The 60,664-nt window shown below is 54.6% G+C and overlaps 1 protein-coding gene across 3 annotated transcripts; it reads left to right on the top strand.

Annotated features, from left to right (window-relative positions):
• The first annotated feature begins 21,487 nt into the window (after positions 1 to 21,487).
• TERT (telomerase reverse transcriptase) lies at positions 21,488 to 60,318 on the top strand. 3 transcript variants are annotated; one of them, XM_078004180.1, is made up of 16 exons: positions 21,488 to 21,771; positions 21,876 to 23,229; positions 29,702 to 29,897; positions 32,065 to 32,245; positions 32,934 to 33,113; positions 33,590 to 33,745; positions 42,648 to 42,743; positions 43,678 to 43,763; positions 45,108 to 45,221; positions 47,184 to 47,255; positions 49,194 to 49,382; positions 53,388 to 53,514; positions 55,033 to 55,094; positions 58,117 to 58,241; positions 59,025 to 59,229; positions 59,689 to 60,318. In XM_078004180.1, the coding sequence occupies exons 1-16, from the start codon at positions 21,553 to 21,555 to the stop codon at positions 59,918 to 59,920; spliced, it is 3,594 nt and encodes a 1,197-aa protein (XP_077860306.1). In that variant the 5' UTR covers positions 21,488 to 21,552; the 3' UTR covers positions 59,921 to 60,318.
• The last annotated feature ends 346 nt before the right edge of the window (positions 60,319 to 60,664 follow it).

Raw genomic sequence — 60,664 nt, 5'->3', positions numbered from 1 at the left:
TGACTTCCTGCCCTGTGGGCCGGCACTCCTGCAAATGCGCAGTGTTTCAAGAGAGGCCAGGACTGAGCCTCACGCCGATCCCATCTCATGGGAACCCTGAAGCTTCACTGCCCAACGGAGGCTCCAGCTGAGTGACTTGAAACACGCTTGAAGGGTTTATCCTTCATCCCGATGAGTTTAGTTCTGTTTTCCTCTTGGATTTCATTGGTATTTCTTCATAACATCAAGGCCATGTCTTATGATTGATCAGGAGAAATGTTCTAAGTATCTGTTGATTTTATTTTATTTATTTTATTTTTTAAATTATTTTATTTTATTTTATTTTATTTTGAGACGGAGTCTCGCTCTGTCGCCCAGGCTGGAGTGTAGTGGCCAGATCTCGGCTCACTGCAAGCTCCACCTCCCGGGTTCACGCCATTCTCCTACCTCAGCCTCCCGAGTAGCTGGGACTACAGGCGCCTGCCACCTCGCCCGGCTAGTTTTTTTTTTTGTATTTTTTAGTAGAGACGGGGTTTCACCGTGTTAGCCAGGATGGTTTCGATCTCCTGACCTCGTGATCCACCTGTCTCGGCCTCCCAAAGTGCTGGGATTACAGGCTTGAGCCACCGCGCCCGGCCACCTGTTGATTTTAGAATGCGTCAAAGCCGTCGAAGCTGTTGCCAGCATCTGTGAAACAGGACTGACATGGCGAGGGCCCGGGGTCTCCCACGGTGGAACTGCAGTGTCCGGATCGCAGCTGGTGGGCTCCGTACCTGGGCGGGGCAGGCTCAAAGCAGCCAGTGTCCAGAAGGAGCTTCTGTCTCTCCCCCTTGGCACTGGCCACTCATTTTATAGAAGAGATTTTCTTTAGACCAGAGTTTATTAGAAAGCCCAGGAAAATGAGAACTCGTACCCCTGTGAAATACCTGCCACACGTAGCCCTATAGAAGCCAGTTTGATGGCTGTCAGGTGTTTGGCATCAAGATCAGTCTGTTGGCCTCAGCCTCGGTAAGCCCCGCAGGCCAGGGGTCTGGAGGAAGGATGGGGTGCAGCCCACGACAGGTGAGGCTATGGAACCCCGACGAAGGGGGCTGTGTTCAAGGAGTGATCCACGCGGAGGAGGGAAACCAGGAGGAGGTCTTGGCATACCACACTGTTTACCCCTGTCCTGAAGCAGGTACAGGACCCAAGGGGGCATGGCGCCCTGTGGCCCACCGAGCTTTCAGAGCAGCAGCCTCTGCAGAGACGCTGGTCCTGGAAAAGCCACCGCCTGAGTGTCCCCCAGCCAGTGTCCCGCAGCCACGGCCACAATCCCCGCAGCTTCCGAGCTTCAAGCAGCATATTTGTTCTTTTGTGGTTCTGGAGGCCAGAAGTCCAGACCAGACCTCCCTGGGCGGCCGCTGAGGTGTGGGCAGGCCGTGCCCTCCAGAGGCTACAGGTGCTCCCGTCCTCGCGTTTGCCACCCCGAGGGCTGTGCTCCTTGCGTTCCCAGGCTCGTGGCCCCTTCTTCGCCTCACCTGACCTCTGCCTCCGTGGTCATATCCCTGATTCTCACCCCTACCCTCCGTGGTTCCATCCGCCCCAGACGATTACCCAGCATCATCTCCCGTCCAAGATCCCAAGTGCAATGGTGGCCGCAGAGGCCACTCCAGTGCGTGGGGTCACATCCGTGGTTCTAGGGCTGGACCCCAATGTCTGGTGGGACACGCCCACCTCCCCCTCATCCTGCCATTTCCCTTGTTGAACCTTCAGTTGTGATGTCCCGGTGGCTTTTGTACTGCTGGCTGGACTCAGCTGGTGCACTGAGAGGTGGACTCTTTTATTACTATTATTTTTGGAGACAGAGTCTCGCTCTGTCACCCAGGCTGGCACTGCAACCTCCGCCTCCCAGGTTCAAGCGATTCTCCTGCCTCAGAGACCTCCCAAGTAGCTGGGATTACAAACTGCCACCACGCCCGGCTCATTTTTGTATTTTTAGTAGAGACGGGATTTCACTATGTTGGCCAGGCTGGTCTTGAACTCCTGACCTTAGGTGATCTGCCCATCTCGGCCTCCCAAAGTGCTGGGATTACAGGCGTGAGTCACTGCACCCGGCTGGCAGGCACTTTTTAAAAACTTGTGACCGTACAGTTTCCACACAGTGTCGTAGCAGATACACCCTGTGCAGCTCAACAAGCCCTCCATGCTTCCACACTCCAGCACCGAGCACCCGAGTCAGGCTACACACGAACCTTGGCCCCACAGGGTCCTCTCGGTGGAAACCACGCAGGTGAACCCCGCCCAAGGGTCACTGGGTCCAAGGCTCACACTGGAACAGTCACACTGGGAGCTCTGGTACCCAGGTTCTCGGGCTGGGCTCTGTCTGGTGTCCATCTGTGTTGTCGCAAGCGGCGCTCATTTGTAACTTTCTTCCATGTGGCATTCCATGGCATGAACCCGGGACGTTATGGATCAAATCGTGCACGTGGCTGTGCCTGCCTCTGAGGCACAGACCCAGGGGGAGGGACATGGCTGTCGTGGAGCATGTGTGCTGAGCTCCAGTACACATCACCCATGTTCTAAGGGGGCTGTGCACTCTGGCTGGGCACCATGGCATGTGAGCCCCCTGGCATCACCCCTTCTCCAGCACACAACGCTGCTGTCTTTAATTTTAGCCACTCTGGTAGGTGTGTAGTGGAGTCCTTCTGAGGTTTAAACATGCATTTCCCTGCTGACTAGCGGTGTTGAAAACCTTTTTGTATCCTCACTGACCATCTGGGTGGCCCCTCTTTGTGTTTTCCGTTTCCTGTTCCTTCCAATCACACTGTGCAGAGCCGATCGTGCAGGGCTGGCTCACTGAAGCTGCCGCGACCACAGACGGTGAGGCTGAGAGCATTTCCTCTTCGCCTGTTGTCTAAAATGATCCCCTAAGGCACTTGTAGATGCAACTGATGAAACCGCCTAAGTCTGCGGTTTCCTTTGTGGGATTTTTTTTTCACTACTGTTTTAATTTCTGTAAATTCTGTGATAATAATACCATGCAGATTTTCTATTTCCCCTTGAAGTTTTATTATAATATTTTATTTAAATAATTTGTCCGTTTGACCTAAAATGACAACTATCTTTTTTTTTTTAGAGACAAGGTCTTACTGTGTCGTCCAGGCTGGAGTGCAGTGGTGCAATCTCAGCTCACTGCAGTCTCAGCCTCTCTGGGCACAGGTGATCCTCCCACCTCAGCCTCCTGAGTAGCTGGGACTACAGGCCTACACTACCACACCTGACTAATTTTCATACTTTTAGCAGAGGTGGTTTCACCACATTGGCCAGGCTGGTCTCGAACTCTTGACCTTAAGTGGTCTGTCTGCCTCAGCTCCCCAGATTGCTGGGATTACAGGCCTGAGCCACCATGCCCAGCTAATTTTTTTATTTTTTTGTAGCAATGGGGTCTTGCTGTGTTGCTCAGGCTCATCTCAAACTCCTGGGCTCAAGCAATCTACCACGACCTCGGCCTCCCAAAATGCTGGGACTACAGGTGTGCACCCACTGCACCCAGCCCAAATATCAACTGCCTCAGCATGATGTTGGCATAGCACTGTCTTGATTTACATGACACCTGTGGCAACGTCTGCTTCTCCACCCCTGTGTGAGCTTGTGGGGGCAGCCACAGCAAAGCACTGCGGCTGGCAGCTTCAGTAGCAGACATTGGCCAACTCAGTTCTGGAGGCCACAGTCCCAGATCAGGTGTGGGCGGGACTGGCTCCCTCTGAGGCTGCGAGGGATGCCCTGTGTCAGCCTCTCCTTGGCTTGCACACAGCTGTCTTCTCTCTGTGTCTTCACATCATCTTCCCTTGATGCCCGTCTGTCTCTGTGTCCAGATTTATCCTTCTCATAAGGACACCAGTCACTGACTTAGGGTCACCCTAATGACCCCATCTTAACTAATCACAAGTGCAAAGATCCTATTTCCAAATAAGGGCACATTCTGAAGTCCTAGGGGTTAGGACTTTAACACATAGATTTTGGGGAGGACACAGTACATCCCATAACAACTTCTTATGAGGTTAGAGGTGGGACTTGGACCCCGGACCCAACTGAGGACCAGCTGAAACAGGGAACTGAGGACCAGCTGAAACAGGGCCCGGGTGGAAGCAGCTTTCCATAAGACATGCCCGCCAGTGTTTCCCATTGCTGTGGCAACCCCCGGGCATTACCACCCCCGTCATAGCAATGACCCCAACCCAATGGTTACTACCCCTTCCCTAGAAATGTCTGCATAAACCGCCACTTAATCTGCATGTAATTAAAAGTGGTTACAAACCTAACTGCAGACCTGCCCTGAGCTGCCGCTCTCAGCAGGCCACTTATGAGGAGCCCTGCCTGGCAGGAGCAGCCCCAAGGCTGTCACACCGCCTGTGGGGAGCCCTGCTCTGGGCATACCGACTTCAGGAGCCCTGCCCTCAGCATGCCGATCATGGGGAGCCCTGCTCTGGGCGCACGGACTTTGGGAGCCCTGCCCTCAGCATGCCACCTGTGGGGAGCACTCCCCCATGGGAGCAGTCCTGGGGCTGTCACACTGCCTGACCTATAACCCTGCTGCTTCCATACAGCTGTTTCCTTCCACCCTACTGAGGCAGGAGAATAGGGTCTGGAGGCAGGGAACCTAAGGCTGATTCGCGCTGACTTGCTAGAACCAAATCAAAAGGAAAACCCCAACTTTTCGAGCTCAAGTAACCAAAGGACCAGAGGCTACACCCTTTGCCACCCCTCCCCCTTTTTTCTGAGTGGCAGATGAAAAACTGAAAGTATCTCTGATTAGTCCCCTCCTGCAACCAATCAGATTGGTCTAGGGCCAAGTCTTCATTTGCATACGAGTATAACACTTTAACTTCACTTCAGCCTCTGATTGGTCGCTTTCCACAACTGAGCCAACCAATTGTGGGCCAGTATTTCAATTACATAGGGCATATAGCAAGTAACCAATGGGAAACCTCTAGAGGATATTTAAACCCCAAAAATTCTGTACCTGGGCTCTTGAGCCAGTTGCTTGAGCCCACTCCCACTCTGTGGAGTGTGCTTTTGTTTTAATAAATCTGTGCTTTTTCTTTTTTTTCATTTGTGCATTTTGTCCAATTCTTTGTTCAAAACACCAAGAACCTGGACACCGTCCACCGGTAACACTGCCACCGGCAGTGCTGAGCTCTGCCCTGGGTGAAGCCAAGAACCCTCACCTGCTAAGCCCCACTTTGGGGCTTGCCTGTCCTGCATCACTTACGTAGTTATTTGTATCTTTATTTTTCTTGAATGATTTGTTTTTGTCATTTTCATTATTATTAGTCTTTCCTAGAAGAGTAAATGTTTAGCTTTGCTGATTCTTGACATTTTGTTTTCTTTTTCACTAATTTCTGCTCAGATCCATTGCTTGCTTCTTTGTACATTCATTGGCCTATTTTCATATTTTGTTTCTTACCTTTAGAGCTGATTAATGAGCTCATTAATCTTCACCCTTGCTCTAGGAACTTTCACTTCTGGACAAAATAAAGCAACAGGAACGGGATTCGTCCTCCCATTTGACATGACACCACCACCAACAGACTAGACAAAATGTATGAAATCACAGCCCTAAAGATCCTGAACCTCGGCCAAGGAAGGTGAACCTCAAAAGGCAGGAGCCAAATGCAGCAAGCCTACAATCGCCTACCTGGGAAGACTGTCCAGGCAATGGTGCCCGCCTGAGGCTGGACCTGGTCGTCTCCCTGGGGTGAGGAGATGGAGCTGGAGACCAGGGAGGCCAAGGTGGCTGAGGTCCAAGAAAGCACTGGAGGAGAGAGCTGTGTGGAGACTGGGCTTCGGGAACTGGCAGACGGTCCTCCTGCAGTATGTGGCTGATGGTTGATCAGCATGTGTATCAGAAAAACGACTGGATTACAGGAAAAGATCCAAGAACTACCCAACAGGATTGGAAGGAATGGTGTTCGCACAGGAATAGTGCCAGTTCTAATTAGCCAGAGTAGCTAAGCTTCTAGTTCACCATTTTTTTGTTGTTGTTGTTTTTTGTTTTGTTTTTGTTTGCTTTTTTTTTTTTTTTTTTTTTTGAGACGGAGTCTTGCTCTGTTGCCCAGGCTGGACTGCAGTGGCCGGATCTCAGCTCACTGCAAGCTCCGCCTCCCGGGTTTACGCCATTCTCCTGCCTCAGCCTCCCGAGCAGCTGGGACTACAGGCGCCCGCCACCTTGCCCGGCTAGATTTTTTTTTTTTTTTTTTTTTTTTTTTTTGAGACAGAGTCTCACTCTGTCGCCCAGGCTGGAGTGCAGTGGCCAGATCTCAGCTCACTGCAAGCTCCGCCTCCCGGGTTCACGCCATTCTCCTGCCTCAGCCTCCCGAGTAGCTGGGACTACAGGCGCCCGCCACCTCGCCCGGCTAGTTTTTTGTACTTTTTAGTAGAGACGGGGTTTCACCGTGTTAGCCAGGATGGTCTCGATCTCCCGACCTCGTGATCTGCCCGTCTCGGCCTCCCAAAGTGCTGGGATTACAGGCTTGAGCCACCGCGCCCGGCCTGTTTTTGCTTGTTTTTGAGACATGATCTTACTCTGTTGCCCAGGCTGGAGTGCAGTGGTACAGTCTTGACTCACTGCAACCTCTTCTTCCCAGGTTCAAGCAATTCTCCTATCTCAACCTTCTGAGTAGCTGGGAGTACAGGTGTATGCCACCATGCCTGGCTAATTTTTGTATTTTTAGTAGAGACAAGGTTTCACCATGTTGGCCAGGCTGGTCTCAAACTCCTGGCCTCAAGTGATCCACCCACCTCAGCCTCCCAAAGTGCTGGGATTACAGGCATGAGCCACCACACCCAACCCTAATTCACCAGGTATTGACTGGAGTACTCAGTAGAGCCTGGCCTCAGAGACAGGGTCTCACTGTCACCAAGGCTGGAGTACAGGGGTGCAACCTTGGCTCACTGCAGCTATGACCTCCCTGGGCACAGGTGATCCTCTCACCTCAGCCTCCCAAGTAGCTGGGACCACAGGCACTTGCCACCACAGTTGGCTAATTTATATATATATATATATATATATATATATTTTTTTTTTTTTTTTTTTTTTGAGACGGAGTCTAGCTCTGTTGCCCAGGCTGGAGTGCAGTGGCCGGATCTCAGCTCACTGCAAGCCCCGCCTCCCGGGTTCACGCCATTCTCCTGCCTCAGCCTCCCGAGTAGCTGGGAGTACAGGCGCCCGCCACCTCGCCCGGCTAATTTTTTTTGTATTTTAGTAGAGACGGGGTTTCACCGTGTTAGCCAGGATGGTCTCGATCTCCTGAACTCGTGATCCGCCCGTCTCGGCCTCCCAAAGTGCTGGGATTACAGGCTTGAGCCACCGCGCCCGGCCAATTTTTATATTTTTTGTAGAGACAGAGTTGCACCATGTTGCCCAGGCTGGTCTCAAACTCCTGGGCTCAAGTGATCCTGATCCAGCTACCTCAGCCTCCCAAAGTGATGGGACTACAGGCGTGAGCCACCACACCCAGCCCAAATGTCAATTATCTTGGCCTGATGACTCTTCTGAGTACTCCGGTCAATACCTTGTGAGTGAGAAACGCTCAATTCACAAGGTACTGACTGGCTATTCAGAAGAGTCTGGCCTCAGTAGTGGAGAAAAAACCTTCCTCATGGATCATCCCCTGCCCTGGTCCCACTTACTGGAGCCCAAGCACAGGATTCAGAAGGATCGAGTTTTTCCAAGGAATGTAACTGTTTCCCAGGAAAAACTAAACTATATTTTTAGGAACACAAAAATATACATCACCTAACAAGATGAAACTCACACCGCATGCGTCCACATTACCAGGCAGGTGAGGAAGTGAGGAAACAACGCCTGCAATGAGGAGAAAACCACTGAGAGCTGACCCGGGCATGACAGACATGACCGAATTAGTGGAAAAGGATATTAAAACTGTTATTAACCTTTATTCTGCATGTTCAAGCAGCTAGAGGAAAGATTAAAATGTTAAGCAGAGATATGGAAGACGCAAAAGATCCTTGCCAAACTTCTACAGAAAAAAGTGTAATGTCTGAGAAGAAAAATACACTGGATTAGATCAATGGAAGATGAGGCATTGCAGAAGAAAAGATTAATGGATTTGAACACACAGCAACAAAAACTACGTGAAGTGAAATGCAGGGAAAGAAAAGATAAAGAAATGAAAAGAAAAGGGCATCAGTGAGCCTCGGCAGCTGTTCTGTTGGCCTTACATATGTGTAAGTAGAGGCCCTGTAGGACCAGAGGCAGGGGGAAAATACTTCAAGAAATAATGTCCAAAAATTTTTCAAGTATGAGGAAAAACATAAAACCACACATCCAAGAGGCTCAACAAAACAAAGAACAAGAAACAAGAAGAAACTAAAAGTTATATCACAGTCAAATTGCTGAAAACCAGCAACAAAGAGAGTATCTTAAGAGTATCGAGGAAAAGAGATTAATGACAGACCAAGAAACAATGAAAACAATACAGATTTCTTGTAGGAAACAACACAATATAAAAAACATTTTTTAAAACCAAAAGGAAAAAAATGCTACATTAAATTTTTTTACCCACTGAAAGTATATTTCAAAATATATTTGAGGCCAGGCTTGGTGGCTCACACCTGTAATCCCAGCACTTTGGGAGGCCAAGGTGGGTGGATCGCTTGAGGTCAGGAGTTCGAGACCAGCCTGGCCAATATAGCGAAACCCCATCTCTACTAAAAACACAAAAATTAGCTGGGTGAGGTGACACATGCCTGTAATCCCAGGTACTCAGGAGGGTAAGGCAAGAGAATCGCTTGAACTGGGAGGCAGAGGTTGCAGTGAGCCAAGATTGCACCAGTGCACTGCAGCCTGGGTGACAGAGTGAAACTCCGTCTCAAAAACAAACAAACAAACAAAATACATATATAGAGAGAACTTTTGGCACCTTTGCAAGTCTCATGGCACATGTAAGTCTCACGGTAACTTCAAATCAGAAAACATACAACAGATACACCAAAAATAAAAACCAATAAGTTAAATCATACCACCAGAAGAAATCACCTTCACTAAAACGAACACAGGAAGGAAAGAAAGAAGGAAGAGAGGACCACAAAACAGCCAGAAAACAACAAAATAGCAGGAGTAATTCCTTACTTATCAATAATAATGCTGGATGTAAATAGACTAAACTCTCCAATCAAAAGGCATAGGGTGGCTGAATGGATGAAAAAAACAAGACTCAATGATCTGTTACCTACAAGAATTCACTTCACCTATAAAGATACACATAGACTGAAAATAAAAGGATGGAAAAATATTCTGTGCAAAGGAAACCAAAAGAAGAACAGGAATAGCTATACTTACATCAGACAAAATAGATTTCAAGACCAAAAAAAGTATAAAAAGAGACAAAGTAATTATATAATAATAAAACAAAAAGATATAACAATTATGAATTTATATGCATCCAACACTGGGACACCCAGATATATAAAGCAAATAGTATTAGAGCTAAAGAGAGAGATAGATCACCATACAATAATAGCTGGAGACTTCAACACCCCACTTTTAGCATTGGACAGATCATCCAGACAGAAAATAACCAAAAAATTGGACTTAATCTATAAGATAGATCTAATATGCCTAATTAATATTTACAGGACATTTCATCCAGTAGTTGCAGAACACGCATTTTTTTCCTCAGCACGTGGATCATTGTCAATGATAGACCATATATTAGACCACAGAACAAGCCATTAAAAATTCAAGGAAATTGAGCCAGGCATGATGGCTTATGCTTGTAATCCCAGCACTTCGGGAGGCTGAGTTGGGAGGATCACTTGAGTACAGGAGTTTGAGACCAGCCTGGGCAAAATAGTGAGACCCTGTCTCTACAATTTTTTTTTTTTTTAATTAGCCAGGCATAGTGGTGTTTGCCTGTAGTCCCAACTATTTAGGAGGCTGAAGTGGGAGGATCACTTGAACCCAAGAGTTCAAGGCTACAGTGAGCCATGATTGCAACAACGCACGCCAGCCTTGGTGATAGAATGAGACCTTGTCTCAAAAAAAAAAAAAAAAAAATTCAAAAAAATTGAAATAATATAAAGCATCTTCTCTGGCCACAATGGAATAAAACCAGAAATCAACAACAAGAGGAATTTTGAAAACTATACAAACACATGAAAATTAAATAATATACTCCTGAATGACCAGTGAGTCAATGAAGAAATTAAAAAGGAAATTGAAAAATGTATTTAAACAAATGATAATGGAAACATAACATCCCAAAACCCATGGTATACAGCAAAAGCAGTACTAAGAAGGAGGTTTATAGCTATAAGCAGCTACATCAAAAAAAGTAGAAAAGCCAGGCGCAGTGGCTCATGCCTGTAATCCCAGCACTTTGGGAGGCCAAGGCAGGCAGATCACCTGAGGTCAGGAGTTCGAAACCAGCCTAACCAACACAGAGAAACCCCGTCGCTACTAAAAATACAAAATTAGCTGGGCATGGTGGCACATGCCTGTAATCCCAACTACTCGGGAGGCTGAGGCAGGATGATTGCTTGAACCCAGGAGGCGGAGGTTGTGGTGAGCCGAGATCGTGCCATGGGACTCCAGCCTGGGTAACAAGAGTGAAACCCTGTCTCAAGAAAAAAAAAATGCAGAAAAACTTAAAAATACAACCTAATGATGCATCTTAAAGAACTGGAAAAGCAAGAGCAAACTAAACCCAAAATTGGTAAAAGAAAAGAAATAATAAAGATCAGAGCAGAAATAAATGAAACGGAAACAAAGATAACAATGCAAAAGGTCAACAAAATTAAAAGTTGGTTTTTTGAAAAGATAAACAAGATTGACAAACCTTTGGCTAGACTAAGAAAAAAGGAAAAAAGACCTAAATAAATAAAGTCAGAGATGACAAAAGAGACATTACAACTGGATCACTAGAGGCTACTATCAGCAACTGTATACTAATAAATTGAAAAACCTAGAGGAAATAGATAAATTCCTAGATGCATACAACCTGCCAAGATTGAACCACGAAGAAATCCAAAGCTCGAACAGACCAATAACAATGGGATTAAAGCCATAATGAAAAGTCTCCCAGCAAAGAGAAGCCCAGGACCCAATGGCTTCACTGCTGGATTTTACCAGTCATTTAAAGAAGAATGAATTCCGATCCTACTCAAACTACTCTGAAAAATAGAGGAAGGAATACTTCCAAACTCATTCTACATCGCCAGTATTACCCTGACTCCAAAACCAGACAAAAACGCATCAAAAAGAAACAAAAAAACAGAAAGAAAACTACAGGCCAATATCCCTGATGAATATTGATACAAAAATCCTCAAAAAAACACTAGCAAACCAAATTAAACAACACATTCGAAAGATCATTCATTGTGACCAAGTGGGATTTATTCCAGGGATGGAAGGACGGTTCAACATATGCAAATCAATCAATGTGATACATCATCCCAACAAAATGAAGGACAAAAACTATATGATTATCTCACTTTATGCAGAAAAAGCATCTGATAAAATTTAGCACCCTTCATTATAAAAACCCTCAAAAAACCAGGTATACAAGAAACACACAGGCCAGGCACAGTGGCTCACACCTGGGATCCCAGCACTCTGGGAGGCCAAGGTGGGATGATTGCTTGAGTCCAGGAGTTTGAGACTAGCCTGGGCAATATAATGAGACCTGGTCTACAAATAACTTTTTTAAAAAATTAGCCAGGCATGATGGCACATGCCTGTAGTCCCAGCTACTCTGGAGTCTGAGGTGGGAGAATCACTTGAGCCTGGGAGGTTGAAGCTGCAGTGAGCCACGAACATGTCATTGTACTCCAGCCTGGACAACAGAACAAGATCCCATTGAAAAAGAAGGAGAAGGGAGGCAGAAGGAAGAAGGAAGGAGGAGGAGAAGGAGGAGGTGGAGGAGAAGTGGAAGGGGAAGGGAAAGAGGAAGAGGAAGAAACATATTTCAACATAATAAAAGCCCTATATGACAGACCCAGGTAGTATCATGAGAAAAACTGAAAGCCTTGCCTCTAAGATCTGGAAAATGACAAGGATGCCCACTTTCACCACTGTGATTCAACATAGGACTAAAAGTCCTAGCAAGAGCAATCAGATAAAAGAAAGAAATAAAAGGTATCCAAATTGGAAAGGAAGAAATCAAATTATCCTGTTTGCAGATGATATGATGTTACATCTGGAAAAGACTTAAGACACCACTAAAAAACTATTAGAACTGAAATTTGGTACAGCAGGATACAAAATTAATGTACAAAAATCAGTAGTATTTCTATATTCCAACAGCAAACAATCTGAAAAAGAAACCAAAAAATCAATGCTATTTACGATAGCTACAAATAAAATTAAACACCTAGGAATTAACCAAAGAAGTGAAAGATCTCTACAATGAAAACTATAAAACATTGATAAAAGTAATTGAAGAGGGAACAAAAAAAGAAAAGTTATTCCATGTTCATGGATTGGAAGAATAAATACTGTTAAAATGTCCATACTACCCAAAGCAATTTACAGATTCAATGCAATCCCTATATAATGATGTTCTTCACAGAAATAGAAGAAACAATTCTAAAATTTGTATAGAACTACACAAAAGACCCAGAATAGCTAAAGCTATCCTGAGCAAAAAGAACAAAACTGGAAGCATCACACTACCTGACTTCAAATTATACTACAAAGCTATAGTAACCCAAACCACATGGTACTGGCATAAAAATAGATGACACATGGACCAGAGGAACAGAATAGAGAATCCAGAAACAAATCCATGCATCTACAGAGGAACTCATTTTTGACAAAGGTGCCAAGAACATACTTTGGGGAAAAGATAATCTCTTCAACAAATGGTGCTGGAAGAACTGGATATCCATATGCAAAATAACAATACTAGAACTCTATCTCTTACCATATACAAAAGCAAATCAAAATGGATTCGAGACTTAAATCTAAGACCTCAAACTTTGAAACTACTAAAAGAAAACACTGGAGAAACTCCTAGGACATTGGAGTGGGCAAGGACTTCTTGAGTAATTCCCTGCAGGCACAGGCAACCAAAGCAAAAACAGACAAATGGGATCATGTCAAGTTAAAAAGCTTCTGCACAGCAAAGGAAACAATCAACAAAGAGAAGAGACAACCCACAGAACGGGAGAAAACATCTGTAAACTATTCATCTAACTAGGAATTAATAACCAGTATATAAAAGGAGCTCAAACTACTCTATAGGAAAAACACCTAATAAGCTGATTTTTAAAAATAAGCAACAGATCTGGGTAGACATTTCTCAAAATAAGTCATACAAATGGCAGACAGGCATCTGAAAACATGCTCAACGTCATTGATCATCAGAGAAATGCAAATCAGAACTACTATATCATCTCACCCCAGTTACAATGGCTTTTATTCAAAAGACGGGCAATAACAAATGCCGGTGAGGATGTGGAGAAAAGGAAACCCTTGGACACTGTTGGTGGAAATGGAAATTGGTACCACTATGGAGAACAGTTTGAAAGTTCCTCAAAAAACTAAAAATAGGGCCGGGCGCGGTGGCTCACGCCTGTAATCCCTGCACTTTGGGAGGCCGAGGCGGGCGGATCACGAGGTCAGTAGATTGAGACCATCCTGGCTAACACGGTGAAACCCCGTCTCTACTAAAATACAAAAAAAAAATTAGCCGGGCGCGGTGGCGGGCGCCTGTAGTCCCAGCTACTCCGGAGGCTGAGGCAGGAGAATGGCGCGAACCCGGGAGGCGGAGCTTGCAGTGAGCCGAGATGGTACCACTGCACTCCAGCCTGGGCGACAGAGTGAAGACTCCGCCTCAAAAAAAAAAAAAAAACTAAAAATAGAGCTACCATACAGCAATCCCATTGCTAGGTATATACCCCAGAGAAAGGAAGTCAGTGTATCAACAAGCTATCTCCACTCCCACATTTACTGCGGCACTCTTCACAGCAGCCAAGGTTTGGAAGCAACCTAAGTGTCCATCAACAGACGGATGAAGAAATTGTGGTGCATACACAATGGAGTACTCTGCAGCCATAAAAAAGAATGAGATCCTGTCATTTGCACAGCGTGGGTGGCACTGGAGGTCAGTATGTTAAGTGAAATTAGTCAAGCACAGAAAGACAAACTTTTCATTAAATTGAAGCTAAAAAGTAAAACAATTGACATGGAAATAGAGTAGAATGGTGGTTCCAGAGGGGTGGCAGACAGTGTGACTGGAGTCAACAATAATCTATTGTATGTTTTAAAATAACTAAGAGAGTATAATTGGATTGTTTGTAACGCAAAGAAAGGATAAATGCTTGAAGGTGATAGATACCCCATTTACCCTGATGTGATTATTACACATCATATGCCTGTATCAAAATATCTCATGTACGCTATAAATATAAACCCTACTATATTAAAAATTAAAATTTGAATGGCCAGGCATGGTGGCTCGTGTCTGTAATCCTAGGACTTTGGGAGGCCGAGGCGGGTGGATCACCTGAAGTCAGGAGTTCGAAACCAGCCTGGCCACCATGATGAAAACCCGTCTCTACTAAAGATACAAAAATTAGCCAGGCGTGGTGGTGCATGCCTGTAGTCCCAACTACTGAGGAGGCTGAGACAGGAGAATTGCTTGAACCCGGGAGGCGGAGGGTGCAGTGAGCTGAGATCGTGCCACTGCACTCCAGCCTGGGTGACAGAGCAAGACTCCCTCTCAAAACAAAAGCAAAAAAAAGAAAATGAAAATTTTAATTGTTATGTACCCTATAAATCTATACTCTACTATATTAGAAATTAAAAAGTAAAACAATTATAAAAGGTGAGTAACCACTTAATCTAAAATAAGAACAACGTATTGTGGGGTTTCTAGCTTCTGAAGAAGTAAAGGTTATGGCCACAGTGGCAGAAACGTAAGGAGGGAGTGGTGGAAGTTACTGTTGTTAGACGCTTATACTCTCTGCAAGTGACTTAATTTTAACCAAAGACAGGCTGGGAGAAGTTAAAGAGGCATTCTATAAACCTTAAAGCAATCGCTAATAATGGTGAAAAGTAATCTTTATTAATTACCGATAATTACAGATATCTCTAAAATCGAGCTGCAGAATTGGCATATCTGATTATACTGTGTTCTTGTTTGTCTTGTGTCTTCCATCTCTCATTCATGGTGCTGTTTTTCTTGTATGCTTGGAGATTTTTGATTGCATGTTCACGTTTAGTTAAACTTAATCTGTATGAATCCTGAAGCCAAAAATGTTGGTGATTTCCTCCAGAAGAATTAAAGTATCTGGCAGGAAGCAGGTAGCTCTGTGGACCTGAGCCACTTCAGATCTTCAAGGCTCCCTGGCCAAGACCCAGGTGCAAGGCAGAGGCCCGATGACCTGAGGGTAGGAAAGCTAGGGTGGGAAGGGGTGATGAGAAGCCTGCCTCGAGTGGTGAGCAGCGCAGGAAGTGCCCTTATTTATGCTTTTCAAAGATTGCTCTGGATACCACCTGGAAAAGGCGGCCGGCAGGAATGGAAGGAGTCAGAAACCTGCTTAAACCCAAGCCAGCAGCCAGGGTGCTCACCCGGGCACGTGCCGGAGGTAGAGGAGTCAAGGCTCCTCGCAGTATGGCTTAAATCGGTTTTTCATCTGAAGCAGTGACTGAGGTGTATTCTGAAGGAAGCTTGAGTTAGGTGCCTTCTTTAAAACAGAAAGTCATGGAAACACCCTTCTCAAGGGAAAACCAGACACCTGGCTCTGCGGTCTTTTACCTCTTTCCTCTCTCCCTCTGTTGCCCTCGTGGTTTCTGTTCGGGACAGGGTGACCCCGCGGAGCTTCTCCAAGCCCCTGCAGAGGAACCTCTTGCAAAGGGCTGCACAGAGCCCCGCCCTGGAGAGAGGAGTCCGAACTTGGCTTAATAACAAACCGGGATGCGGCCGGGGGCGGACAGCGACGGCGGGATTGAAAGACTTAATTCCATGAGTAAATTCAACCTTTCCACATCCGAATGGATAATTTTATCTTACTATTTTCTTAGATTTCATCAAATAACATTCAGGAGTGCAGAAATCCAAAGGCGTAAAACAGGAACTGAGCTATGTTTGCCAAGGTCCAAGATTTAATAACCACGTTCAGAGGGATTTTTCACCCTAAGTACTTTTTATTGGTTTTCATAAGGTGGCTTAGGGTGCAAGGGAAAGTACACGAGGAGAGGACCGGGCGGCAGGACTATAAGTGCGGCAAAGCCACCAGGGAGCGTGTCCCCAGCCTGGGAGGCTGACAGCAGGACTGCTGACCGTCCTCCCTGGGAGCTGCCGCACTGGGCAATGCGAACGCGGCCATGCTGTGTGCGACTCAGGACCCCACACCAGCTTCCTGGGCCCACCCACACTAACCCAGGAAGTCACGGGGCCCTGAACCTGTGGACACGAACATGACCCTTGCCTGCCTGCTTCCCTGGGTGGGCCAAGGGTAATGAAGTCGTGTGCATGGAATGGCCGTGTAAATTATACTTCCCTACTGATGGGGACCGTTACTTCCATCATTATCTGTCTGCACCCTTAAGGAATGAACGACTCCAGCAACTTCTTCAGGCATGACAAGGCATGACAAAACTCAATACAAACACCATTCTTTTACGAGGCCCGTAGAGCCCTGCCCACATCCCTGATGTATTAGAGTCCAAGAGAGATGAGGCTGCTTTCAGTCACCAGGCTGGGGTGACAACAGTGAGTGGAACAATCTGTTTCTTTAGAGTAGGAGACCCTGGGAGACAGGACCCTGAGGCTGCCCTGGCAGGCAATCCCCCAGACTCTAGGGCCTGGTTGCTGCTTCCCAAGGGAGCCATCTGCCCTAGAGACTTACCCCGGGGTACCACACTGAGGCCAGCCCTGTCCCCACACCCCCTGCTTCCAGGCCTCAGCTTCTCCAGGGCTCAGCTTCTCCAGGGCTCAGCTTCTCCAGGGCTCAGCTTCTCCAGCAGCTTCCTAAACCCTGGGTGGGCCATGTTCCAGGGCTGCTGTCTCCCCTGTCTTGTCTCAGCAGCGCAGCTCGCATGGTTCCTCCTTACATGGGGTGTCTGTCTCCTTCCCCAACACTCACACGCATTGAAGGGAGGAGATTCTGCACCTCCCAGACCGGCTCCTCTGAGCCTGAAGCTGGCTCGTGGCCCCTGGTGCAGGTTCCTGGCGTCTGGCTGCACGCTGACCTCCATTTCCAGGCGCTCCCGGCTCCTGCCATCTGCCGGGACCTGCCGGTGTGTCTTCTGTTTCTGTGCTCCTGTCCACGTCCAGCCGCGTGTGTCTGCCCGCTAGGGTCTCGGGGTTTTATAGGCACAGGACGGGGGTGTGGCAGGCCAGGGTGCTCTTGGGAAATGCAACATTTGGGTGTGAAGGTAGGAGTGCCTGTCCTCACCCAGGTCCATGGGCACAGGCCTGGGTATGGAGCCCTCGCCAGGGACCCGCCCTTCTCTGCCCAGCACTTTCCTGCCCTCCTCCCTCTGGAACACAGGGTGGCAGTTTCCACAAGAACTAAGCATCCTCTTCCCAAAAGACCCGGCAATCGTACTACTGGACATTTATCCCACAGCCCCGGGAATTCACGTGATTACGCACATCATGTACAAACTCCCGTCCACGACCGACCACTGCCGTTTTAGTTTAATAGTTACAAAGTGGGGAAAGCCCTGCTAAAACGTCTTTAACAAACTGGTTAAACAAACTGGTCCATCCGGGCCGTGGACAGTTCCTCCGCAGTGAAGAGGAACACACCGTGTGCAAAGCCTTCAGGCGTCTCAAGGGAATTATGCCGAGTCAAAACTGCCACCTCCACGGAATAGGACTCCACATACACAACATGTTCAAAATGAGAAAATTTCACCCCAGGGCAAGGGAGTGGTTAAAGGGGTTAGGGACGGTGGGGGCAGGAGCAGGGGGCTACTGCTAAACTTACTAAAGCCAGTTTCCTGGTTCTGATAGAGTATTGGCTCAGTTATGGGAGACTAACCATGGGGGAGTGGGGATGGGGGAACCCGGAGGCTGTGCCATCTTTGCCATGCCCGAATGTCCTGGGCAGGATAATGCCCTAGAGACGCCCGCATCCTGATTCCCCCAGACCTGTGGACAGAACCCGCCCGGCCCCAGGACCTTTGCAGGTGTGATCACCGTGAGGAACCTGAGGTCCAGGATCATTTGGGATTACCTGCAGGGCCGAAAAGTAATCCAGGGGTTCTGGGAGGAGGCGAGCAGGAGGGTCAGAGTGGGGTAGCCTCGGAACATGGAGGCAGAGCCAGTCCGAGGCTGAAAAGGGAGGAGGTGCCTCGAGCCCAGGCCTGCAAGTGCCTCCGGAAGCTGGAAAAAGCGCGGAAGGGACCCTCCACGGAGCCTGCAGCAAGAAGGCACGGCTGGCCCTTAGCCCTCCAGGGCCCATCGTGGACCTCCGGCCTCTGTGCCACAGGAGGGCACCCGTGCTGCCCTTCTAGCATGAAGTGTGTGGGGATTTGCAGAAGTCACAGGAAACCCATGCACTGCGAATCTAGGATTATTTCAAAACAAAACTTTACAGAAACATCCAAGGACAGGTCCGAAGCGCCTCTGGGCAGGGGCAGGGCAGGCACGAGTGATTTATTTAGCTATTTTATTTTATTTACTTACTTTTTGAGACAGGGTTTTGCTCTTATTACCCAGGCTGGAGTGCAGTGGCGTGATCTCGGCTTACTGCAACCTCCATCTCCTGGGTTCAAGCAATTCTTGTGCCTCAGCCTCCCAAGTAGCTGGGATTTCAGGTGTGCATCTCCACACCCGGCTAATTTTGTATTTTTAGTAGAGATGGGGTTTCACCATGTTGGTCAGGCTGATCTCAAACTCCTGACTTCAGATGATCTGCCCGCCTCGGCCTCCCAAAGTGCTGTGATTACAGGCGTGAGCCACCATGCCCGGCCTGTTTAACCATTTTCAAACTTCCCTGGGCTCAAGTCACACCCACTGTTCGGGAGTTCATGGAGTTCAATCTCCCCTTTACTCAGGAGTTACCCTCCTTTGATATTTTCTCTAATTCCTCACAGACTGGGGATATACCATCTCTTGACGTATTCACAGTTTCTGTGACCGCCTTTTATGCCGTGGGACCCACTGCAGGGGATGCCCCCCACTCTGCCAGCAGCTGGGAGGCTGCAGGCCTCAGGTCCCAGCGGGTCTCCATCTGCCAGGAGAAACCCGATGTAGAATCAGGGCATGAGTGTGGACACCGTCCTGAATCTCCATGTCTCCGTGTGTGCTGAAACACTGAAATTAAAGTAGAAATTGAAGTCCATCCCTCCTACTCTACAGGTGATGCGTCCCCTCCCCATCCCCCCAGGGCAGAGGAGTTCCTCTCACTCCTGTGGAGGAAGGAATGATACTTTATTTTTCACTGCTGGTACAGAATCCACTCTGTTTCGTGTGTGTGTTTGTTTTGAGATGGAGTTTCACTCTTGTTGCTCAGGCTGGAGTGCAGTGGCGCGATCTTGGCTTACTGCAGCCTCTGCCTCCCACGTTCAAGTGATTCTCCTGCTTCAGCCTCCCATATAGCTGGGATTACAGGCACGCGACACCATGCCCAGCTAATTTTTTGTATTTTTAGTACAGATGGGGTTTCACCGTGTTGGCCAGGCTGGTCTCGAACTCCCGACCTCAGATGATCCGCCAGCCTTGGCCTCCCAAAGTGCTGGGATTACAGGCGTGAGCCACTGCGCCCAGCTCAGAATTTACTCTGGTTAGAAACATCTGGGTCTGAGGTAGGAAGCTCACCCCACTCAGGTGTCGTGTTTTAAGCCAATGATAGAATTTTTTGTTGTTGTTAGAACATTCTTGATGTTTTACACTGTGATGACTAAGACATCATCAACTGTTCAAAGACAGACTAACTGCGCCCATAATACTGGGGTGTCTTCTGGGTGTCAGCGATCTTCATCGAACGCTGGGAGGCGTTTCCTCACCATGGACATGGTGTTAATTACTCCAGTGTAATCTTCTGCCTCCATTTCTTCTATTCCCTCTTTTAAAATTATGTTTTCTATGTTGGTTTCTCTGGGGGGAACCAGAGTAAGCTACAACCTTAACTTTTGTTGGAACAAATTTTACAAACCGTCCCTTTGCCCTAGTGGCACAGCCAGTTCACAAACACAGCCCTTTAAAAAGCCTTCGGGCTCACTAAGGGGATTTCTAGAAGAGCGACCTGTAATCCCAAGTATTTACAAGACGAGGCTAACCTCCAGCGAGTGTGACGGCCCAGGGAGGGTGCCAGGCCTGTTCAAATGCTAGCTCCATAAATAAAGCAATTTCCTCCGCCAGTTTCTGAAAGTAGGAAAGGTTACATTTAAGGTTGCATTTGTTAGCATTTCAGTGTTTGCCGTCCTCAGCTACAGCATCCCTGCAAGGCCTCGGGAGACTCAGAAGTTTCTCGCCCCTTAGATCCAAACTTGAGCATCCCAGAGTCTGGGTTCCTGGGAAGTCCTCAGCTGTCCTGCGGATGTGCCATGGCCCCAGGTCTGGAGGGGCCCAGCAGCCGTGTGGCTTCTACTGCTGGGCTGGAAGTCGGGCCTCCCGGCTCTGCAGTCCGAGGCTTGGAGCCAGGTGCCTGGATCCCCCGGAGCTGCTCTCCTCCCTGTGCGGGCGGGATGTGACCAGAGGTTGGCCTCATCTGCTACTAGAGTGCCCGGGCCCAGGGTCAAGGCAGCTGTCGTGGGTGTGAGGCGCTCCAGGAGCTCCTGCTGCTGGCAGGAGCTCCTGGCTCCATTTCCCACCCTTTCTCGACGGGACCGCCCCGGTGGGTGATTAACAGATTTGGGGTGCTTTGCTCATGGTGGGGACCCCTCGCCGCCTAAGAACCTGCAAAGAGAAATGACGGGCCTGTGTCAAGGAGCCCTAGTCTCGGGAAAGTGTTGCAGGGAGGCGCTCCGGGAGCCCCCACGTGCCCGTCCAGGGAGCGCTGTTGTGTCCTCAGGTTAGTCTCCAGCCGCGTCTACGTGCCTCCGTCCTCCCCTTCACGCCTGGCATTCGCGGTGCCCGGAGCCTGACGCCCCGCGTCCGGACCTGGGGGCAGCCCTGGGTCTCGGGATCAGGCCCAGCTGAGAAAGCGGCGAAGGGGTCGCCGCTCGCACCTGTTCCCAGGGCCCCCACATCACGGCCCCTCCCTCCGGTTACCCCACAGCCTAGGCCGATTCGACCCCTCTCCGCTGGGGCCCTCGCTGGGGTCCCTGCACCCTGGGAGCCAGAGCGGCGCGCGGGCGGGGAAGCGCGGCCCAGACCCCGGGGTCCGCCCGGAGCCGCGGTAGGGGCCAGGCCGGGGCTCCCAGTGGATTCGCGGGCGCAGACGCCCGGGACCGCGCTGCCCGTCCCGCCACTGCACCTTCCAGCTCCGCCTCCTCCGCGCGGACCCCGCCCCCCTCCCGACCCCTCCCGGGTCCCCGGCCCAGCCCCCTCCAGGCTCTCCCAGCCCCTCCCCTTCCTTTCCGCGGCCCCGCCCTCTCCTCGCGGCGCGGGTTGGAGGCAGAGCCCAGTCCTGCTGCGCACGTGGGAGGCCCCGGCCCTGGCCACCCCTGCGATGCCGCGCGCTCCCCGCTGCCGAGCCGTGCGCTCCCTGCTGCGCAGCCGCTACCGCGAGGTGCTGCCGCTGGCCACGTTCGTGCAGCGCCTGGGGCCCGAGGGCTGGCGACTGGTGCAGCGCGGGGACCCGGCGGCTTTCCGCGCGCTGGTGGCCCAGTGCCTTGTGTGCGTGCCCTGGGACGCACGGCCGCCCCCCGCCGCCCCCTCCTTCCGCCAGGTGGGCCTCCCCAGGGTCCGTGTCCGGCGGGGGTTGAGGGCGGCCGGGGGGAACCGGCGACATGCGGAGAGCAGCGCAGGCGACTCAGAGCGCTTCCCCCGCAGGTGTCCTGCCTAAAGGAGCTGGTAGCCCGGGTGCTGCAGAGGCTGTGCGAGCGCGGCGCGAGGAACGTGCTGGCCTTCGGCTTTGCGCTGCTGGACGGGGCCCGCGGCGGTCCCCCGGAGGCCTTCACCACCAGCGTGCGCAGCTACCTGCCCAACACGGTGACCGACGCACTGCGCGGGAGCGGGGCGTGGGGGCTGCTGCTGCGCCGCGTGGGCGACGACGTGCTGGTTCACCTGCTGGCACGCTGCGCGCTCTTTGTGCTGGTGGCTCCCAGCTGCGCCTACCAGGTGTGCGGGCCGCCGCTGTACGAGCTCGGCGCTGCCACTCAGGGCCGGCCCGCGCCACACGCGAGTGGAACCCGAAGGGGTCTGGGCTGCGAACTGGCCTGGAACCGTAGCGTCAGGGAGGCCGGGGTCCCCATGGGCCTGCCAGCCCCGGGTGCGAGGAGGCGCCGGGGTAGTGCCAACCGAAGTCTGCCGTTGCCCAAGAGGCCCAGGCGTGGGGCTGCCCCTGAGCCGGAGCGGACGCCTGTTGGGCAGGGGTCCTGGGCCCACCCGGACAGGACGCGTGGACCGAGTGATCGTGGTTTCTGTGTGGTGTCACCTGCCAGACCTGCCGAAGACGCCACCTCTTTGGAGGGTGCGCTGTCTGGCACACGCCACTCCCACCCATCCGTGGGCCGCCAGCACCACGCGGGCCCCCCATCCACATCGCGGCCACCAAGTCCCTGGGACACGCGTTGTCCCCTGGTGTACGCCGAGACCAAGCACTTCCTCTACTCCTCAGGCGACAAGGAGCAGCTGCGGCCCTCCTTCCTACTCAACTCCCTGCGGCCCAGCCTGACTGGCGCCCGGAGGCTCGTGGAGACCATCTTTCTGGGTTCCAGGCCTTGGATGCCAGGGACTCCCCGCAGGCCGCCCCGCCTGCCCCAGCGCTACTGGCAAATGCGGCCCCTGTTTCTGGAGCTGCTTGGGAACCACGCGCAGTGCCCCTACGGGGCGCTCCTCAAGACGCACTGCCCGCTGCGGGCTGCGGTCACCCCAGCAGCCGGTGTCTGTGCTCGGGAGAAGCCCCAGGGCTCAGTGGCGGCCCCCGAGGAGGATGACACAGACCGCCGTCGCCTGGTGCAGCTGCTTCGCCAGCACAGCAGCCCCTGGCAGGTGTACGGCTTCGTGCGGGCCTGCCTGCGCCGGCTGGTGCCCCCCGGCCTCTGGGGCTCCAGGCACAACCAACGCCGCTTCCTCAGGAACACCAAGAAGTTCATCTCTCTGGGGAAGCACGCCAAGCTCTCCCTGCGGGAGCTGACGTGGAAGATGAGCGTGCGGGACTGTGCTTGGCTGCGCAAGAGCCCAGGTGAGGAGGTGGTGGCCGTCGAGGGCCCAGGCCCCAGAGCTGAATGCAGTAGGGGGCTCAGAAAAGGGGGCAGGCAGAGCCCTGGTCCCCCAGTCTCCATCGTCAAGTGGGCATATGTGGCTTCTCGCTCTGAACGTCGAGTGGACAAGGTGATCTCTGCCTCTGCTCTCCCTCCTGTCCAGTTTGCATAAACTTACGAGGTTCACCTTCACGTTTTGATGGACACACAGTTTCCAGGCACTGAGGCCAGAGCAGTAAACAGAGGAGGCTGGGCACGGCAGTGGAGCCGGATTGCCGGCAATGGGGAGAAGCGTCTGGAAGCACAGACGCTCTGGCGAGGGTCCCTGCGGATTACCTGTAATCCCCTTCGAAATTTCAAGGATGGGAATGAGTGGTGGGGAGGAGAACCCCCTCTTCCTGGGGGTGGGAGGGAAGGGTGTTGCAGGTGCACGTGGTCAGCCAATATGCAGGTTTGTGTTTAAGATTTAATTGTGTGTTGAAGGCCAGGTACTGTGGCTCACGCCTTAATCCCAGCACTTTAGGAGGCTGAGGCAGGTGGATCACCTGAGGTCAGAAGTTCAGGACCAGCCTGACCAACATGGTGAAACCCCGTCTCTACTAAAATTACAAAAAGTAGCTGGGCATGGTGGTGTGTACCTGTAGTCCCAGATACTTGGGAGGCTGAGGCAGGAGAATCACTTGAACCCAGGAGGTGGAGGTTGCAGTGAGCTGAGATTGTGCCCTTGCATTCCAGCCTGGGTGATGAGAGTGAAACTCTGTCTTAAAAAAAAAAAAATTGTTTGTTGACTATGCCAGGACAGGGTAGAAGGAGGGAGATGAGACTGTCCTCCAGCACAGATCCTGGTCCCGTCTTTAGGTATGAAGAGGGCCACGTGGGAGCAGAGGACAGCAAATGTCTCCACCTGCTCAGGGAAGGGACAGTGCTTGTAGGTGTTCAGGGGATGGTGCTGCTGAGCCCTGCCGTGTCCCCACTCTGTTTTTCTGGATTTGATGTTGAGGCACCTCCGCTCCAGCCTCCTTTTGGCTCCCAGTGCTCCCAGGCCCTACAGTGGCAGCCAGAAGAAGTCCCGATTTCACCCCCTCCCCACAAACTCTCGAGACATTTAAGACTTCTGGCCATGCAGACAAGGAGGGTGACCTTCCTGGGCTCTTTTTTTTTTTTTTCTTTTAATGGTGGCAAAAGTCATATAACATGAGATTGGCTCTCCTAACACGGTTTTCTGTGTACAGTGCAGAATGGCTAAGTCGGCCTAGTGTTTACAGCAGTTTGCTTGAACTGCTGTGTCTTGCGTGACTGGAAGTCCCTACCCATCGAACAGCAGCTGCCTGACACCTGCTGCAGCTCAGGTGGACCACGCCGATAATCGTCATGCAACCCATTTTTGCTTTTTTGCGCTCCAGCTTCCTTCGTGGAGGAGAGTTTGAGTTCTCTGATCAGGACTCTGCCTGTCATCATTGCTATTCTCTGATTTCAGATGAGGTCACAATGTTCCCCTGTCTCGTGCAGGGTGAGTGAGGCGCGGTCCCCGGGTGTCCCTGTCACATGCAGGGTGAGTGAGGCGCGGTCCCCGGGTGTCCCTGTCACATGCAGGGTGAGTGAGGCGCGGTCCCCGGGTGTCCCTGTCACGTGCAGGGTGAGTGAGGTGCAGTCCCCGGGTGTCCCTGTCACATGCAGGGTGAGTGAGGCACGGTCCCCGGGTGTCCCTGTCACATGCAGGGTGAGTGAGACGTGGTCCCCTGTGTCCCTGTCATGCAGGGTGAGTGAGGCGCGGTCCCCGGGTGTCCCTGTCATGTGCAGGGTGAGGCGCGGTCCCCGGGTGTCCCTGTCACATGCAGGGTGAGTGAGGCGCGGTCCCCGGGTGTCCCTGTCACGTGCAGGGTGAGTGAGGTGCAGTCCCCGGGTGTCCCTGTCACGTGCAGGGTGAGTGAGGCGCGGTCCCCGGGTGTCCCTGTCACGTGCAGGGTGTGTGAGGCGCAGTCCACGGGTGTCCCTGTCACGTGCAAGTGAGTGAGGCGCGGTCCCCGGGTGTCCCTGTCCTGTGCAGGGTGAGTGAGGCGCGGTCCCCGGGTGTCCCTGTCACGTGCAAGTGAGTGAGGCGTGGCCCCTGGGTGTCCCTGTCACGTGCAGGGTGAGTGAGGCGCGGTCCCCGGGTGTCCCTGTCACGTGCAGGGTGAGTGAGGCGCGGTCCCCGGGTGTCCCTGTCACGTGCAGGGTGAGTGAGGCGCGGTCCCCGGGTGTCCCTGTCACGTGCAGGGTGAGTGAGGTGCGGTCCCCGGGTGTCCCTGTCACGTGCAGGGTGAGTGAGGCGCGGTCCCCGGGTGTCCCTGTCACGTGCAGGGTGAGTGAGGCGCGGTCCCCGGGTGTCCCTGTCACGTACAGGGTGAGTGAGGCGTGGTCCCCGGGATGTCCCTGTCACGTGCAGGATGAGTGAGGCGCGGTCCCCGGGTGTCCCTGTCACGTACAGGGTGAGTGAGGCGCGGTCCCCGGGTGTCCCTGTCACGTGCAAGTGAGTTGGTCCCCGGGTGTCCCTGTCACGTGCAGGGTGAGTGAGGCGCGGTCTGCGGGTGTCCCTGTCACGTGCGAGTGAGGCGCGGTCCCCGGGTGTCCCTGTCACGTACAGGGTGAGTGAGGCGCGGTCCCCGGGTGTCCCTGTCACGTACAGGGTGAGTGAGGCGTGGTCCCCGGGATGTCCCTGTCACGTGCAGGATGAGTGAGGCGCGGTCCCCGGGTGTCCCTGTCACGTACAGGGTGAGTGAGGCGCGGTCCCCGGGTGTCCCTGTCACGTGCAAGTGAGTTGGTCCCCGGGTGTCCCTGTCACGTGCAGGGTGAGTGAGGCGCGGTCTGCGGGTGTCCCTGTCACGTGCGAGTGAGGCGCGGTCCCCGGGTGTCCCTGTCACGTGCAGGGTGAGTGAGGTGCGGTCCCGGGGTGTCCCTGTCATTCAGGGTGAGTGAGGTGCGGTCCCCGGGTGTCCCTGTCATGCTGAGGCTGGACTCTGGGCTGCCTGTGTCTGCTGCCAAGTGTTGCTGGAGACATCCCAGAAAGGATTCTCTGTGGCCTGAAGGAAAACAAGGCACCCCAACCCCCTCACTTGTCCTATTTTCTCCCAAGCTGCCCCTCAGCTTGGCTCCCTTGGGTGGGTGGCAACCCTTGTCGCCTTATTCTGGGCACCTGCCGGTCATTGCTTAGGCTGGGCTCTGCCTCCAGTCGCCCCCTCATGTGGATTGACATCCAGCCACAGGTTGGAGTGTCTCCGTCTGTCTCCTGCTCTGAGACCTACGTGGAGGGCTGGTGTCTCCGCCGGCCTTCGTCAGACTTCTCTCTTGGGTCTTGGTTTTGAATTTCACTGACTTACCTCTAATATTTCTATTTTTCCATTATATGCTTTCTTTTGGTTTATTCTTTCATTTCTTTTCTAACTTCTTAGTTTAGTTATGCCTTTCCCTCTAAGTGCTGCCTTAGCTGCACCCTGTGTTTTGATGTGAATTTCGACATCAGCCACTTTTAAGTGTTCTTAAAATACTTAAAAGTGTTCATACGTGTTAATACTTCTTTTAAATATTCTTACACTGTGATTTTTTTCTTTGCGCACCCTGTGTTTTGATGTGAAGTCATTTTGATATCAGTCACTTTTAAGTATTCTTTAACTTATTCTGTGATTTCTTTGAGCAGTGAGTTATTTGAACATGGTTTATTTTCCAGATTTGTAGAGTATTTTAAGTTATCATTTTGTTATTGATTTCAAACTCAGTTGTATGGTGGTCTGTATAATACCAATTGTGGATCTTTGCTTTGTGATCTAGTGTGTGGATGGTTTCCAGAATCAGCCATTGTAAATTTGACGTCCTGCCAATAGAGGGCATGTTCACTATATCCAGCTTATTAAGTCCTGTGCAAAGCTTCTGTCTCCTTCTAGATGCATGAAATTCCAAGAAGGAGGCCACAGTCCATCACATGGGGGATGGGTCTGTTCATTTCTTCTTGTTTGGTGGCATTTATATGGGGCATTATTAGGTACATGCACGTGGTAGAATTTTTATCTTCCTGATGAGTGAATCTTTTGTAGACTTCTATGTCTCTAGTCATCTAGTGATTCTTTTTTTAAATTGCCCTTAGTACTGCCACACTGGGCTTCATTTGATTAGTATTTTCTTGCTGTATCTGTTTTCTGCCTTATATATATATATATGTATTTTTGTTGTTGAGACAGAGTCTTGCTCTGTTGCCCAGGATGAGTGAAGTGGCATGATCACAGGTCACTGTAACCTTTACCTCCCAGTGTGAGCCATTCTCTCACCTCAGCCTCCTGAACAGCTAGGACTACAGACACGCACCACTACACCTGGCTAATTTTAAAATGTTTTCTAGAGACAGGGTCTTGCTGTGTTGCCCAGGCTGGTCTCAAACTCTTGGACTCAAGGGATCCACCTACCTCGGCTTCCCAAAGTGCTGAATTACAGGCATGAGCCTCTGTGCCTGGCCTAATTTTCAACACTTTTTTGTTCTTACCGTGTAGGTATGTCTTGTTAACAGCATGTAGGTGAATTTCCAGTCCAGTCTGACAGTTGTTGTTTAACTGGATAACTTGATTTGTTTTCATTTTTCTGTCACTAGAGACCCGTCTGGTGCACTGTGATTCTCCATTTGCCTTTTGCGTGTCCTCGTTCCCTTGTTTCTCACTACCTCTTGGGTTGCTGTGTGCATTTCCTGCCAAGTGTGTGTGGATCCTGTCGTTGCCTCCTGGTCACTGGGCATTTGCTTTTATTTCCCTTTGCTTAGTGTTACCCCCTGATCTTTTCATTGTCATTGTTTGCTTTTGTTTTTTGAGACAGAGTCTCACTCTGTCACCCAGGCTGGAGTGCAATGGCGCAACCTCGGCTCACTGCAACCTCTGCCTCCTGGGTTCAAGCAGTTCTCATTCCTCAACCTCATGAGTAGCTGGGATTACAGGTGCCCGCCACCACACCTGGCTAATTTTTGTATTTTTAGTAGAGATGAGGTTTCACCATGTTGGCCAGGCTTGTCTCAAACTCCTGACTCAAGTGATCTGCCTGCCTCGGCCTCCCACAGTGCTGGGATTACAGGCGTGAGCCACCGCGCCCGGCCTACCCTGATCTTTTAAAATGAAGTCTGAAACATTGCTACCCTTGTCCTGAGCAGTAAGAGCCTTAAGTATATTTTAACTCTGGTCACCACCCCCAGCCTATGTGCTATTTTCCCTGCTGACTTAGTTCTATCTTGGGTATCTTGACACACCCACAAGGTAACCATTATTAATATTGTTTTCCGTGTTCGGTGTTTCTTTAGCTTTGTCCCTGCCCTGCTTTTCCTCCTCTGTTCCCTGTCTGTCTTTTGTCTCAGGCCTGCCTTCTGGGGTCCCCTTCCTTGTCCTTTGCCTGGTTCTTCTGTCTTGTTATTGCTGGTAAACCCCAGCTTTACCTGCACTGTGGCCTCCATGGCTTCTAGTGACGTCCGGGGACCTCTGCTTATGCACAGATGAAGATGTGGAGACTCACGAGAAGGGCGGTCATCTTGGCCCGTGAGTGTCTGGAGCACCACGTGGCCGGCGTTCCTTAGCCAGTGGGTGACAGCAGCGTCCGCTCGGCCTGGGTTCAGCCTGGAAAACCCCAGGCACGTTGGGATCTGGGCTCCGTGGTGACGAGTTTGAAATCACACAAACCTACGGTCTGGTGCCAGCCCCGATGTGCTGCCTGGCGGGGAAGTGTCTGCCTCCTCCCTTCTGCTTAGGGACCAGGACAAAGGATGAGGCTCCGAGCCATTGTCATCCAACAGGAGCATGACATGAGCCACGTGGATCATTTTTAAATGTCTAGGCTGGGCGCGGTGGCTCACGCCTGTAATCCCAGCACTTTGGAAGGCCCAGGCGGATGGATCACAAGGTCAGGAGATCGAGACCAACCTGGCCAACATGGTGAAACCCCATCTCTACTAAAAACACAAAAATTAGCCGGGCATGGTGGTGGGTGCCTGTAATCCCAGCCACCTGGGAGGCTGAGGTAGGAGAATCGCTTGAACCAGGGAGTTGGAAGTTGCAGTGAGCTGACATTGCGCCACTGCACTCCAGCCTGGCAACAGAGGGAGACTGTCTCAAAAAAAAAAAAAAAATAGAGAAAAAGAAAAAAAAATTCTAGCAGCCACATTAAAAAAGTAAAAAAGAAAAGGTGAAATTAACGTAATAATAATTTTACTGAAGCCCAGCACGTCCACAGCTCATCATTTAGGGTGTCATTGGTGGGAGCGTCACTCACAGGACATGTGACATTTTTTGTGCTTGATCTGCGGGATCCCGTGTGTGGGTCCCGTGTGCGGCCATCTCAGCCTGGACCTGCTGGGCTCCCCGTGGCCATGGCTGTCGTACCAGATGGTGCAGGTCTGCGATGAGGTCGCCAGCCCTGCGGTGAGCTGGATGTGCGGTGTCCTTCTCGTTTCAGGGGTGGGCTGTGTGCCGGCCGCGGAGCACCGCCTGCGGGAGGAGATCCTGGCCAAGTTCCTGCACTGGCTGATGAGTGTGTATGTGGTCGAGCTGCTCAGGTCTTTTTTTTATGTCACGGAGACCACGTTTCAGAAGAACAGGCTCTTTTTCTACCGGAAGAGTGTCTGGAGCAAGTTGCAAAGCATTGGAATCAGGTAGTGTACCCCCACGCTGGTCCCCTGCTTCTCGAAGTCCTGCAGCACCAGCCCCGGCCTCAGCGTGCGCCTGTCGTCCCGGCGCCGGTGCTTCCCTGGCTGTGCGGCTCTGGGCTGGGAGCCAGGGCCCCCATCACAGGCCTGGCCCGAGTGGATTCTGTGCTGGGCTCTGATTGCCCGGAGCTCACTTTCTGTTACTTGTGAAATCAGGAGTTTATGCCAAGTGGTCTCTGGGGTCTGTAAAGCAGAAGCGGTTTATATTGGATGGAAACACTACCACCAGCCTCCTTGCCCCTCCTCGGGATGTGGATCCGATTCTCTCTTTCTCTTTTTTTTTTTTTTTTTGTTTTTTGAGATGGAGACTTGCTCTGTTGCCCAGGCTAGAGTGCAGTGCCATAATCTTCACTCACTGCAACTTCCACCTCCCGGGTTTAAGCGATTCTCCAGCCTCAGCCTCCTAAGTAGCTGGGATTACAGGCACCTGCCACCACGCCTGGCTAATTTTTGTATTTTTAATAGAGATGGGCTTTTGCCATGTTGGCCAGGCTGGTCTCGAACTCCTGACCTCAGGTGATCCACCCACCTTGGCCTCCCAGAATGCTTGGTTTATAGGCTGAGCCACTGTGCCTGGCCCCCGATTGTCTTTTAATTCATGCTGGTCTGCATGAATCTTTAATCTGCTGGATTTAGGTCACGAGAGGATAAAATCCCACCCTCTTGGTGACTCACTGTGGGGAGCACCTGTGTGGGGAGCACCCGGGGTAGGAGATGTCCATCATGAGCTAACTTCTAGGTGGCTGCGTTTGAATGGCTGCGAGATTTTGTCTGCAGTGTTCAGCTGATAAGAGTGTGAGGGATTGTGGCAGATTCAAGCTGGATTTGCGTCAGTGAGGGACTGGAGTGCTGGGCTGGGAGACATCAGCCTGGCTGAGCCCAGGCCATGATATTAGCTTCTCTGTGTCCCACCCAGGCTGACTGGAGGGCTCGGTGAGGACTCTTTAGTCACAAGGTCAGGGCTTCCCCGGCTCCTCTGCACACTCGAGTCCCTGGGGGGCTTCTCACACCCCATGCCCCAAATCAGGATGTCTGCAGAGGAAGCTGGCAGCAGACCTCATCAGAGGTAACACGGCCTCTGGGCTGGGGACCCCGACGTGGGGCTGGGGCCGTTTCCTCCTGTATCTGGGGGAGAGTCAGGGCTTTCCTTGTGGGAACGAGTTAATACACAATGTGCCCTACTTAGACATTGCACATAGTGAATGGTGTGTGACCCAACGTGGTCATTTGACCAGTGTTTTGGGAAGAATTTAATTGGGGTGACAGGAAGGAGCAGACAGACGTGGTGGTCCCCAAGTCGCTCCTTGTCACGGCTGGAGCTGATGTTCTGCCTGAGGGGCCTCGGAGGCCCCTCCTCCCTGGACAGGGTACTGTGCCTCTCCTGTGCTCGGCTGGGCCTGCGGCCTGGGGTCAGGGCACCAGCCCCGGAGCACCCTCGGGCCCAGCGACCATAGAGCACTAGGCCGTCATCCGCAGATGCCCAGGTCCAGGTGTGGCCACTCCAGCCCCCCACTCCCCCATGGGTGGTTTTGGGAGAAAACACCAAAGGGCAGAGGTGTCAGGGAGCTGGTGGGCTCACGGGAGCTGGTTCTGCTCCTTGGCTGAGCTGCCCTGAGCAGCCTCCCCTGCCCTCTCCATTGGAAGGGATGCGGCTCTTTCTGCCTGAGGGTCCTGCCTGGGGCCAGACCTGGGCTACCCAGTGGCTGTACCAGAGGGACAGGCATCCTGTGTGGAGGGAGCATGAGTTCATGTGGCCCCAGATGCAGCCTTGCACCCCATCCTGGGTGGCGGCCACTGGACAGGCAGGCTGGGGGTTGATCATGGGACCAGGTTCCCTGGTGCTGATGGTGGGACAGTCACCCTGGGGGTTGACCACTGGACTGTGCGTTCCTAGGGTTGACTGTAGGACCAGGTGTCCAGGTGCCCTGCAAGTAGAGGGCTCTCAGAGGCGTCTGGCTGGCGTGGGAGGACGTGGCCCCGGGCATGGCCTTCAGTGTGTGCTGCCGTGGGTGTCCCGAGCCCTCACTGAGTCGATGGGGGCTTGTGGCTTCCCGTGAGCTTCCCCCTAGTCTGGCGCCTGGCTGAGCGTGTCCTGAGGGGCTCTCTGTTGCAGACAGCACTTGAAGAGGGTGCAGCTGCGGGAGCTGTCGGAAGCAGAGGCCAGGCAGCATCGGGAAGCCAGGCCCACCCTGCTGGCGTCCAGACTCCGCTTCCTCCCCAAGCCTGACGGGCTCCGGCCGATCGTGAACATGGACTACGTCGTGGGAGCCAGAACGTTCCGCAGAGAAAAGAGGGTGACTGTGCTTTGGTTTAGTGTCCTTTTTAAACAGAAGTGTGTTTGAGCCCCACATTTGGTATCAGCTTAGATGCAGGGCCCGGAGGAGGGGCCACGGGACCCAGCCCGGCCCACGGCACGGCTTACACCCATTTGTGGGCGTGGTGAGGTGGCCGAGGTGCTGGTGCCTCCAGAAAAGCAGTGTGGGGGTGTTGGGGGAGGTCCTGGGGCAGGGACAGGCTCTGAGGACCACAAGCAGCGGCTGGGCTGGGGCCTGGACGCAGCAGAGCGCGAGGTCCCAGGTTCGTGTCCTGCCGTGGTGCTCGGGCACCGGGTGCTTCCGTATGTGGGCCCAGGGACCAGGCCATGGCTGCCAGGACCCCACCGGGCTCTGAGGACCCTGGGCCCTCACCCCACGGCTCCTGCACCCCACCCCTGTGGCTGCTGTGGCTGTAGTGACCCCGTCATTTGAGGGGAGTGTGGGGTGAGGTGGACAGAGGTATGGCATGAGCATCCCATGTGCAACACACATGCAGCCGGGACCACGTTTCAAACAGGGTCTGGGGAAGCTGGGAGGGGTTCAAGGACCTAGGTCTGGGCGGCTGGGGACACTGGGGTGGGGCTGCTTCTCCCCTGGGTCCCTCTGGTGGGGCGGGGCACCTGGCCAGGTCCACTGTCCTGACCGTCTCCCGTGCCGTCCCCGCCAGGCCGAGCGTCTCGCCTCGAGGGTGAAGGCACTGTTCAGTGTGCTCAACTACGAGCGGGCACGGCGCCCCGGCCTCCTGGGTGCCTCTGTGCTGGGCCTGGATGATATCCACAGGGCCTGGCGCAACTTTGTGCTGCGTGTGCGGGCCCAGGACCCGCCGCCCAAGCTATACTTCGTCAAGGTGGGCGCTGGGACCCCGTCAGCAGCCCTGCTGGACCTTGGGGGTGGCTGCCTGATTGACACCTCATGCTGGGTGGGCCACAGGGAGTGCAGGTGACCCGGTCACTGTTGGGGACACACCCGGCACCTGGCAGGGAGGCCTTCAGCCTTTCCTGCAGCACATGGGCCCCGACTCTGCACCCCAACTGCCCCGGGCTCCTCCTCCCAGGGAGGGTCCCACTGGATTCCAGTTCCCGTCAGAGAAGGAACCGCACCAGCTCAGCCACCAGGCCCCGGTGCCTCGCACCCCAGTCCTGAGCCAGGGCCCTCCTGTCCTGAGGCTCAGAGAGGGCATACAGCCCGCCCTGCCCTTGGGGTCTGGAGAGGTGGGGCTCAGAGAGAGATGGGGGGACGCGGCTGCGGCCAGGCCCTGAGGGCAGAGGTGACGTCTGAGTTGCTGGGTGGCCGTTGTTAGCCTTCTTGCCTTCACTCACGCAGGTGGATGTGATGGGCGCATACGACACCATCCCCCAGGACAGGCTCACGGAGGTCATCGCCAGCATCATCAAGCCCCAGAACACATATTGCGTGCGCCGGTATGCTGTGGTCCGGAAGGCCGCCCATGGGCACGTCCGCAAGACCTTCAAGAGCCACGTAAGGCTCACGTGTGATACAGTTGTGTCCAGGATGTGTGTCCCTGGGATCTGGATGTGTCTAGTTTGCAGTCATGTCTGTGATGTGTTTCTGTGATGGAGGTACTTCCATGATTTACACGTCAGTGATATGTGTGTGTATCTGTGATATGCGCATGTGGCACGTGTGTGGCACGTGTGTGGCACGGGTGTGTCCGTGGTGCATGTGTCTGTGATGAGCATATTTGTGATGTATGTGTGTGTATCTGTGGCACGTGTGTGTGCGTGGTGTGTCTCTGGTGTGTGTGCCTGTGGTATGCATGAGCGTGTGTCTGTGCTGCGTGTCTGTGACGTGCATATTTGTGGTGTGTGTGTGCGCATGTGTCCGTGGCACATGCATGTCCACACTGTGTCTGTGGCGTGGGTGTGTGTGGCCCCTTGGCCTTCCTCCTTCCTCTTCCAGGCATGGTCCGTACCATTGTCCTCACGCTCTTGGGTGCTGGTTTGGTGAACTCCACATTCAGGGTCCTCCCTTCCAGCACAGGTGCCCCTGTCCTGTCACAGGGCTGGGCCTTGGAGACTCCAAGCCGGGTTTGAGAGGAGAGTAGGGACACTGGGTGGTACCTTCCTGGACCCCCGGCACCCCCAGGACCCCAGCCTGGCCCGTGCCGGCTCTATGAGAGACAGGAAGGCTGATTCAGGCCTCGCTCCCCGGGACACACTCCTCCCAGAGTGGCCGGAGGCCTTGGGGCTCAGCAGGGGTGAAAGGGGCCCTGGACTTGGGTTCCCACCCAATGGTCATGAGCACGCTGGAGTGGTAAGCCCCCAGAGTAGTGCCAGGCCAGGGTGCAGAGGTGAAGTGTCCCTGGAGCTTCAGTTTGGGGAAAGGCGCATGTGGAGACCTGCAAGGACCTCTTTCTCTGACTTCTTGAGGCTACTGCAGCTATTTGCAAATCTCATGTATGACTCAGCAGAATTTTACACTCGTGGAAACCTGATGGCTACCACCTGCGTCCAGGTGTAGAAAGTCGCCAGAGCCCAGGAGACGCCCCTCCCCACCACCCACCCATGCCCAGGTACAGAAAGTCACCAGAGCCCAGGAGAACCCCCTCCCCACCACCCACCCATGCCCAGGTACAGAAAGTCACCAGAGCCCAGGAGACCCTCCTCCCCGCCACCCACCCGTGCCCAGGTGTAGAAAGTCACCAGAGCCCAGGAGACCCCCTTCCTCACCACCCACCTGTGCCCAGGTGTAGAAAGTCACCAGAGCCCAGGAGACGCCCCTCCCCGCCACCCACCTGTGCCCAGGTGTAGAAAGTCACCAGAGCCCAGGAGACCCCCCTCCCTGCCACCCACCCATGCCCAGGTGCAGAAAGTCACCAGAGCCCAGGAGACCCCCCTCCTCGCCACCCACCCGTGCCCAGGTGTAGAAAGTCACCAGAGCCCAGGAGACCCCCCTCCCCGCCACCCACCTGTGCCCAGGTGTAGAAAGTCACCAGAGCCCAGGAGACCCCCCTCCCCGCCACCCACCCATGCCCAGGTGCAGAAAGTCACCAGAGCCCAGGAGAATCCCCCACTGCAGCGGAAGGTGCCGCCCCCACCGTGACCCTGGTGCCGACCTCCATGGTCTCCCTCTTCTGGTCTCCACAAGTGAGATCAGGCAGGAGGTGGGTTTGGGGGTCCAAGTCTCAGCTGTGCTGAACGCCTCAGCTGCGTGTTCTGTCCATGTATGGCATCTGCTGTGGAACACCCCACGTGGATGTATCCTTCCTGCTGCTGTGGAGGCTCCTGGGTGCAGACTGCACAGCTGTGAGTGTTCTGGGTTCTGGGGGCGTCCCAGGGGTCAGAGGCCCTCACCTCTGGGTGAATTCCAGGAGTGGGGTTGCTGGGTCGCTGACGTGCTTTATGGATATTGTGGAAGTTTCCAGGGGGGTGGCTGGCTGCTTGCAAGGGTGGTGCCTCCGGTGGCCGCCGGCCTGATGGTGTCGAAGCCGCCTCGTGGGATTGTGCAGGGGGCTCTCTTGATGCCCATGTGTCCACACTGTTCCCGTGCTGGCCGCCCCGGGGCTCTTGCGGGAGGTCCCCATCCATCCTGCCCTGCTCTGTGCGGGGTGCCTGCCTGCCATCATCGGCTTGCAGGAGCTCTTTGTGTGTTCTGGTGCAAGTCTGGCATCAGATGTGTGCACTGTGAATGTCTGTGCCGTGTGTGTCTTGCTTTTGTGCTCTTAAGTCAAGCCTTTTGAGGACTGGAAATTTGTACTTCTAACACAGTCCACTAACGCAGTCCACTAACGCAGTCCACTAACGCAGTCCACTTTAGCAGCTGTTTGTGGCTAAATCTGTTTGTGTTCCCTTCAGGAACTCTGTTTACCTTGAGGTTGTGGTGACATTGCTTCTGCGTCTCCTTTTAGAACAGCCTTTACTGTGTCAGCTTTCAAACGTAGGTGGGGATCTGCGGGGATCTGTGGGGATCTGTGGGACTGGTTTTCATGCGTGGGGATCTGTGGGGATCTGTGGGACTGGTTTTCATGCGTGGGGTAGGTGGGGATCTGTGGGACTGGTTTTCATGCGTGGGATCTGTGGTGATCTGTGGGACTGGTTTTCATGTGTGGGGATCTGTGGGACTAGTTTTCATGCATGGGGATCTGTGGTGATCTGTGGGACTGGTTTTCATGCGTGGGGATCTGTGGTGATCTGTGGGACTGGTTTTCATGCGTGGGGTAGGTGGGGATCTGTGGGACTGGTTTTCATGCGTGGGGCTCTGTGGGGATCTGTGGGACTGGTTTTCATGCGTGGGGTAGGTGGGGATCTGTGGGACTGGTTTTCATGCATGGGGTAGGTGGGGATCTGTGGAATTTGTTTTCATGCGTGGGGCTCTGTGGGGATCTGTGGGACTAGTTTTCATGCATGGGGATCTGTGGTGATCTGTGGGACTGGTTTTCATGCGTGGGGTAGGTGGGGATCTGTGGGACTGGTTTTCATGCGTGGGGTAGGTGGGAATCTGTGGAATTTGTTTTCATGCGTGGGGTAGGTGGGGATTTGTGGAATTTGTTTTCATGCGTGGGGTAGGTGGGGATCTGTGGAACTGGTTTTCATGTGTGGGGATCTGTGGGGATCTGTGGGACTGGTTTTCATGCGTGGGGCTCTGTGGGGATCTGTGGAACTGGTTTTCATGCGTGGGGATCTGTGGGGATCTGTGGGACTGGTTTTCATGCGTGGGGTAGGTGGGGATCTGTGGAATTTGTTTTCATGCGTGGGGTAGGTGGGGATCTGTGGGACTGGTTTTCATGCGTGGGGATCTGTGGGGATCTGTGGGACTGGTTTTCATGCGTGGGGATCTGTGGGGATCTGTGGGACTGGTTTTCATGCATGGGGATCTGTGGGACTAGTTTTCATGCGTGGGGATCTGTGGGACTGGTTTTCATGCGTGGGGTAGGTGGGGCTCTGTGGGGATCTGTGGGACTGGTTTTCATGTGTGGGGTAGGTGGGGCTCTGTGGGGATCTGTGGGACTGGTTTTCATGCGTGGGGTAGGTGGGGCTCTGTGGGGATCTGTGGGACTGGTTTTCATGTGTGGGGTAGGTGGGGCTCTGTGGGACTGGTTTTCATGTGTGGGGTAGGTGGGGATCTGTGGGACTGGTTTTCATGCTTGGGGTAGTTGGGGCTCTGTGGGGATCTGTGGGACTGGTTTTCATGTGTGGGGTAGGTGGGGATCTGTGGGACTGGTTTTCATGCGTGGGGTAGGTGGGGCTCTGTGGGGATCTGTGGGACTGGTTTTCATGCGTGGGGTAGGTGGGGCTCTGTGGGGATCTGTGGGACTGGTTTTCATGTGTGGGGTAGGTGGGGATCTGTGGGACTGGTTTTCATGCATGGGGTAGGTGGGGATCTGTGGGATTGGTTTTCATGCGTGGGGATCTGTGGGGATCTGTGGAACTGGTTTTCATGCGTGGGGATCTGTGGGGCTCTGTGGAACTGGTTTTCATGCGTGGGGATCTGTGGGGCTCTGTGGAACTGGTTTTCATGCGTGGGGCTCTGTGGGGATCTGTGGAACTGGTTTTCATGCGTGGGGATCTGTGGTGATCTGTGGGACTGGTTTTCATGCGTGGGGTAGGTGGGGATCTGTGGGACTGGTTTTCATGCGTGGGGCTCTGTGGGGATCTGTGGGACTGGTTTTCATGGGTAGGGTAGGTGGGGATCTGTGGGACTGGTTTTCATGCGTGGGGATCTGTGGGGATCTGTGGGACTGGTTTTCATGCGTGGGGATCTGTGGGACTGGTTTTCATGCGTGGGGATCTGTGGGGATCTGTGGAACTGGTTTTCATGCGTGGGGATCTGTGGGGCTCTGTGGAACTGGTTTTCATGCATGGGGCTCTGTGGAACTGGTTTTCATGCGTGGGGATCTGTGGGGCTCTGTGGAACTGGTTTTCATGCGTGGGGATCTGTGGGACTGGTTTTCATGCGTGGGGATCTGTGGAACTGGTTTTCATGCGTGGGGATCTGTGGGGCTCTGTGGAACTGGTTTTCATGCGTGGGGCTCTGTGGAACTGGTTTTCATGCGTGGGGATCTGTGGGGATCTGTGGGGCTGGTTTTCATGCGTGGGGATCTGTGGGACTGGTTTTCATGCGTGGGGATCTGTGGGGATCTGTGGGGCTGGTTTGCATGCGTGGGGATCTGTGGGACTGGTTTTCATGCGTGGGGCTCTGTGGAACTGGTTTTCATTCATGGGGATCTGTGGGACTGGTTTTCATGCGTGGGGATCTGTGGGACTGGTTTTCATGCGTGGGGTAGGTGGGGATCTGTGGGACTGGTTTTCATGCGTGGGGTAGGTGGGGATCTGTGGGACTGGTTTTCATGCGTGGGGATCTGTGGGACTGGTTTTCATGCGTGGGGATCTGTGGGACTGGTTTTCATGCGTGGGGTAACACAGAGTTGAAGGCGAGCTTTCTTCCTGGAGTGGGTCTGCAGTTGCTCTGACAGCTTTGTTGAGGAGACCACTCCTTCAGCGTATTTATAGTAAGTCAGGGTGTGGGGGCCTCCCCCGGGCTCCCCATTCTGTTCCTTCCACTCCTGGGTCATGAGGTGCCTGCAATGGTGTGTGGCCGGTGGGCAGGACTTCCAGGCCTCCCTGTGCTCATTGGCCTGGATGTGGCCCTGGCTGGGCTCCGTCCTTGGAATTCCTCTGCGAGTTGGAGACTCGCTTTCTTTCTTTTTTCTTTTTTTGTAACGGAGTCTCGCTCTGTTGCCCAGGCTGGAGTGCATTGGTGCGATCTCAGCTCACTGCAGCCTCCAATTCCTGAGTTCAGGCAGTTATCTTGCCTCAGCCTCCCAGGTAGCTGGGATTATAGGCGCCCACCACCATGCCAACTAATTTCTGTAATTTTAGTAGAGACAAGGTTTCTCCATGTTGGCCAGGCTGGTCTCGAACTTCTGACCTCAGGTGATCCGCCCGTCTCGGCCTCCCACAGTGCTGGGATGACAGGTGTGAGCCACCACGCCCGGCCGAGACTCGCTTCCTGCAGGTTCCGTGAGATCTGCAGCGGTAGCTGCCTCCAGCCTTGGTGCTGACGGTCTCCGTTTCCTTCTCCATGTCTCGCTAGGATTCTTTCAGTTTCATGACTCTCTTCACAGAAGAGTTTCACGTGTGCTGAGTTCCCGGCTGTTTCTTGCGTAATTGGTGTCTGCTATTTATCAATGGCCTCATTCCATTTCCTTTAGGCTTTGTTTATTGTTCTTTTTCCGGCTCCTTGAGGGAAAAGCTTTGATTATGGACATTTGAACTTTCTTTTCTAAAGAAGCATCTGAAGTTGCAATTTTCCCTCTAAAGCAAGGGTCCCCAGGTCCCTGGCCATGGACTGGCACCGGTCTGGGGCCTGAGAGGAACCGGGCGCACAGCAGGAGGCTGGTGGGGTGTGGTGAGCCAGCGTTCCCGCCTGAGGCCACCTCCTGTCAGATCAGCAGGGGCACGCGGCGCTCAGAGGTGTGCACACCCTACTGTGAACTGTGCGAGACAGGGGTCTAGGTTGTGTGCTCCTTATGAGAATCTAATGCCTGATGATCCGAGGTGGAACCGTTTCCTCCCGAAACCATCCCCTTCCCCACTGCTGTCCTGTGGAAAAACCGTCTTTCATGAAACCATTCCCTGGTACCACAGTGGCTGGGGACCCTGCACTGGAGACCTGCTTCAGCAGCATCTTGCCAGTTTTGATATATTGGCTTTTCTGTATTGAGTCCAAAATAATTACAGATTTCTTTTTTTTTTTTTTTTTTTTTGAGACAGAGTCTTGCTCTGTCGCCCAGGCTGGGGTGCAGTGGCCGGATCTCAGCTCACTGCAAGCTCCGCCTCCCGGGTTTAGACCATTCTCCTGCCTCAGCCTCCCGAGTAGCTGGGACTACAGGCGCCCGCCACCTCGCCCGGCTAGTTTTTTGTATTTTTTAGTAGAGACGGGGTTTCACCGTGTTAGCCAGGATGGTCTCGATCTCCTGACCTCGTGATCCGCCCGTCTCGGCCTCCCAAAGTGCTGGGATTACAGGCTTGAGCCACCGCGCCTGGCCATAATTACAGATTTCTAGGATGATTTCCGCTGACCTCAGACCCATGGGCTATTTGTGGGAGTGTTACCTGCTCCGGGGTTGGGAACGGTGCAGGGCCCCCGTGTACCTTCTTGTTACCTGCTCCGGGGTTGGGAAGGGTGCAGGGCCCCCGTGTACCTTCCTGTTACCTGCTCTGGGGTTGGGAAGGGTGCAGGGCCCCCGTGTACCTTCCTGTTACCTGCTCTGGGGTTGGGAAGGGTGCAGGGCCCCCGTGTACCTTCCTGTTACTGCCTTCCAGGTCGGTTCTCAGGGTTGAATTGTACTCGATGTGGTTTTAGCCCATGGCCCTGCTGCCAGCTCCTGGGGGCCGGGGAACATGCCAAAGCACAAAGTCGCCGTGTGCCTCTTTTTTTTTTTTTTTTTTTTTTTTGAGACGGAGTCTCACGCTGTTGCCCAGGCTGGAGTGCAGTGGCGCGATCTCGGCTCACTGCAAGCTCCGCCTCCCAGGTTCCCGCCATTCTCCTGCCTCAGCCTCCTGAGTAGCTGGGACTACAGGCGCCCGCCACCGCGCCCGGCTAATTTTTTGTATTTTTAGTAGAGACGGGGTTTCACTGTGGTCTCGATCTCCTGACCTTGTGATCCGCCCGCCTCGGCCTCCCAAAGTGCTGGGATTACAGGCTTGAGCCACCGTGCCCGGCCATCCGTGTGCCTCTTTTATGCCTCACAAGTTCAAGGTCTCCTGTGTCTGTGTTAGCGTGAGCTGCATACCTTCTCACATCCTATCTTGGGGACGCAGGGGCTTGGTGGGTCCTGTGGTAAATGGCAAGCATCCTGGGGGATTCTGCAGAACAGGAGGTGGGGGTGCCGGTCTCTCTCCCACGTCTCCAGATTCTTCTCCTGCCTGTGCTGTGGCTGCACCTGCCTCCCTGCAATCCCTTCAGCGCTGGGCTGCAGAGGCCCAGGAGCTTGAGTGCCACTTGTGCCACATGACTGTGGATGGCGGTCGGTCGTGGGGTCTGATGTGTGGTGACTGTGGATGGCGGTCGGTCGTGGGGTCTGATGTGTGGTGACTGTGGATGGCGGTCGGTCGTGGGGTCTGATGTGTGGTGACTGTGGATGGCGGTCGGTCGTGGGGTCTGATGTGTGGTGACTGTGGATGGCGGTCGGTCTTGGGGTCTGACGTGTGGTGACTGTGGATGGCGGTCGGTTGTGGGGTCTGATGTGTGGTGACTGTGGATGGCGGTCGGTCGTGGGGTCTGATGTGTGGTGACTGTGGATGGCGGTCGGTCGTGGGGTCTGATGTGTGGTGACTGTGGATGGCGGTCGGTCGTGGGGTCTGATGTGTGGTGACTGTGGATGGCGGTCGGTCGTGGGGTCTGATGTGTGGTGACTGTGGATGGCGGTCGGTCACGGGGGTCTGATGTGTGGTGGCTGTGGATGGCAGTTGGTTGTGGGGTCTGATGTGTGGTGACTGTGGGTGGTGGACGGTCGTGGGACGGTCGTGAGGGTCTGACGTGGTGATTGTGGATGGCAGTCGGTCGTGGGGGTCTGACGTGGTGATTGTGGATGGCGGTCGGTCGTGGGGGTCTGACATGTGGTGATTGTGGATGGCGGTCGGTCATGGGGGTCTGATGTGTGGTGACTGTGGATGGCGGTCGGTCGTGGGGTCTGATGTGTGGTGACTGTGGATGGCGGTCGGTCGTGGGGTCTGATGTGTGGTGACTGTGGATGGCGGTCGGTCGTGGGGTCTGATGTGTGGTGACTGTGGATGGCGGTCGGTCGTGGGGTCTGATGTGTGGTGACTGTGGATGGCGGTCGGTCATGGGGTCTGACATGTGGTGACTGTGGATGGCAGTCGGTTGTGGGGTCTGATGTGTGGTGACTAGGTGGTGGACGGTCGTGGGACGGTTGTGGGGGTCTGATGTGTGGTGACTGTGGATGGCAGTCGGTTGTGGGGTCTGATGTGTGGTGACTGTGGATGGCGGTCGGTCACGGGGTTCTGATGTGTGGTGACTGTGGATGGTGGTCAGTCATGGGGTCTGATGTGTGGTGACTGTGGATGGCGGTTGGTTGTGGGGTCTGATGTGTGGTGACTGTGGGTGGCGGACGGTCGTGGGACGGTCGTGGGGGTCTGACATGTGGTGATTGTGGATGGCGGTCGGTCACGGGGGTCTGATGTGTGGTGGCTGCAGGTGGAGTCCCAGGTGTGTCTGTAGCTGCTTTGTGTCCCCGGCCCCTCAGCTCCCCTTTCCCAAGCTCCCCGGGGGCTCCCTGGGCTTCCTCCTGCCATCGGGCTTGGCTTCAGGTCCACGTGTCCTGGTTGGAAGAAACAAGTGCCCAGCTCTGGCCAGGGTGGGCCACATTTGTGGCTCATGCCCTCTCCTCTGCCGGCAGGTCTCTACCTTGACGGACCTCCAGCCGTACATGCGACAGTTCGTGGCTCACCTGCAGGAGACCAGCCCGCTGAGAGATGCCGTCGTCATTGAGCAGGTCTGAGCACTGCCCCCAGGGTTGGGCATGGACCCCAGCAGTGGGTCCTCACCTGGGGCATCACTGGGCTCATCACCAGGCAGACTGTTGGCCCTGGGGGGCGGTCGGGGGAATGAGCTGTGGTGGGGGCATGAGGAGCTGTGTGCCTTGGCGGAATCTAAGCTGGGCCGGGCTGTGACAGCTGCTGCATTCAGGCACCTGCTCACGTTTGACCACTTGGCCTCTCTCCAGCCCCGCAGTGACTTTATTCATGATTTGCTAAACGTCTTCTCTGGCAATTTTGATCTTGAGGCCAAAGGAAAGGTGTCCCCCTCCTTTAGGAGGGCAGGCCGTGTTTGAGCCGCATCCCACCGAGCTGGCCCCTCAGTGCTGGGTGCGAGGCCAAGGGAAATGTGTGCCCCTTCTTAGAAGGACAGGCCGTGTTTGAGCCGCGTTCCGCTGAGCTGGCCCCTCAGTGCTGGGTCTGTTCACGTGACCCTGTGGCTCTTTGCAGATGCCCGTTTAACGCTTGTTCCACTTTAAGGGACAGTCGTGTCCACTGAGTGAGGCTGAGAGACCTCTGGGCAAACTTCCTTGGCTCCCAGAGTGGGGGTGGGGGTGGCGTGGGCTCCTGGGACCCAGACCCAGTGCCCGGCAGCCGGGCAGCAACTTATGGATCACGTGTGCCATCTGGGCCACGGTGGGCTGTGTGGGTCTGAGCCCAGCTGGACACACAGGTGGCTCAGAGGGGATGTTCTGTGTCACACACTCTGCCTAAGCCCCTGTGTGTCTGCAGACTCGGCCCGGCCAGCCCACGATGGCCCTGCATTCCAGCCCAGCCCACACTTCATCACGAACACCGACCCCAGAAGGGATGGAGGGTCTTGGCCACGTGGTCCTGCCTATCTCGGTACCCACCGGCTCACTCTCGTGTGTCTGTCTTCTGCTTTCCCAGAGTTCCTCCCTGAACGAGACCAGCAGTGGCCTCTTTGACGTCTTCCTACGCTTCGTGTGCCACCACGCCGTGCGCATCGGGGGCAAGTGAGTCGGGTGGCCGGGTGCCATTGCCCAGCGGGTGGGTGGGCGGACTGGCAGGGCTTCTGCTCACCTCTGCCCTGCCCCTTCCCCACTGCCCTTCTCCCGGGGCCACCAGGGTCTCCTTTTCTGGCCCCCCACCCCTCCGGCTCCTGGGCTGCAGGTGCCCAAGGCCCCGGGAACATGGCCCAGCTTGCAGCTGCTGGAGCAGAGCAGATGCTACGTGAGGCCTGGAAATGGCAAGCGGGGCGTGGACTTGCTCCTGTGCGGAGGACGAGGGGTGTGGGGTGTGTCTGGGTTGGGGGTGCGGCTGAGCGTTTGAGCCTGCAGCTTGTCAGCTCCAAGTTACTACTGACGCTGGACACCCCGCTGTCACACGCTGTATCTCTCTCTCCATATACAAGAGGATTTTATCTGATTCTCATTCCCGTCCCTGTCGCGTGACTCCCGCAAGGGCACGGGCTCTTCTCTCTGTGGCTAGATTTCCCATCTGGAAAGTGGGGGGTTGACCGTGTAGTTTGCTCCTCTCGGGGGCTCTGTGCTGGCCATGGGGCAGGTGGCCTGGGATAGCTCAAACTCCTGACCTCAGGTGATCCACCCACCTTGGCCTCCCAAAGTGCTGGGATTACAGGCGTGAGCCACCACGCCTGGCCGGAAAGCTTCTTTTTAAGGTGACCGCCTACAGCACTTCCCGAAAATAACAGGTCTTGTTTTTGCAATAGGCTGCAAGTGTCTCTTAGCAACAGGAGTGGGCATCCTATGGGCTCTGGGGATGGCCGAGGGTCACGTGGCAGCCATGCCTTCTATGTGCACCTTCAGGTTCCAAGGGGCTATTCTGCTCTCACTGTTTGTCTGAAAACGCACCCTTGGCGTCCTTGTTTGTTTGGAGAGTGTCTGCGTCTCGTTGGTTGTGGTGAAACCAGGGGCAAGGCTGTATGGGTTGGCACACAGCTGCTACATGTAGGGCTGTGAACTTTCACCGTGGATAAATTCCTTGAAAAGAAAGGAGTCCAGTTAAGCATTCCTTCTGGGTCAAGTGTCTGGTTCTGTGAATAAACTCGAAGATTTAAGAAACCTTAATGAAAGAAAGCCTTGATGGTTGAGAACAAGGATGTGGTCACAGCTGTGGCTGGATCTGCGCTAAGCCGCCCCAGTTCGCAGTGAGAGTGGGCGCGGGGATTGTGTTCAGAGGTCTCGTCTGGTGTGTTTGTGAGGTGTTTGCCGGCTGAATGGTAGACGTGTTGTTGTGTGTGGAGGTGATGTGTATGAGGGTCTGTGTGTGGTTCTGTGTGAGTGTACACATGTCCACACATGCCCCACCCATCGCTTACCTGCGTCTTCCCGCCCCAGGTCCTACGTCCAGTGCCAGGGGATCCCGCAGGGCTCCATCCTGTCCACGCTGCTCTGCAGCCTGTGCTATGGCGACATGGAGAACAAGCTGTTTGCAGGGATGCGGCGGGACGGGTGAGGCCTCCTCTTTCCCAGGGGTCTTGGGTGGGGGACGATTTGCTTTTAACGTGTTCAGTATTAATATTCCTGGTGCTCTGGATATCATGACTGCTCTGTCTTGAGGAACCAGACAAGGTTGCAGCCCCTCCTTGGTGTGAAGCCACACAGGAGGGGTTGCACAGCCCGAGGACTGCGGACTCTGTCCAGCGGCCATGTCCAGAGGCCTCGGGGCTCAGCAGGCAGGAGGGCCACTGCCCTGCATGACGCACGTGTGAATTCAACACCGAGGAAGCACACCAGCTTCCATCACATCCACCCGGGTTCCTTTAGGGTCGTCGGGGACACAGGCTGGTGCAGCCTGAGGCTCCGCATCTCCCGGCAGGCCCTCAACAGGTGGCCTGGACTGGGCGCCCCTTCAGCCCATTGCCCATCCCACTTGCATGGGGTCTACACCCAAGGACGTCACACGCCTAAATATTGTGCCAACCTAATGTGGTTCAACTCAGCTGGCTTTTGTTGACAGCAATTACTTTTTTTTTTTTTTTAATACTTTTAAGTTCTAGGATACATGTGCACAACGTGCAGGTTTGTTACATATGTACACATGTGCCATGTTGGTGTGCTGCACCCGTTAACTCGTCATTTACATTAGGTATTTCTCCTAATGCTATTCCTCAACCCTCCTCCCACCCCACGACAGGCCCCGGTGTGTGATGTTTCCCACCCTGTGTCCAAGTGTTCTCATTGTTCAATTTCCACCTATGAGTGAGAACATGCAGTGTTTGGTTTTCTTTCCTTGGAATAGTTTGCTGAGAATGATGGTTTCCAGCTTCATCCATGTCCCTGCAAAGGACATGAACTCATCCTTTTTTATGGCTGCATAGTATTCCATGGTGTATATGTGCCACGTTTTCTTAATCCCGTCTGTCACTGATGGACATTTGGGTTGGTTCCAAGTCTTTGCTATTGTGAATAGTGCCACAATAAACATACATGTGCATGTGTCTTTATAGCAGCATGATTTATAACCCTTTGGGTATATATCCAGTAATGGGATGGCTGGGTCAAATGGTATTTCTAGTTCTAGATCCCTGAGGAATTACCACACTGTCTTCCACAACGGTTGAACTACTTTACACTGTAGAAGTGTTCTGGTGCTGGAGAGGATGTGGACAGCAGTTACTTTTTTTATGAAAATAGTATCATTGAACAAGCAGTTAGTGAAGGATGCGTCAGGAAGCCTGCAGGCCATACGGCCATTTCTCTCGACGTCTCCGGATTTTTCCTGTGCTTCTTTTGAAACTCTAGCTCCTATTATAGCATGTATAGCGGATCAAGGTTCTTCTTCATTAAGGTTCAAGTTATAGATTGAAATACGTTTATGTAACAGAAACAAAAATTTCTTGTATACACAGCTTGCTCTGGGACTTGGAGGGAAGTGTCCTTGAGCTGGCGGCACCCTGGTCAGCCCTCTGGGACGGGACACCTCTGGTACATGGTCACGGGGCGCCGGGCTTGGGCCTGAGGGTTGCACAGTGCACCGTGCCCCGCTTCCTGGGGGCAGGATCTGGGTCTCGGATGATGCTGAGAACCACAGTTGCCCTGCTGGTAAAGGGCACCACGTGGCTCAGAAGGGGCGAGGTTCCCGGCCCAACATTCTTACCATCTTCAGTTATTTTTCCCTAAGAGTCTGAGAATTGGGGCCGCACCTGGCGGCCTTTGTTCACCTCCAGCTGGTGCGGAATTGCACAAGCCGGTGCTGAGCACCGAGTGCTTGTAATGAATGAGGAATTGCTCTGTCAGTGAACTGCAGAGAGCACGTCTGTTGGAAAGAAATTTAAGTTTTTGATTTAACCGCTTTGGAGAATGTTACTTTATTTTTGCCTGTGTAAATTGTTTGACATTCAGTCCCTCGTAGACAGATACTACGTAAAAAGTGTAAAGTTAACCTTGCCCGTGTATTTTACTTTATTTCAGGCTGCTCCTGCGTTTGGTGGATGATTTCTTGTTGGTGACACCTCACCTCACCCACGCGAAAGCCTTCCTCAGGTGAGGCCCGTGCCGTGTGTCTGTGGCGACCTCCACGGCCTGTGGGCTTTGCAGAGTTGAGCCCTCCGTGTCCTGCCCCTGGCACCGCAGCGTTGTCTCTGCTGGGTCCTGTCTCTCTGCCGGTGCTGGATCCGCAAGAGCAAAGGTGCCTGGTCGTGCACCCCGGCCTGGGGGCACAGGGGCACCTTCGGGAGAGAGTGGGTCCCGCGGAGATGCACCCAGGTTACGCACATGGTGAGTGCAGGCGGTATCCTGGCTCCTGCCACTCTCTGGAAAGTCTTCAAGCGTGGCGGCTCCTGCGGCCCCAGTGAGACCCCCCGGAGCTGTGCACAGGGCCTGCGGACCCAGACGGCAGCCTCCTCCCCAGGGTGCGCCCGAGCCTGCGGAGAGCAGGAGCTGCCGAGTGAGCTGGCCCACAGCGTTCGCTGCAGTCACGTTCCCGCGTGGGGTGGTTTGGGATTGGCGGGAGAATTTGGATTCGCCGAGTCGAGTCGTGCTGTCTTGAACCACGGAGATGGCGAGGAGTGGGTCTCAGGGTTGATTTTTGTGGCTCCAACTAAAATCAGGCACAGGGAACCTGGTTTCAGCACAGGGGGTTGTCCAACGTGGTCCCCCTCAAGGGCGCCCCACAGAGCTTGCTTTAAAGTGCGATTTGACAAGGGATGAGAAACCTTGAAAGCTGTAAACGGTACCCTCAGAAAATGTGGCCGCCGGGGGTGGTTGTGGGTGCTTTGCTGGGCTGTGTTTGTGAAAACCCGTTCGAACCGCCCTCCAAGTTCACCCTCCAGGGCCGCCGGGGCTGGGGGCATGCCCCGCGTTCCCGTTAGTGCTGCAGCCTGTAGCACAGCAGGCCGCGCACATTTAAATCACAGCAGGCCGCGCACATTTAAATCCACTCAGATTCACTCAGGACCAACCCAGGTCCCAGGCAACTGAGGGCTCAGGAGTCCTGAGGCTGCTGAGGGGACGGAGCCGATGGGGAACGCTGCTTCTGTGTGGCAAGTTCCTGAGGGTGCTGGCCCGGGAGGTGGCTCAGAGTGTACGCTGGGGTCCCCCCGGGGACAGAACTCTCTCAGGAGATGAGTCGGCAGCCACATCACAGGAAGGGGTGGCCGTGGGGAGCTGGGAATGCACCAGGGGAGCTGAGCAGCCGGCCGAGGTCCCAGGGCCAGGCTGCAGGAAGGGCAGGGGGACGCCCGGGGCCAGAGCAGAGGCCTCAGGAAGGGCAGGGGGACGCCTGGGGCCAGAGCAGAGGCTGCAGGAAGGGCAGGGGGACGCCCGGGGCCAGAGCAGAGGCTGCTGGGCACAGGGGGTCTCCCTGAGCTGGGTGGGCAGGATCATGACCTGCTGAGGGAACCTCCTTGTCGTCCGGTGAGGGAACCTCCTTGATGTGAAGCTGATGGTTGGTGTTGCCCAGCTCAGAGCCCAGCCGGGTCCCACGCCTGAGCGTGAAGTCTGAACCCTCCCCTGCGTCTGAAGCACAGCAGATGCCTTCAGGGCCTCTAGGAGAAAACAGGCAAAGTCATTGAGCAATGTCTTAAAAGAAGAGTGGTGTGGTGAGAATTTCTTGTCCAGATTTTAGTCTGCCCCAGATCACAGATGAGTCTTTGTAACAGGATCGTGGTCTTGCCATGGGGACACATGAGATGGACCATCACAGAGGCCACTGGGGCTGCACCTCCCGTCTGAGTCCTGGCTGTCCCAGGTCCCGGCCAGGTTCCTGCGCGCTCACCTACCTGTCCTGCCCAGGAGACAGGGCAAGCACCGTGAAGTCTGGAGCAGGGCTGAGTCCAGGCCCTTCAGAGCTGCTGCCAGGCCCAGCACCCCTCTCCAGATCACCACTTCTCTGGGGTTTTCCAAAGCATTTAACAAGGGCGTCAGGGCACCTCCTGGGTGACGGCCCCGCATCGGGGGGCTGACGTCGCGCCTCTGCCTTAGGACCCTGGTCCGAGGTGTCCCTGAGTACGGCTGCGTGGTGAACTTGCGGAAGACAGTGGTGAACTTCCCTGTGGAAGACGAGGCCCTGGGTGGCGCAGCTTTTGTCCAGCTGCCGGCGCACGGCCTGTTCCCCTGGTGCGGACTGCTGCTGGACACCCGGACCCTGGAGGTGCAGAGCGACTACTCCAGGTGAGCACACCTGGCCGGAAGCGGAGCCTGTGCCCGGCAGGGACAGATGGTGCTGCAGGGACGTCCCGTCCACCCCTGCTTCCGTGTGGGGCAGGCGACTGCCAATCCCAAAGGGTCGGAGGCCACAGGGTGCCCCTCGTCCCATCCAGGGCTGAGCAGAAATGCGTCTTTCTGTGGGAGTGAGGGTGTCACAAGGGGAGAGGTTTTCTGTGCTATTTTTGTAAAAGGAAATTGTGCACCAGACCTGGGAACACTGAGGTGTCCTCAGAGAGCAATCTGGATCTGAACCCGAGACGCCCGGGCCCTGCTGGGTGTGAGTCTCTCCAAACCCCAGACACTGGGGCCCTGCTGGGCTTGAGTCTCTGCGAACCTGAGACACTGGGGCCCTGCTGGACGTGAGTCTCTCCACTGTGAGGCCCACACTCCGAGGCTCATCCACAGTCTACATGATGCCATGAGTTCATGATCACGTGTGACGCATCAGGGGACAGGGCTGTGGTGTGTGGGGGTCTCTACAAAAATCTGGGGTCTCATTTCTCCCGAGCCTGAGAGCTCATGGCCCCACCTCAGGCTCAGACACAGATGGATTGAAGATGGACACAGATGCAGAAATCTGTGCTGTTTCTCACCATTCCAGGCCGGGCGCGGTGGCTCACACCTGTAATCCCAGCATTTTGGGAGGCCGAGATGGGTAGATCACTTGAGGCCAGGAGTTTGAGACCAACCTAGCCAACATAGTGAAACTCCGTTTCTACTTAAAAAGTACAAAAATTAACCTGGCGTGGTGGTGCACGCCTGTAGTCTCAGCTATGCGGGAGGCTGAGGCAGGAGAATCACTGAGGCTCAGGAGAGGTTGAGAATCATTGAGAATCAGGAGAGGTTGCAGTGAGCTGAGATCACACCACTGTACTCCAGCCTGGGCAACAGAGCGAGACTTCACCTTAAAAAAAGGCAAAAAGTATCAGCATTCCAAAACCATGGTGGACAGGTGCTTTTTATTCTGTCCTTCAATAATATCCACTGGTGCTGTGCTAGAGGCCGGAACTGGGGGTTCCTTCCTCTAAAAGGCACGGCTTCATGGGAAGAGAAATAAGGGATTTTTAAATCCCTTACTGGATGATTGTTAAACCAGTGGTTTAAACTGGGGTCCTGTCATTCTGAGTTAACAGTCTGGATCTGGACTTTGCCTCTTTGCAGAATGCTCCCTGGGGTTTGCTTAACGGGGAAGCAGCAGGTGCGGACACCCTCGTGTTGGGGGAGTGGCAGGTGTAGATGCCCTCGTGCATGGTGCCCAGCACATCCCTGCTGCAGCTCCCTCCCCACCAGGACACCGGTCCCCTGTGCTCCCCACAGTCCCTGTTTCCCCCTCCCAGCCTCACCTGATCCTGGCCTCTGCTGGCTTTGTCTGGGTGATTTGCAGATTTCCTGGGCTCCCGGCACCTCCTTGCCTCTCCCTAGGCACCTCTGCAGCACTGGCCATACCATCAGCCGTGAACTGTCCACTGCTTATTTTGCTCCCCATGAAATGTATTTTTTAGGACAGGCACCCCTGGTTCCGGCCTATGGCACAGCATCAGTGAATGTTACTGAAGGACAAAGCAGACAGACAAACGAATCAGGAAAATGGGTTCTCTCTGAACACATTGCAAAGCCACAAAGGCTAGTGCAGGATGGGTGGGCATCAGGTCATCAGATGTGGGTTCAATGCCAGAATATTCTGTGCTCCCAAAGGCCACTTGGTCAGAGTGCCTGCTTGCAGAGGTGGTTGTAAAAGCTCAGCAGTAGAGGCAGTGGTTTGCCGCACTCGGGGTGAGCACACGTCCTCTGTGTCTGAAGCATACAAAGGCTTGAAGGGCATCTGGGAGAAGAAAACAGGCAAGATGATTAAGAAAAGTGAAAAAGGAAGAGTGTTTTTTTTTTTTTTTTTTGAGACGGAGTCTCACTCTGTCACCCAGGCTGGAGTGCAGTGGCCGGATCTCAGCTCACTGCAAGCTCCGCCTCCCGGGTTCACGCCATTCTCCTGCCTCAGCCTCCCGAGTAGCTGGGACTACAGGCGCCTGCCACCTCGCTCGGCTAAGTTTTTGTATTTTTTAGTAGAGACGGGGTTTCACCGTGTTAGCCAGGATGGTCTCGATCTCCTGACCTCGTGATCCGCCCGTCTCGGCCTCCCAAAGTGCTGGGATTACAGGCTTGAGCCACCTCGCCCGGCCAGGAAGAGTGTTAAGATGGGAATTTTCTTGTCCAGATTTTAGTCTCCCAAACCACAGCTCAGATGGCAGAATGTGGTGAGAAGTGATGGACAGTACAATAGAACAAAACGGAAGCCCTACCTCTCAGAAACGTGTGTTAAATGTGGCATGTGGCACAGCTGACGGAAAAGAGAGTGTGTGTTTAATTTTGTTTTCTGAGAAAACTGACTGGAAGCAAATAAGTTGTGTCTTTACAACATGTACCAGAGCAGATTCTAGGTAGAAGAGGAATGACGTGCAAACAACAGCAGCAACAGAAACAAAACGGAAGACTCAAAGGGAAGGGAGGTGAATGTTCCCTGATTTGGTGTTGGGGAAGGACACGGAGGGAGGTAGATGAAACCAGTGAGGCAACAGCTATTGCTTTCACGCAGAGGAACTCAGCTTGCCTGAGCCGCAGTGAAAATGGCTGTTCCCTGGAGCATTTGTGCACATGATTTATTTAAGGCACTCTGTGAGGTCCTGCACATTCATCCTCTCACTTTGTTCTCCTAACCACCTGAGAGGTAGATGAAGAAAGCCTCCAGGGTAGCACCCAGCTGGCAAGGGGCGTGTGTGATTGCAGCCTGGCCTGCTGCTCTGGGGCCCTTGCTCCGCCTGAGGACCCCACACAGGTCAGACCCACAGGCTCGGGGCGAGCCGGAGCCCAAGGTTGTGTTGGTGACAACTGTGAAGGAAGAAATGGACATCTGATGCACACTTGGGAAGGTTCTACCAGCAGCATCAAAGAAATGCGTGTGAAACTGACAGCGAGACCCGTCCTTTGTGCTGGCTCCTTTTCTGGGCTTCCCAAGAGCCAGCATCAGGGTGAGGCAAGTTGGAAAGACTTTTCTGGAAAGCAGCTTGTTTGCATGGAAGTCCTTACAATGTCCTGTGTTTTCCCAGTAATTCCACTTCTGAAGTGACCAGACATTATCACGGGTCTTATTTCCCATTTCCAGTGCTCCAGGTATGGGGGAGGGGGGATTGCCACAGCAAGTCGCCAACCCGCCCAAATCCAGGGCTAAGCAGATACTATGTATCACAAAACTTACTCTGCCGTTAGACATGTTTTCAAAGAATTTTTGAAGAATGTTTAATGGCACAAAACGTTTATTTCAATGTAGCAGTGTTCAAAGCTGGATGTAAAAGAACGCAGCCCAGGGAGCCCGCTGTGGATGTCACGTGTGTTCGTCTTTGGACACGGATGTACACGGGCAGTGAGTGGTGGCAGGGCCCTGGAGGACGTCGGTGGGATGCCTCCATCCTGCCCCTCTGGAGATACCCTGTGTGTGCCACGTGCACTCACTGGAGCCCTCTTTAGCTGGCGCCACCTGGCTCTTCCATCCATGAGATTCAAACACAGTGAGATTCCCCATGCCCGACTCAGTGTTCTCCCACAGAGAAGCTGAGTCACACCCGTGTCCGCTCGAGGGACGCCTGGGAGTCAGGGCTCCATAGTTTATTATGTATTTTTGGCCGAGTTATGTGCAGATCTCATCAGGGCAGATGATGAGTGCACACACACGGCCGTGCAAGGCTTGGATACACTCAACATCACTAGCCACGTCCTGGTGGAGTCTGGCCATGCAGGGTCCGGATGGCGTGTAGCGTTTTGAGTCCACGGAGAGAGCACCCAACTCCCTCAGGCTACAGCGCGTGCCCCAGGCAGGACAAGGAAGCAGGAGGAAGGCAGGAGGCTCTTTGGAGCAAGCTTTGCAGGAGGGGGCTGGGTGTGGGGCAGGCACCCGTGTCTGACGTCCCCCCTGTGTCTCAGCTACGCCCGGACCTCCATCAGAGCCAGTCTCACCTTCAACCGCGGCTTCAAGGCCGGGAGGAACATGCGTCGCAAACTCTTTGGGGTCTTGCGGCTGAAGTGTCACAGCCTGTTTCTGGATTTGCAGGTGAGCAGGCTGACGGTCAGCACAGAGTTCAGAGTTCGAGAGGCATGTGTGTTACTGTGTGCACGCATGTGTACGTGTGTGTGTGCGTGCCTGCAAGGCTGACGGTGACTGGCTGCACATAAGAGTGCACATGTGCGCAGATGCACGCGAGCCATACGTGTGTGTGTACATGAAGGCATGGCAGTGTGTGCACAGGTGTGCAAGGGCACAAGTATGAATGTGCACATGCAAATGCATACCTGACGTGCATGTGTGTTCATGTGCATTCGTGTGGGATTCATGTGAGGTGCATGCGTGTGGGTGTGTGGTGTGAGTAGCATGTGTGCACATAACCTGTATCAAGGGCCCCCTCATGTTCACCCTGCTAGGTTCTCAGCACCAGCGCCCCTCCTTACAGGGTGAGATGGGGTGGATCCCCACAGGAGAGGGGGAGTGGACGCCCACAGGAGAGGGGAGTGGACATGGACGCCCACAGGAGAGGGGAGTGGACACGGACGCCCACAGGAGAGGGGAGTGGACACGGACGCCCACAGGAGAGGGGAGTGGACACGGACGCCCACAGGAGAGGGGGAGTGGACGTGGACGCCCACAGGAGAGGGGGAGTGGACACGGACGCCCACAGGAGAGGGGGAGTGGACGCCCACAGGAGAGGGGAGTGGATGCAAATGCCCACAGGAGAGGGGGAGTGGACGCCCACAGGAGAGGGGAGTGAACACCCACAGGAGAGGGAGTGGACGCAGATGTCCAGACGGGACAATGCTCTCAGGACTGCAACTTCAGAGCCACAGCCCACTGGGGCCTGGGACCCTGTCTCACCCTGTAAGGCGGGGTGCTGGTGCTGAGGACCTATCAGGGTGAACATGAGGGGCCCTCGATACAGATTATGTGCACACATGCTACTCACACTGCACACCTACATGCATGCACCTCACGTGAATGCCGCATGACTGCACACGAACACATGCATGTCAGGTATACATTTGCGTGTGCACATTCATACTTGTGCCCTTGCACACCTGTGTGCACACTGCCATGCCTTCACTCCCCCTCTCCTGTGAGGGTCCACATCCACTTCCCCTCTCCTGTGGGCGTCCACTCCCCTCTCCTGTGGGCATCTGTGTCCACTCCCCTCTCCTGTGGGCATCTGTGTCCACTCCCCTCTCCTGTGGGCATCTGCTTTCACTCCCCTCTCCTGTGGGCATCTGTGTCCACTCCTCTCTCCTGTGGGCATCTGTGTCCACTCCCCTCTCCTGTGGGCATCTGCGTTCACTCCCTCTCCTGGTGCCTTCCCTTTTTGGCCAAGCCTCGGAGGCAGGCAGACGACAGGGAGTCCTGACTCCCCCAGGGTGGTTGACAGCTGCCGGGTGAGGGTCAGGCCGGATTTCACTGGGGAGAGGGATGGTTTCTTGTCAAAATGTTCCTCTTTCTTGTGCCATCTGAATGGATGATAAAGTAAAAAGTAAAAACTTAAAATCCCAGAGAGGTTTCTGCCGTTTCTCTCTTTCCTGGCGATTCTAGGTGAACAGCCTCCAGACAGTGTGCACCAACGTCTACAAGATCCTCCTCCTGCAGGCCTACAGGTGAGCCGCCACCAAGGGGGCGCAGGCCCAGCCTCCAGGGACCCGCCGCGCTCTGCTCGCCTCTGACTGGGGGCTACACCTGGGTTTTAGGGGCAGGGAGTGTCTTATGTTTTCAGCGGTGCTGCTGCCTCTGCCCTGTTCTGTGTTCGCGTGGCTCTGTGCAAAGCGCCTGGTCTCCGTCTCTGGGTAGTGCTAGGAACCGACGTGGCCCCAGGTGTCCCCGCTGTGCCTGTGCACTGACTGTGGGACCTCATGGAGGCCAACCCAGGGCAGGAGGGGCATGGAGTAAAGAGATGTTTGTGGGGAGTCTTAGCAGAGGAGGCCGGGAAGGTGTCTGAACAGTAGGTGGGAGATCAGACACCGGGAGGATTTGGGGTCTCAGAGAGCAAAGAGGGCCGAGGTGGGTGCAGATGAGGGTTGCTGTCCCCACCCCCGGGAAGGTGCAGCAGAGCTGTGGCTCCCCACACAGCCCGGCTGGCACCTGTGCTCCGGGCATGGCTGTGCTCCTGGAACATTCCCTGTCATGGCTGGTCAGGGGGCCCCCCTGTCAAGAATCAACAACTTTATCACAAAAGAAAGGGCCAATCTGTGGAGGCCACAAGGCCAGCTTCTGCCTGGCGTCAGGGCAGGTGGTGGCACAAACCTCTGGGCTGTACCAAATGGTAGTCGGGCACCACAGGCCCGGGCCTCCACCTGAACAGGCCTCCCGAGCCACTGGGAGCCGAGTGCCAGGAGTCCGAAGCCCTCGCCCCATGAGGGCTGAGAATGAGTGTGAGAATTTGTGTTACCCAGGGCCAGGGCCGGGGCTGAGGCCGTGCACACTTGATGTGAAACGAGGTCGTCTATCGTGGGAACCCAGCAAGGGCTCACGGGAGAGATTTTCCGTTACAAGGTCACCCCACGAAGGTGGTTTTTAACCCGAGTGCTTGTGCCTTCGTGCTCTGGCAGGGAGAGCAGAGCCGCAGCTGCGTGTTACTGCCTTTGCGCTGGCTCCAGAGACTCGGGACCAGGCTCTCTGTTCCAGGGTGCGTCCGGCTCAGGCCGCCCTCCTCTGTCTTCTCTCTCTGCCTCGAGTCTTCCCTCGTTTGCGTCTCCCTGACGTGTGCCTGGGCCCTCATGCAAGCCGCTTAAATCCTGGAAACCCGTGGAGTGTGCTGGAGAAGGAGCCGCTGAGGACGGGAGGTGTCTGACACCGTGGTCGACCCCAGGGTCCAGCTGGCGTGCTTGGGGCCTCCTTGGGCCACGATGAGGTCAGAAGAGTTTTCCCAGGCATGGGCCATGTAACCTGCCACCTGCTTCTCCCGTATTCAGCTCAGCCTTGTCGTCATTTCCCCACCAGGGTCCCTGGCTCCGAGGAGCTCCCGTAGAGGGCCTGGGCTCGGGCAAGGTGGCTGAGTTTTCCCACCCACGTGGGGGCGCTTGGGTAGTCGCTTGATTGGGTAGCCCTGAGGAGGCAGAGGTGCGATGAGCCACGGGCCATTTCCAGACACGGAGCCAGGCACCTGGAAGGCCCAGGAACCCCCTTCCCTCGAGGCAGGAGTGGGAGAACGGAGAGCTGGGCCCCGATTTCACAGCAGCCAGGCTGTAGCAGGCGAGGCTGTGGTGGTCTGTGTGGCACTGGGGGTGGGACCTGACTCCAATCCACTGGGGCTCAGCCTTCCCGGCCCCTGCTGGCCACGCCTCCACACGGGCGGGGGGCGGATGGCCTGACCTCTAGCAGGTGGCTTTTTCTCCCTTTGGAAGAGAGCCCTTCACCCATGCTAGGTATTTCCCTCCTGGGTCAGGAGTGTGACCCTGTGGCAACCCCGGTACCTTAGGCACATTTGTTTGTTTAAAACACATTCTGGGCCTGGCTTCCCTTGTTGCTAAGTGGGGAGAAGACATCCCACCTCAGCAGAGTTATTCAGAGGCTGAAACCCGAGTGCTGGCCTAACTGGTGGGATCTCAGGTCATTCCAGAAGGGGCTTCGGCAGTCGGTGAGACCAGGTACACAGGTGTCCTGATCACACACACGTGGGCACATGTGCACATGTGCTGTTTCATGGTGGCCAGGTCCATGCACACCTGCCCCAAAGTCCCAGGAAGCTGAGAAGCCAAAGAAGGAGGCTGACAGGGCTGGTGCGGTGGCTCACACCTGTAGTCCCAGCACTTTGGGAGGCCGAGGTGAGAGGATCGCTTGAGCCCAGGAGTTTAAGGCAAACCTGGGCAACATAGTAGGACCCCATCTCTATGAAAAATAAAAACAAAAATTAGCTGAGTGTGGTGGAGTGCGCCTGTAGTTCCAGTACTTGGGAGGCTGAAGTGGGAGGATGGCTTGAGCCCAGGAGGTGGAGGTTGCAGTGAGCTGAGATCACCCCACTGTACTGCGGCCTGGGTGACAGAGCGAGACCCCGTCTCAGCAACAGAAAAGACTGACAAATGCAGTTTCTTGGAAAGAAACATTTAGTAGGGACTTAACCTACACACAGAAGCCAAGTCGGTGTCTCGGTGGCAGTGAGATGAGACGATGGGTCCCCGCACCATCGCCTCAGACACAGGGTTTACGCACCACAGGGGTGGGGTGGCTCAGAAGGGATGCGCAGGACGTTGATACACGATGACAAGAAGGTTGTTTGACGAAGGGCAGGATTTACGGTAAGTACCTTCTGGTTCACAAGGAACAATGGATAAGCTGGAAACCTTAGAGGCCTTCCCAGAACAGGAGCTAATCAGAAGCCAGCATGGCAGGTTAGCATCCAGGATGGAGCTGCTTCAGCCTCCACATGTGTGTGCGTTCATACAGACGGTGCACAGAAACGCACAGAGTACCTGTGCACGCCCACAGACACGCAGGTACTTGCACACACAAGCACACACACACAGACATGCACGCATGCATCCGTGTGTGTGCACCTGTGCCCACGAGGAAACCCATGCACATGCCTTCATGCCTGCACACACGCACCGGCGGGCCCGTGCCCACACCCGTGAGCACCGTCTAATTAGGAGGCCGTTCCTCTGACGATGTCCGCCATCCCCTCAGGTTCCACGCGTGTGTGCTGCAGCTCCCATTTCATCAGCAAGTCTGGAAGAACCCCGCGTTTTTCCTGCGTGTCATCTCTGACACGGCCTCCCTCTGCTACTCCATCCTGAAAGCCAAGAACGCAGGTACGCACAGGTGCCTGGCCTCAGTGGCAGCAGTGCCTGCCTGCTGGTGTTAGTGTGTCAGGAGACTGAGTGAATCCGGGCTTAGGACATTCTCACCCCTTTTCGTATCGGGAAGTAGTTTAACCCGACCACCGGCAGGCCCGTCTGCCTGCCCTCTCGTGGGGTGAGCAGAGCACCCGATGGAAGGGACAGGAGCTGCCTGGGAACTGCCGTCCTTCCCACTTTGCTCTGCCTGGGGAAGTGCCGGGAGGGCTGGTCTCTCCTGCTTGCCCCATGGTGGGATTCGGGGGGCCTGGCCTCTCCCGTTTGCCCTGTGGTGGGATTGGGCTGTCTCCTGTCCGTGGCACTTAGGGCCCCTGTGCAAACCTAGGCCAAGGGCTTAGGAAGAGGCTGGGTCCAGGCTACCCCACCCCTCTCAGGAGCAGAGGCCGTGCGTCCCCACCGCAGAGCCCCGGGCTGTCCTCTGCTCCCCGGTCACCATCCTCTGCCTCTGGACACTTTGTCCAGCCTCAGGGAGGTTTCTGATCCGTCTGAAATTCAAGCCACGTCGAACCTGCCGTCCTGAGCTTAAGAGCTTCTACTTTCTGTTATTTCTGTGTTGTGGAAATTTCACTTGGAGAAGCTGAAGGAAACATTTCAGTAGTGACTCCTGCGGTGCTTGGGTCGGGGCAGCTGGAGATGGAGCCGCCCCGCAGACCGTCGGGTGTGCGCAGCTCTCCGGTGTCTCCCGGGAGGGGAACTGGGCTGGGCCTGTGGACTCCTCAGCCTCTGTTTGTCCCCCAGGGATGTCGCTGGGGGCCAAGGGCGCCGCCGGCCCTCTGCCCTCCGAGGCCGTGCAGTGGCTGTGCCACCAAGCCTTCCTGCTCAAGCTGACTCAACACCGCGTCACTTACGTGCCACTCCTGGGGTCACTCAGGACAGGCAAGTGTGGGTGGCGGCCAGTGCGGGCCCACCTGCCCAGACACCATCCTCGAACGCCCTTTGCAGGGTGAGCAGCCTCAGATGCTGCTGCAATGCAGATGCCCCGGGCCTGGCCTTGGGGCTGGAGCCATGCTGGCGGCCCTGTGTGATTAAATGCCTGTGTCCCCAGGCCATGGAGCCTGGCAGGGTCCACGACTTCCTGAACCCCTGCCTCCCATCTCAGGGCAGATCCCCACCCGTGGGAACCTTCTGACCCCTGACCTGTGTCCTCTCACAGCCTCTGCCCTGGCTGCTGCCCTGATACCCCCATGGGGTCCTGAGCTCCTGGGTCTTTCTTTAAGTTCTCTCCCGCCCTGGCGCTCCAGCATCACCCTGGTGGAGGGGTGTCTGTCCCTTCACTGAGGTTCCCACCGCCCAAGGCCACGAGGTGCAGGCCCTGCCTGCCCGGCTGCCCACACATCCCAGGAGGGCTGGAGGATGCCCGCTCTGGCCTCTTTCTGAACAGAGTCTGATTTTGGCCCCGCAGCCCAGACGCAGCTGAGTCGGAAGCTCCCGGGGACGACGCTGGCTGCCCTGGAGGCCGCAGCCAACCCGGCACTGCCCTCAGACTTCAAGACCATCCTGGACTGATGGCCACCCGCCCACAGCCGGGCCGAGAGTGGACACCAGCAGCCGTGTCACGCTGGGCTCTACATCCCAGGGAGGGAGGGGCGGCCCACACCCAGGCCCGCACTGCTGGGAGTCTGAGGCCTGAGTGAGTGTCTGGCCGAGGCCTGCATGTCCGGCTGAAGGCTAAGTGTCCGGCTGAAGGCTGAGTGTCCAGCACACCTGCCGTCCTCACTTCCCCGAAGGCTGGCACTCGGCTCCACCCGAGGGCCAGCTCCTCCTCGCCATGAGCCTGGCTTCCACTCCCCTCACAGGTTTAGTCCGTCCCCTACTTGCCGTTCTCCACCCCTCACCCTGACCTCCTTTGCCCTCCGCCCCCACCGTGCCAGTGGAGACCCTGAGAAGGAGCCTGGGAGCTCTGGGAATTTGGAGTGACCAAAGGGGTGCCCTGTTCACAGGCGAGAACTCTGCACCTGGATGGGGGTCCCCGTGGGCCACACTGGGGGGCTGTGGGAGTAAAATACTCAATATACGCGTTTTTCAGTTTTGAAAAAAAGCCTCATGTTTGAATCCTAATGTGCACTGCATAGACTCCACTGTATGCGATTATGGAAGCGTATGAGTGAATGGCATGGTGATCAGTGCAGGCCCGTGGCCTGGCTGGGCCTGGGAGGTTTCTGATGCTGTGAGGCAGGAGGGGAAGGAGGGTCGGGGGTAGATGGTGGGAGCCCCCACCCTGGAAGAGGGAACAGTAAGTCCAGGCCCAAAGGACGGCAGGGATGATGGGGACCCAGCTTGGGTGGCGATGATGGGGGGGCCTGGCTTGGGCAGAGGGGATAACGGAGGGCCCAGTTGGGGTGGCGGGGATGATAGGGACCCAGCTTGGGTGGCGGGGA

Source organism: Macaca mulatta, chromosome 6, assembly GCF_049350105.2.
Source record: "Macaca mulatta isolate MMU2019108-1 chromosome 6, T2T-MMU8v2.0, whole genome shotgun sequence".
Classification (NCBI taxonomy): Eukaryota; Metazoa; Chordata; class Mammalia; order Primates; family Cercopithecidae; genus Macaca; species Macaca mulatta.
Note: the sequence above shows the minus strand (reverse complement) of the source record. Positions and strands in the feature narration are given on the sequence as shown.

Coding starts and splice junctions, on each gene's coding strand:
- TERT (XM_078004180.1), top strand. CDS start 21,553: ATGCCGCGCGCTCCCCGCTGCCGAGCCGTGCGCTCCCTGCTGCGCAGC. Junction 23,230..29,701: donor TTGGCTGCGCAAGAGCCCAG/GTGAGGAGGTGG, acceptor TTCTCGTTTCAG/GGGTGGGCTGTGTGCCGGCC. Junction 33,746..42,647: donor GCAAGACCTTCAAGAGCCAC/GTAAGGCTCACG, acceptor CTCTGCCGGCAG/GTCTCTACCTTGACGGACCT.